Source organism: Dendronephthya gigantea, unplaced genomic scaffold (assembly GCF_004324835.1).
Source record: "Dendronephthya gigantea isolate DGI-Jeju-01 unplaced genomic scaffold, DenGig_1.0 000049F, whole genome shotgun sequence".
NCBI classification, from domain to species: Eukaryota; Metazoa; Cnidaria; class Anthozoa; order Malacalcyonacea; family Nephtheidae; genus Dendronephthya; species Dendronephthya gigantea.
The window spans coordinates 885,590-957,678 of record NW_021163059.1 but is presented as its reverse complement, the minus strand read 5'-3'; the positions used below and the strand labels follow the sequence as shown (position 1 = coordinate 957,678).

At 37.3% G+C, this 72,089-nt stretch overlaps 1 protein-coding gene, 3 non-coding genes and 1 pseudogene across 4 annotated transcripts; 2 read left to right on the top strand and 3 right to left on the bottom strand.

The window, feature by feature from the left end:
* Positions 1–46,387: 46,387 nt before the first annotated feature.
* Positions 46,388–48,560, bottom strand: LOC114528334 (annotated as a pseudogene).
* Positions 48,561–53,442: 4,882 nt separating this feature from the next.
* Positions 53,443–53,526, top strand: Trnal-uag. The gene has a single exon. It is a non-coding gene; the product is annotated as a tRNA-Leu (tRNA).
* Positions 53,527–53,637: 111 nt separating this feature from the next.
* Trnal-uaa lies at positions 53,638–53,721 on the top strand. Its single transcript has one exon. It is a non-coding gene; the product is annotated as a tRNA-Leu (tRNA).
* Positions 53,722–62,326: 8,605 nt separating this feature from the next.
* On the bottom strand, positions 62,327–62,833 carry LOC114528333 (uncharacterized protein F54H12.2-like). Its single transcript, XM_028549960.1, has one exon. It carries the CDS (start codon positions 62,831–62,833, stop codon positions 62,327–62,329), a length of 507 nt encoding a protein of 168 aa, XP_028405761.1.
* A 5,008-nt stretch (positions 62,834–67,841) lies between these two features.
* Trnal-caa lies at positions 67,842–67,925 on the bottom strand. The gene has a single exon. It is a non-coding gene; the product is annotated as a tRNA-Leu (tRNA).
* Positions 67,926–72,089: the final 4,164 nt, after the last annotated feature.

Genomic DNA, 72,089 nt, shown 5'->3' with positions numbered 1-72,089 from the left:
TGGTAACAGCCACATTAAGCAATGGAACAAAATCAATTGTGTAGAATAGGGTTGATCCCTGTGTTTCGAAAGAAAAATTTGATGTCAAATTTTACATGAATTACTGAAATGAAAAAATGGCAAATGCCTTGCACAAAAATTGAAATGATTGCACGTAGAAACAAAACTGTTTTATTAATTATATTAATATTAACATTAAAACAATTAAGCCTATTGGCACTTTACTCTATGCAGATAAATTATAGAGGTTTAAAGGGTCTTAATTTCGAGTGGAATTATACACAAATTCAAGCCACGAACAGTTGATGGAAAAATGAGTCAACCATAGGTCCTCCGGCAGGAATTGAACCTATGCTTTTGCGATGTGTGTTAGTGGCAAGAGCATCGCACCGGCATCGCAAAAGCATAGGTTCGATTCCTGCCGAAGGACCTATAGTTGACTCATTTTTCCATCAACTGTTCCCGGCTTGGATTTGAAGTGTGTATAATTCCACTCGAAATTAAGACCCTTTAAAACCTCTAGACTATATACATACTGAGTAATATGTGTCCATAGTCAAATACATGCATGCAAAATAGTTATTTCCAACTGTACTATTGTCACTGAACTTAAAAAATCTATTTTAAACCCAACTGAAAAGGAACATATATGAACGAGGAAGAATGATATATATAACTACTAAATACATGCACGTTCAATCAATCATTCATAAATCAATTAATTCATCAAGAATACTGGTCGGCCGAACGTCTCCAGAATTTTCGTGCATATTTACTAGTATAGCTGCAGCATCATTCTCGGCAATGATTTCATTGCTATCCTCAGTGTTTTTTTCGACGTCTTCGTTGCGTTGTAATGGCGTTGGTGGTAATGCTGTATTTATAGGAAACTGATGTAAATTGAATGCTGGTGTTTCAACGCGATGTCGATGAAAATATGGTTGCATGTATGGCGGCAGGTTCGGATACATGTTCATGGACATAGCTAATGCAGGCGACTGGTAATTTTGGAGTACAGCCGTCGCTGTCTGATGACCAAAAGGGAACACATTTTGTGCCAAATTTTGTGAGGAACTCATTTGGGGTGTGCTTCGTAAACTTCCCCTCATACCCATCGCAAGTTGCTTGTGTTCTTGAGACTCTGTTTCTGGCACGGTTGCCATAATAGACAAGGTTGTACTTTCTTCCCATGGGTTGTCTGTTGAATCACTTTTGTCTGGAAATCGAATGCCATATTTTCCAAGGTGAAGCTTGAAGGGATTTTCATGCTTTCGCTTACCACTTGGACTTTGTTTTGCTCTGTGATAGCCGAGTGAAGAGTTCATATTTTCAGAAAGAGCGCTTTCCAGTATTTCAGAAATATCCTGTTTTGCCGGTAAACGTCCACTGCATAGACATGCTTTCTTAATAGGCTCCAATTTTTTTGCCCATTGACTAAATAGTCTTCTTCGCCTGAAACAAAACGCATTCTAGTTTGTTGGAGAGTGTGTCTTTTGACTCCTCTATTGCAGATTTTTTATTGTCAAGTTCTACTTTAAGTTTGGTGAGTTCCATTTCATGTTTCTTTATTTGGCTTCGAATTTCTCTTGTATTTGTTTCCCCGCTGTGGAACTTTTCCTCGCCACATTTAAAAATGGACGAACATTTATCTAAGTCGCAAGAGCGAGCTGTATGGCTTGGGCGAAGGGGACAGTTTCTACAGATGTTTCCATCCATCTGGTTTGATTTCACCCGATTAATTCTTCTAGAAATGTCATTCTCCTTTTCTCGTAGTTTTGTAATTAACACCTTCTTTTCTTGTCTTTTTTCTCCGTATTTAACACATATCTTTGAAGCGGTGTTTTCCCTTCAAACAAATCGTCATCGCTGTCAGTGTCATCATCAGAATCATTTGATAATTTGCCATGAAATTGTTCATCAAACGTATCAACAGCATTACTCTTGCCTGTTGATAGTTTAGGCTTAGAACTTTGCACTTTGCTGTATTCGAGTGATACTCTCGTATGACTTTGCCCAATCTTACTCTTACAAGGGGCAAAGCCACTTTCGTTGGCAGTTTTCTTTGTTTCAGTTTTGTCAATACTTGGAGATGAGCCCTAGAATACCCTTAGTTTCAAACGACGTATTTCTGTCCCTGGGATATTTTTTGCCGATGTTATTGCAACACGCAAACATAAAGCATCGCGGCTGTTCAAAACAACATATTCACCCTCGTCATTTTCATATTGAAGGCTAAAATCCATGAACTTTGTTTTCGGTATTTCTCGCTTAATAGCATTAGCCAGTTGTAAGTAATTGCTAGGCTGCTGTATGAAAAATACTCTTCGAGTTTCGCCAATTTGCATTTGCACTTGAAGATCTAGTTCCGTATTGTGACTATTGTCCATCTTAAAAAATGTGAGAATGTGGAAAACCTGCTAAACGAAGCTACCAAATGTGCCGAAATGTGGCCAAAACATTTTCTTTGACGTCATATTTGTTTACAGTTCATGCTTCAAACTTGTTAATTTCATTGGACAAAGCGTCAGAATTAATTATAGAACGTCACATTTCAAACACGCGTGAAATAGTTCATGCATCATGCTCGAACGTAAATGGCAGTAGATACACCTAAGTGTTGTCTGACAAGATCACGCACTGAAAATATTTGTAATAACTTTTTAAAATCTGCAAAATCTGATGTTTTTGCATGGGCAAAAACAAACTACCACAATAACTGCAATGATAAAACTGGCATACTTTTGGTACTAATAACAAATATTCAGGCAATATCCTACAAAATACTTACTTGGTTGTTGATGCATTTTCGTTTTTCGTATTGTAACTATAAGCAGAAACATTATAGAGCATTAATTAAATACTTTGATTTAAAGATATATATATATAATATTATATATATATATAATCCTCTTCGTGTTGTTAATAGACACATAAGGCCTCTACCAGAGTTCGCCAGTGATGTCTGTCGGGTGCTTGCCGTTCCAGGTGTCCCCAAGTCCAATTGTTGTCACTCAATTCCTTTTCTACTGTTCTCCTCCAAGTTTCTTTGGGTCTTCCTCTCTTCCTTCGTCCAGTCATTGATGGTGACGGGGATGATGCTGACCAGGTGACTGGACAGATGACGGATGTCAACCAAACCCTGCAGGGAGTTGGCACCCCGAGAGTGGATTCCTTGAAACCGAAAGAGAAGACAAGAATAGCCTGTTGGAATGTAAGAACCTTGATTTAAAGAAGGTAAAAGAAATTACTTTTGATATGAAGTTATGCCTGGTCAAGTTCATTGCATGTTGCCTGTGCTAGGTTATGTAGCCTTTCTTCCTCATCTAGCTGCTACAGTACTGCTCAGAAGTAACTTAACACTGCGTTCGCGTTTCGAACGCGTGCCAAAATGCGTCCCATTGCGTTCCGAACGCGTTCCATAAAATATTTGGAACGCGTTCCTCGGTTAATTTAAAACTGCGTTCCTACTTCGGAAATTTCCGGTTGTTCCCGATGACCCAATTGGAAATTCGGGAATACACTAATACACTATACTCTATAGCGATCACAGACACAGTTTTGGGATAAATCGGCAAAATACAAAAATTATTTGAAATACACAAAGAATTGCAAATGTGACAAAACTAATGATCTAAAAACTTTTGGCTTTAAAATCGAATACCAGAATTTCGAATATTTGTTTCCACGACAATATTAAACGGCAATGTTGCTAGAACTGACTTTGTTGACACAAATGAAATAAAAAGCTTTCTCCTTTCAGAGCCCAAGGGCACTGCCGCTAAACCTATATTTCACACAATTATATGCTTCCTACTTGTCAAAAGCAATGAGCGTCTTTGAGCGCTCTCAGTGGAACATGTTGTTACATAAACAAAACTGTCAAAACATGTTGATCAAAAACAGACAATAGAGCGATTAAACGGGGTCATAAAAAATCCGTTTAAAAATACAAGAAAAATTGCGAATCGAATGTTACAAAACTGATCATCACAAACCTTTCGCTTTCAATTTTTTTATAGTAAATCAGAATTTTGATGATATTTATGATAATTGCCTTTATGATTTGTAAAAATTGATATTGTTGGTGACTTTTACTAAACTCACTACCGTCTTCCTATTGCGTATTCATCACACTATCGCACTTGATCATAGCATACCGCTTGATCATTAGCAACCATTAGAGGGTCTGAGGTAATTAAAATATGAGATGTGGAGGTTATTTTTATTTGTGACTCACACAAGTTGAAACAATAATAAAACCGTAGTTCCATGCCAAACACTTTATTCTGCATCTACACCCTGTACGATCTTCACTCTCTGACACCTTGGCGAAACTTTTGTGGTTGGTTTTTGGCTTAATTTTGAGATGGCTTCTTTGCGAAAACTCATTCGTGAGTCAGCAAAACGTATGCTGATATTCTGTGTTTCTACGTTTCTGTGTTTCTACCTTTCCATGTTTCTATGTTTCTGTGTTTCTATGTTTCTGTGTTTCTATGTTTCTGTTTTTCTGTGTTTCTATGTTTCTGTTTTTCTGTGTTTCTATGTTTCTGTGTTTCTACCTTTCTGTTTCTATGTTTCTACGTTTCTATGTTTCTGTGTTTCCATGTTTCTGTGTTTCTATGTTTCAACGTTTCTGTATTTCTGTGTTTCTGTGTTTCTGTGTTTCTATGTTTCTGTGTTTCTACTTTTCTGTGTTTCTACCTTTCTGTGTTTCTATGTTTCTACGTTTCTGTGTTTCCACGTTTCTGTGTTTCTATGTTTCTACGTCTCTGTGTTTCTGTGTTTCTGTGTTTCTACATTTCTGTGTTTCCACGTTTCTGTGTTTCTACGTTTCTGTGTTTCTATGTTTCTGTGTTTCTATGTTTCTGTGTTTCTGTTTCTGTACTCCAATGTGTCGTAATCTTCTTTCTCAGATCTTTCCGAGTAGTCATGTTCGGCCACAATCCATTTACATTTGATATTCCTTTGCAAAATGGAAATGCCATCCAAAATTTCTTCTACTTCCTTATGCGAATAATTTTCAAGTCCCTTAACCTTGCTTGTTATCAGAATGTGTTCATTCTTTTGAGTTCTTGTCTACTTTTCTGTGTTTCTATGTTTCTACGTTTCTATGTTTCTGTAGTTTCTGTGTTTCAAAAAAGCATTTTATGAACGAGCGCAATGTTATTACCGTGATCATAACATTGCTATAAACATTGGCCTAACAAAAGAAGTAAGTCAAAATTTCCCAACGTTCAAACAAATGGACCTACATGCGTAGGACATATATAGGCTAGTTGAGGGTGCAATAATTTCCAGTTTTAAGTCAGAAGAAGTATTTTATCAGCATTTTTTTTTCAATAATTCCTGCAAGATGGATTAGTTGCGATCACACATTTAAAGCAACTTCGAATATCGGATATTTACGCAAAAGTGATAATAAGTGGGTAAAATTCAGTATTTCAAAGCCTATTTTGCGTATTAAATGAAAAAGGTACAGTTATCCAGTGGAAATTCACTAAAACGGAAGGAACAGCTGAGCTTGAAAATTTGAGCTGAGCTGAGCTCGAAAAGATTTTTGACACAAAATAACATTTTAGAAAGAATATTCCTGGATAAGTGTTGCAAATGGACATCATTTTTAAGCAAGCATTTTCCTGGTGTACCCATTAAGCTAGAAATTTCTTTGCAGTGCAAAGATTAGTGCGTAATATACTAAAGTGTTCGAAATACTCGTCTGGCATGGCTAAAGAATATGGCTTAGTTTTCCGTCAACCAGGAGACATCGGAAAAAAAAGGTCTAGGCCTTCGCCTGACGTTATTTCGAAAAATTTAGCAATAAATGGGAATCTGTAAAAAATGCAGCTGGATTGAGTGTTCTTACTAATGAAATGTTGAAGGAAATAAAAAACATTCAGGTTCACATAAATAAGGGTTGTTTGTCGGACATACCTGTTGTGGAAAAAAGAAAAATGAAAGGCTTCACAGGGATTTAAAGAAAATTGTTGCAGCCAACCGCATAGAGCTTCCATTGTTATATATGAAAATGCTTAGAATGTTGTACAGGTTAGCCCAAGAAAACGAGAAACAAATGTCATCTATCCAAGTGACAAAAACTCTAAAGAATAAACACATTCTGATAACAGAATATGGGCAAAAATTAGAATATTTTGGAGTCAGAAAGGTGTCTGGAAGAGATAGAGAGATCCGAAAACAATCAACAACCAGCACGCAAGGTTAAGGGACTTGAAAATTATTCGCGTAAGGAAGAAAAATTTTGGATGGCATTTCCATTTTGCAAAGGAATATCAAATGTAAATGGATTGTCGTCGAACATGACTACTCGGAAAGATCTGAGAAGGAAGAGTACGACACATTGGAGTACAGAAACAGAAACACAGAAACACAGAAACACAGAAACACAGAAACACAGAAACATAGAAACACAGAAACATAGAAACATAGAAACACAGAAACACAGAAACGTGGAAACACAGAAACACAGAAACACAGAAACATAGAAACATAGAAACATAGAAACATAGAAACATAGAAACACAGAAACACAGAAACACAGAAACACAGAAACACAGAAACTTAGAAACATAGAAACGTAGAAACACAGAAACACAGAAACACAGAAACACAGAAACATAGAAACGTAGAAACGTAGAAACATAGAAACATAGAAACACAGAAACATAGAAACATTGAAACACAGAAACAGAGAAACACAGAAACTTAGAAACATAGAAACATACAAACGTAGAAACACAGAAACATAGAAACACAGAAACACAGAAACGTAGAAACATAAAGACACAGAAACATAGAAACACAGAAACGTAGAAACATAGAAACACAGAAACACAGAAACACAGAAACGTAGAAACGTAGAAACATAGAAACATAGAAACACAGAAACGTAGAAACACAGAAACGTAGAAACGCAGAAACATAGAAACGTAGAAACGCAGAAACATAGAAACGTAGAAACACAAAAACACAGGAACGTAGAAACATAGAAACACAGAAACGTAGAAACACAGAAATGTAGAAACACAGAAATATAGAAACATAGAAACGTAGAAACATAGAAACACAGAAATGTAGAACACAGAAACGTAGAACACAGAAACGTAGAAACATAGAAACATAGAAACACAGAAAGGTAGAAACACAGAAAGGTAGAAACATAGAAACATAGAAACACAGAAACACAGAAACACAGAAACACAGAAACATAGAAACACAGAAAAATAGAAACACAGAAACGTAGAAACACAGAAACGTAGAAACACAGAAACATAGAAACGTGGAAACACAGAAACACAGAAACGTGGAAACACAGAAACATAGAAACACATCAACAGAAACTATCAACCATTGGCATTGATGCCAATAATCTTAAATTGGTTTACAACAGTTCAACAAGTATTCACAACCACTTTATTCTTGTTGTATTTAGTTAATCAACTTAGAAGCAGAGTCACTGCCTGATGAGGCATATGGTAATGCTGATGGGGAAAAACCTTGTGGAACAAAAGAACCACTGTCATTTATGCATCCCATGGAACAAGAAAAGGTGAGAAGATTGGTGGCTGAATACCAAAAACTTGATGAGAAAGAAGTTGAAATGAGGTTGGTATACAAATAAATTCTAAAGAAGATCAGCCAAAGATGATGAACCAGTTTCCTGTCATGATGTCTTGCTGGAAATGGTTTGGTAACCAATGCTTTCCATGCATCCGCTGAAGATACACACTTGGGTTGCCCCTCTCCAAGAAATTTCAGCCCAAACATGTACCTAATCGAATCATTAAATATAATTATGCATGTATTCATTATTTTCATATTTGTTTCTGACATGTATAAATAGGTATATTCCATATAATGACAACTCTGATGACATATTCATTAGATTTAACTGTTTTTGAAGTTTGCATAGAATTTAGGTATAAACACATTGCAATAAAAACCTGTCAAATTTATGAAGCACTGCTTATTAGAATAGCCTACATATCAAATATATATTTTTTATACTTTATAATAGTGTATAAATACAACATTTTTGTAAATTATTTGGATTTTTATGCCATGTGGTGACAGTGGTGTGTCATACATACCTTCAACGGATGCTTAGGACGGCCTTTTTGTTCCCTCTTTGTGAAAACACACTCTAGCATATTGCTCCATTTGAACTGATGTTTCGTCCGTGAAGATGACATTTTTAAATTTGTCCTTTTCTGTATATGCTTTAAGACAGAACGCCAGCCTTATTATTTTGTTTGGCTCGCGCACGAGTTGGCAATATCGCGCATTTTCCACTTTCCAACTGAGGTTGCGTCTGATCCTTCGAATTGTGGCTTCGGAAATTTGGAGGTCTAAGGGACCGGTCATTAAATACAGAGAGGGGGGGGATGGAGGAGAAAGTGGGGGGGTCCCGAATTTTTTTTTAATGAAATGGGGGGTCTTGGAATTTATATATTGTTTAAGGGGGGGGGTCTTCAGTTTTTTACTAGCAGAAGGGCGATGCACGTAGATTGCATCATTCTTCATCGCACATTTTAGTTGACTTTCATAGTAAAAAGTATACTCGGTATTAACATAACACAATATAAAATATTATTATAAAACAATCTTTAGTTTTACAATTAATCACTGTCACTTTCAATGCTGGAAAGGCTGACACTTTCATCAGAATGTTCAACACAACTGCTGTCAATTTGACTACTCATGCTGGAAGTGTTGGTACTATCATCAGATTGTAGGAAATAACTGCTTATTGGCCTAGTTGGAGCTGATAAGCAATCAATCCCCTTCAACCCAGTTTGTTTCTAAACAGCAGTAGCTTCCATATCAGAAGTACATTTGTTCACATGTTCAAGTACATCTTCTCCAATGTAATTATTTTTCACTAAATGCTTCAAACCATTTAAATGGAATCTTCTCTTGAGACCTTTTAGTGCCTCCATGTTTATGTTTGCTGCTGTTATTAATGGAACTTGGGCCAACTGTGTGATATTATGAGTAGGTAAGCTGGCTTGGTCAACAACTAATTCTTTCAACACGTTTTCGGCCTGTTTTTGAAGCAAGTTTTCCTTTTTCTGTCTGTTTTTTCTTCTTTGTTCTTTCTCCCATCTAGAGCGTTTTGATTTCTTTTCACATTGACCTCTTTTACCACTTAAGCCAACATATTCATTAATAACTTTGTACACCTCATATACATCACTGAGGGCCTTTTTGACAACTGCAACAACACCAGAAAGCTTTTCCATACTGCTTGAAGGCTTGCTTCAAAAGTTCCATAAATCTACTAGCGAAACCGCAAAAGAAGCAGTTCCAGGATCAGCTTACATTAAAAAAATTAAAACATTTTGTGAAGAGCATTATAACCGTGGTGAGCTTTTCATGGAATTTATTAGAGACGGTTGTTTCGATTCAACCGGCAAACTCTGCGAGTATTGTCAAGTAAATAGATGGGTAGGAGACAAGATGACCCGTATTTCACAGCCACTACCGGATCCACAAAGACCAAACCATTACCTTTCAGTATTCGAGACATCCGAGTTAAATGAACATGGACTACGTAGAGACCCTGATGACTGGCAACCGAGAGCACAAATCAAAAAACATTTTCAAAAAGGTGAAATATGCGCTGCCAATGAAGAGAGCATAAATGAATTTGCTCAAAAGTTTTGTGTGGGAGAGATTTTAATGAAGAAATACTTAGAACACTTGCAAGAACTTCAGACCATGGAAGAAATAAGGTTATGTTCAAGGAAAGAGGAACAACAGAAAAGAAAAGAGAAAAAATATGATGAATATGACTGGTTAAAACTCGCTATGGATGGAGATTTAAAAAGCCTGAAAGTCACAGAACTTAACAAATACTTGGAATCAAACGGATTGACAAAAAACGGGAAAAAGGAGGACAAAATCAAAGCGATAACTTGTCACGTCATTCATGCTAATAATAGAAACCGTACCACTGGACAAGAAAAAATTGAGAAATACCTGGGAGTGATTGCTCATGAAAGCAATTCAGATATGTGTACGTCTCAATCAGATAGTTCCGATGACGATGAAGTGATTGCAATGCTACCAGAAGATTCCACTGAAGAGCTCCAGGAGTTTGACAATCCTACATCTGATGATTTCCAAACATATACAATGACCAGAAGTGGTAGAGTTGCTGGCTCTTGGAAAAATGCAGAGATGTATTGATGAAATCAGTTGTAGACAAAAACTGAATGAAACAAAAACCTCTATTTACACAAGAAGCTATAAAGCATAGTGGCTTTTGGGGCAGTGTTAATATAAAGCGTGGTTTTCATTTCATTCGAAATATTGTGAAAACCTGGTTAATACCAAGGTTATTTTCTGTAAACGTTAATAATTCCTTCACTTCGTTGACACCAGCCGTACTGTAATAGGTTTAATATTTACGATCGATTGACTCGTCCGGTCGTCCCAAAACTATATTTTACAATCGAACCAAGACAGGGGGGACGTCCTTAAAAAATATAAGATGCGTAAGGGAGGTCTCATAAAAATTTTATAAGAATAGAGGGGGGCCTGGAAAATTTTGTTAAAAATTTTAGTTTCTGCTCCATCCCCCCCCCCCTCTCTGTATTTAATGACCGGTCCCTAGATCATTTTTCATCTTTTCTTTTAATTCTCGAGACGTAAGTTCATCGTTTTCTCCCATCTTCTCGTCAATATATGCCATAGCTTCCGGTGACAATTTTGTATTTCGACCACATGAGGCATCGGCAATGTTGCCTGTCTTCGAATAACGCGAAAGGAAACGACATACAGAAGTTCTTGAGGTTTTTATGCCCTCTTCTTCAAGCAATTCTTTTATTTTGGTTTGGTTAACACCGTTTGACTGCAAAGAAATTATTCTTTTTCTCGCATACTCGGAAAGCTTCCCCATGTTCACAGACAGTATAATCACAAATCAAATGAATCATTTATCGACCGTCTACGCTAATTAATTCTTACGATAACTCCCGCCGATTTCCGACTGATTCAGTAAGAACGCGTCTGGAACGCTAAAAGCCAAACGCAAATTGAACGCGTTTTGGAACGAAATGGAACGCAGTTGGAACGCGTTCCGGACGCGTTCCAAACGCGTTTTCTGTTAACTTACTTCTGAGCAGTACTGTACTTCAAGTTTGTTGATGACTTCATGGTTGTCAACCTTTCAAATGTCATTGGTTCAATAACAGAGGATGTCAATGTTTTTACTCTGCTAATAGCAACATAAGAGATACCAGCAGTTTTTTCTGATTTCCCAATATCTATCCAGGCTTTAGGAAGTGTAAGCCCCTGACTTTTGTGTATTGTAAGGGCATATGCTAGCCTGAGAGGCAATTGTTGCCTCTCATGGACACCTTCAGAGAGCTGGGCAGAGACAGTTATAGGACATATTGGAACACATGAATGTAATGTATCACTAATGGATGGACCATTGTATTCATGAAATTAAACAATTACAGCTATAGGCAAGTGGGGTGGTCTCTGGTCAACTTGATATATAAAATCAATTACTGTTCCAGTAGCACCATTGCAGAGTCCAACAGATGGCCAAAGATTCATTGTAAGCATTACTTTTGCACCTTTGCTAGAAATACTACTGGCTCTAGACCTGACATGTCTGCAGGAGAATTTTTTTTCCTGTTATTGAAGAATGGTACGCATTAATAACAGCAATAGGTTGTTGCAGTTTTATAAGTTGATCATGATTATATGATGCAACTTGGTCATTACTATAAAACAATCTAGTAGCATCATCAAATAGAGTTAGATCACTTATATTTACTGGTTGCCTTGTCAGAAGCATTTTCCAATCAGTGGATGAGGAATCACCAACACGTAATCTCATAAGCAAGTCTCTGAATTGTTGCTGCTCTATACTGGCACCTTGTACTCTTTGATTAACAGTAAGCTTAACTACTTTTTCAAACATTCTATATGTTTGGTACCTCTGATCTGCAATAGCAGTTGATGGTTTGGATGATAAAGCGGTTTATCTGCCACAGGGGGTAACTGGCCTGGGTCACCAGTCAAAATGAAAGATTTCCCTCCAAGAACATGACCATGGTGACCAGTTGCTTGTTTGCAATGTTTGTCAATCCAACCAAATGTATTTTGCCCGAGCATAGAATATTCATCTACTATAATATAATCAATACCATTAAGGCTTTCTTGTAATCTACAAAGAGATTGTCCTGTGACATCTTTGTTACCTCTTGCTCCTATTGGTAGTTTCAGTAAGGAATGAATTGTAACACCTTTAATATTAAAAGATGCTTTTCCAGTTGTAGCAGTTATTGCACATTTACTTTGCAAAAGATTACGAATGGCATTAATAAGATAGCTTTTACCAGTGCCGGCTTCACCTATTATGATAAGAAACAAGGGTTCTTTTAATGGTGATTGATCTTGAAAATGTACTTTTATAATATTATATGCAAGTTCTTGCATTCTACTGAAACTATTTATGTCTACAACATCATAGGTTGTTGTATTGTAGTACTTAATTGTTCTTTCATGGTAGGAATCCAATTAGGCATTTTACCAATTTGTTGATCAGTGTAGTTAGATCAGTGTAATATTGAACAAACAGAATCAACTGACTACTGCCACCAAGACAGAGGTCTTGGTGGCAGTAGTCAGTTGATTCTGTTTGTTCAATATTTTCAAATGGAGTATGGAGATCAGACAGCCTCGTACCCAGGCGCTTTATTGGAAAACATAAAGGTTGCATTTAGCGTAATATAGAGATCTGTGGCTGAGATGTGCGAGCGCGCAGGGGTGCTTGGGGAGGACGCGACAAATGAAGCGCCTGGCAGAATATGCAACAAATATGGCGCCGGCGGACGATTTATTCATATATTTCATAGATGCAAATGAGCAAATTGCCGTACACCCTATCACCGGGCGGTACATTTGGGAAAGATTTTGTGCAAAAATTATCACTGCGTTGTATTATTCATCATTTTCGAATATTAGGGCGCAAACAGTTATTTACGAGCGCTGAAAGAAGAGTATCTACTCGAATATGCAATGATTTACATCAGATTTAGGTTGCACATTTCTTCCATCTGTTTGACTTCTTTATTAATTTGGTTTTCTTGGGAATCTGTTATTTTAACACCTCCAGAAACACTAAGAATTTTGACTTTGACCTGGTACGTTTTTTTATCAATGCTGAGTTTAATTTGAATCTATGTTTGTTAAGCTCATTAGCCAGTTCAATGTTTCCATCATCTAATGCAGTAATAGCAGCAGTTGATTCTGTTCATCTAAGCCATTTTCCATTACATTAAGTTCATTCTGCATTACAGAAATATTATCATTCTGCATTACAGAAATATTATGGTTTACTACCATGTGGTTTCATTAACAAATTAGTGTAAATAACTGTATTAAATGTTAAGAAAAATTAACTATTGAAACCTATGTAGAGAGTAATTCATTAATATTCCTTTATAACACCAACACTCTTTGGTATACTGTACTGTACATGAAATTCAACTGGTGTACCACAAAGCAAACAATAGACTTAATTCATCCCTACAATATCACACAATGTAGATGAAGGTTGTGTACAGTATTCCAAGAAATTACTATGATACATGTATAAATTATATTGTTCCATAGTCCTATTTACTACATTATACTCTCAAAAGAAGATACATATTTTCACATCCAACAACTATTTTCTTTTTTGTAGAATGTGGGAAAATTTCTTTAATTCCCCGAGTCAAAGTATTCTTTTTATTATCAGAATGCCATGTAAACTCATTAATAATGTCTGTTTTTCATGGACATTGGAGTCTTCACAATAGTCCAACAACCTTTCTAATTCAGAGCATAAATTTGGTGATTTATATCTTCCACTACCTATGAAAAGCACAAATATGTATAATTTATGAATAACAGCCCCAATCTCTGACAATTGAGTCTTGATATATAATATGTACTTATGTTTATTCTTAAATTCACACAAACTCCAAGCATTGGGGTTAAAGCATGTTTCCCTGCTGAAATGATTCTTTTCCTCCCTCTTTCTGTGGGGTGCTGGTAACAATCTGACCTGGAGTTTGTTATTGTATATTACTAGTAACACGCATATAAATTGCAACTTGATAGCATATTTGATATAGAATGAAAATAAAATGTATTATTGTTTAATTAATATCAATAGAGGAAATATTTAAATCCCAAGGCAACTAATTAAGGCTAAGCAGTAAGCACTCACCTCTAACACTCAATTCTTCGATACCAAACGTATACCTTTCCTCCTCTAAGCTTGATGATACTTTTGTAAGGAAATTAAGATGAATTTAAATAGTGTTAAATACTGCGCGACTGCATAGTAACACAGAGGAGTTAGGAGTATACCCATACACTGTTTACGAAACGAGATTTGTCAAAATAGTCGTATTAAAATAAAAAAATTCAGTATAAAGCTACCTTCAAATGATAGTTCTTGAAACGATCGTTCCAAATCATCCATAATTTTGATCGCAGGTTCAATTCTTCTTCAAAATATATCTACATATTGTAGATTTCACGCATTTCTCACTTTTTGCAAAAATGGGAGCCGGAAATCTGCATATTCTGCCAGGCGCTTCGTTCTCCCGTCGCGTCCTCCCCAAGCACCCCTGCGCGCTTGCACATCTCAGCCACAGATCTCTATATTACGCTGAATGCAACCTTTATGTTTTCCAATAAAGCGCCTGGGTACGAGGCTGGAGATCAGATATGACCATCCACTCTTCATGATCTAAACTGTCTTGTTCCTGAGGGAAATTCTCAGTTTCTCCTTGACTTAAGATAACAGTTTCAAGTTTATCAAACCACCCTGGGACATCAGCTTGAGCATAGGGTGTTTGCAAAAATTGCTGCCATTGAGAAATAAATACTTCATCACATGATTCTTGGTTACCCCATGCATCATTTTGGGTATGTTCCCAAGGTTTGTATCTTAACAGCTGATACTTGCAATAATTAGGAAAATTTGGCCCTTTTGGATTGGACATAAGTTGGGAAAACGCGCGGAATGACATTATCCGGCAATTTTATGAGGCTCCCACTATCAACTTTGTATTTAGTCATAAACTGCACAAAGTTTAGGTTCATTGTCTCTGGTGAGCTATCATAATGTTGACGATTAGCATAAACATCCAGAGGTGAATTGTTTGTACAGCTTGTATTATCGTTATCAACTGCATGGTTTGAATGTGCCCTACGTGAGCCATTCGGACTCACAGGAACAACATTGAATGAGGAGCTGTGCAATTTCAATGATAATAGATGATGCATTGTTTCTTGAGCAGAATAATCTCGCTCGCCAAGAGCCTTCATTAAAACTTTTTTAATAGCTTTGTGTGGATCACTTTTGACATCAACATTTTGGACAATAGAATTAAATGCATGTTTAAGTAATGGGGACCTTGGCTCACCCTTAGCAGTATACTTTGTAAGGTATTCAACACAAGCATAATTATGAATCACAACTTGAATGTCACAGTTGCCCTCCAGGCTTGTAGCTGTTGGTGATTGTTTAGTCTAGGATCATTTCTTTTAGTGACAATTTTTGCTCTGTAATGTGGCTCAGCACTCTTAGTATGAACTTGTTCAAATTCTAACTTTGTCTGTGAACAGTGTTCAAATGGGAAGTTAAATCTATATTTTAAATCAGAATCATTGTGCTTTTTTTTTAGACAATAGTAAGTACTACAATGGGTATGCCTTTGAACTGTATTCAACAGATCAATGTAATCAGAATCTAGTTCTTCTTTAGGAATATCTTTGTATGACCTCTGGCATGGATGTACCTGTGGCCTGATCCGCATATTGTTTTCTGGTGAGTTAGGATTAACTGTTGATAACAACCAATGAACATACTGACATGCAATGCCAGCTGCTTCTTTACCAGCTTCAATATCCTGGTTTGTTCTGCAGTATCTATGTCATGCTCATCTTTGCATTTTTGAGCTGAGAAACCTTTTAAGGCAATCTCAGTGAGTTCACATAATCCCGGATCATTCTTTAGTTTAGCAGTGCCATGGCAGTGTATGCTGATGAGATGAGATGAGATGAGATGTTTTATTAAAAACTACCTTGCAGCTAGAGCTGAATTGCGTAGATGTTTACATAATATATACAAGGATGGTGTAGGTTATATAAATATTTACAAATGGTGACAAGATACAAGGTACAATAGACATTATTCAATATTTAACATATGTGGTATAAAAGTGTTCATGAAACGCTTAGTACGTGCTAAAAAAGAATTAAAGGAACGTTTGTGTCTCAAATTATATGTCTGCTTTGTCTTTGGGGGCAAAAGTTTATAAAGTTTGTGATCTGGATCCGATGTTATTGAATCAAACAGCTTCAAACATAACTTTTGCCTTCGATTGACTAAAGTCTCTAACCCGGAATACTCTAAGCATTTATTATACTTATCACATTTAAATATAATTCCCAATGATCTTTGCTGGACACGTTCTAAATCATCTGCCAGATACTGTGGTAAAGAGTGATGGAAGACTGGCGCTGCATATTCCAATACGGGCCTAATACAAGTACAGTAAAATTGTACAATTTCTTTTTCTGGGACTTTTGCTCGTTTCAGTTGTACCAAGCAAAACAAACGTTTGTTGGCTTTCTTTATGGTATCCTCGATGTGCATGTTCCATTTCAAACAATTGGAAATAGTAAGACCCAGTAGTTTAGCATGAGTGACCACTTCAACCGGTTGATCGTTTACCATAACTGGAATAAATTGTTGCTTTTGCCGTTTGAAGTCAATTCTTAATTCTTTACACTTGCTTGAATTTAATTGGAATCTATTTCGGAAGGACCACTCCTGGAGTTCAGAGGAACTAAGTTGGATATTACTATCCATGCCTTTTTGAATAATCTCTGATGTAGAGGTGTCGTCGACGTATTTCCACGTGTCTATGCCATCTAATCGGAGGTCATTTATCATTAATAAAAATAACCAAGGGCCTAATTTTGTGCCTTGAGGCACACCAGATGGTACTCTTTCCCAGTCAGAGTAAACATTGGACAATTTGACCCTTTGGAATCTATTCATTAGGAAGTCTACGACCCAGCAAGCAACTTTACGAGGGATTGGTAGATCATTAATTTTCTTGATTAGAATGTTATGATCGATAAGATCAAAAGCCTTTCTATAGTCATATAATATGACTCTTACTGCAGCGCCTGAACTGTCTGTAGCTTTGGACCATCGATGAATCATTGAGATTAAGGCTTGGGTGGTTGATGATTTTGGAATAGCTCCGTATTGGTTGGGATCAATGACTTTCAGGATTGCAGGTGCTATGTAGTTGGATACGACAAATTCTTCACCGACTTTGGAAATGCAAGATGTTAACGAGATTGGTCGCAAGTGTTTGTTTAAATCAGTAATTGGCTTTTGTTTCGGAAGTGGAGTGACATCTGCATATTTCCACAATGATGGTAACCTCTGCTCATTATATGAGCTACTTAAAACAGAGCAAACAGGTTTTGCGAGGATTTCAGCATAATCTTTTAGGATCCAGTTGGAAATTCCGTCGGGGCCACTAGCTCTCCGAGCAATGAGTTTCTTGAGGATGTTATATGTTGAGAGTTCTGTAATATTAGTGAATTCATAATCAGGGCCAATTACTGTGTCGGTAAATGGGTTGTCTTGGAGAGGTTGATATTCTTGCATAGGTTCTACAAACGCTGAATTGATTCTGTTCGCAATATCCGATAAATTCTCTTTGTCGATGTTGTCAATATGTAATTGTGAGATCAGATTCTCTGATTGTGTAGGGGTTTGCATACCAGACAGTTTTTTCAATTCATTCCACCAGGCAGATGGCTTTGCTTTCTTAAGATTCTCAACTTTACTGGAAAAATAGTTGCTCCGTAATTTTTTCCTTTCTTGGTTTACGAGATTGCGATAATGTCGGAAAGAGGCATTGTCTTGGTCTCTAAAAGCCTTTTGTCGACATTTGATTAAGTGAACAAAATCTGGTGTGACCCAGGGGGCATTCTTGGGGTGGAACTTCACTTTTTCAATTGGCATGATAAAATCCAATCCGATTTTGATGATGTCCTCCAGAAAAGAGAGTTTATCTTCACAGGTTTTGCCTGAATCAATTATATCCCAGTTTATTGAGCTCAAATATCGACCAAGTTCATTTTTCCGAGCTACACTTAATTTCTTTTTAAAATCGTTTTTCTACGATTAGCAGAAATAGGTCTGTCCTTTGGGGTTAACAACAAGACGTTGTGATCGGACAATCCGAAAGGGGGAAAAGATTGTAGGTTGTCCTTTTGATAATATTGGGGAATGTTAGTTACGATTAGGTCTAGTATGTTATTGCCTCTGGTATTGGTCTTGACAAGCTGCTTCATTTTAAACTGATATAAAATACGGTTAATATTTAGGTGATTGAAATCACCTCCAAGAATAATGCCACAACCAGGATGTTGGCTCTCCAATTTTGCTAGCGAGACAGTCAAGTAATCTAGGAGTAATTTGTCGTTGGAAGTTGGGGGATGATAAATAGTAGCAGTAATTATGCATGGTATGCCACGTGGAAGTCTATTTGGTCTTATTTTCACCCAAAGAACTTCAAATTCGGGCGATTGAACCTCTGCCAGGACATTGAACTGAATGGAGTTTTTAAGATATAGACAAACACCGCCATGGCTACTTGTATCCCGATTCTTGTAAACCATATTATATTCAGGAATGACCACTTGGTTACTGTCAATTTGATCTTTCAGCCATGTTTCTGTTATAAATACCAGATCAGGATCTTTATCGAGCACGAAATGCCTGACTTCATCTATTTTAGGAACCAGGACATAATATTAGTAAGGACTAGTGAGGGGACAAATTCTTTAGTGGTTTGAATGTGATGATTCGTCGACGAGGTTGTTGACGTTGAATGATTATTTACGTATTCATTCAAATATTCACGAAAACGAAGGCTCTTTCCACCACGACGACCACGGAATGGCTTTAGTATACCAATACGACGAATCATAACGTAGACACGGTTATTAATGTACTTTGTTTGAGACAAACACCGAAGACTCTTTAGAAAGCATTGGCTGTATTTCGTCCTGCTTGGCGCGACAACGCTTGATGATGATGGCGTGTGTAAACAATGGTGAGATAATTCAATTACGGAAGAATTTAGGCTGGCCGGTCCAGGGTTGGGAGAAATGTCCATACATACAGTTAGGTCGACTGTAAAGGGTTTAGACGATAATGCCAGGCTGATTGATCCATGTTTAACGGATTTAGTAATCGCAAAAGAGATTTTACCTTTCGATGAGTATTTCGTTCGGCGAATATCAACAAAGCACCGAACACTAACACGGTCCCAAAATCTTGAAAATAAACCATCCGTTTTCAATCCTTCAGGATCTAGGATAACTGATGTCTTACAAACCATCTTAGACGTTTCAATCATTGAAAAACACAACAACAAGGATAAAAATATCGAATTTACTATCAAGCGATTATTTACATGTGCAGCCATATTGGCGCACAGTCATTCGGTATTCTACCTTGGTATTCATACTCTACCTTGGTATTCATACTGGAACCAGTGCCATTTTGCATCAAGAGTATTATACAACCAGTGCTTAATAAAGCTCTCTAATCTTTGAGTAAAGAACCAGTCAACAAGATGTGGATTATTAATGACATTTTGACGTTTTGCCTCACTGCTGTTGTCATTGTTCCCCTCAAACAATGAGTGAAGTTCAGGCCAATGCATATCAGCTGATGAAAAAGTTAAGAACAGTGTAGGTGTTCCAACATTTGTTATTATTGCTTTAAGGTCTTCTTTTATCTTATGCCAATATGCATTTGAACTGGAAATGTTAGCAACATACCTAGAGACCTTAGAAATGAAGGCAGCAGAATTGTTACTAGCTGCCATTTCTTGCAACTCATCAATAGTAAGATGTGCTTCACCTGGGTTCTATTTCAGAAATATGCCAGTTTGTTGCAAAGTTCTCATTTTCTGAATCATATTAAATGCCCAGTAACAAAATCTTGGATGACTAGAAAATCTGTATACCCCACTTACCATCAAATTTTTCTGCAAATTTTATAAGATGCTTAATTCGTTCTGAAAGAGGAACATTTCTTTGGAGTGCTTGATTTGTTGGGTCTCCCTTTCCATCAGGGAATAGTGTAGAAAATGCCATGGTTGCAAGATATTGGGTTTGGTATTCATTTATTGGCTGATCATCAACTGTGGGCCATGACATTGGTTCCTTAGCAGAGAGTTGATTTCTTATGGTATCTAGTTCTTGTTGGTGTTCTTCACCAACAGGTAAGAAACTACTCACATCAGTAGAATTATCAGATTCACTGTCTTCAGATGAGTTATTAGTTGGTGGACCTACATCATTTCCAACAGTTTCAAGAATGACATTATCATCATCATTTGTCTCCACAGTCAAAAGATTTGATGGAATCCCATCAACAGGCAATTCATATAGTGCCTGAGTACTAATTTCTACATTTTTATAACATGGATTGTGTTGTTTAAGCCACAACAAGGTATCAAGAATTTTTTGCCTTCTAACATTGATATCTTTGAAAGTATTTTCTTTAGCCTTAACCTTCACAATAATGATCACAGATAGGTCCTTTGGATACTGTGGCAAGGAAGATACAAGTTCATTCACATTTTGGGGAAGGTTTACACAATGCCCAGAATAACCTCGTTGGCCACCAGGTTTAATATAAACTCTCATGATAGGTAATGCACGAGAAACTAACATCTCTTCTACCTGAGTCAAACCTTGCAAGTTGCAACTCAGGAGGAATTGGGGAAGGAATCATAGAATTCTCTTTTGAAAACTTTTTTGGACTCTTTTTGTCCCTACTACACCGTGAGCATATGTAAGTGTCTGGTGACCTAAGTTTTGATTTTAATGGCCATGCCTCATGACAAACAGTACACTGAAAAATGGAAAATTTAACTGAAATATGGAAGTTTGACAGAAATGATTTAGCCCAACTTTGTTAATGTAGTTTACCATGTTTGGCAGAATCAAATTCTTTTAAATAATCTTCCTGAGAAAGTACAGGTACTTGCTGACTTCCTTTACGCTTTGTTTTCATACCTTCCCTGATTTTATCAAGCCTTTTTTCCCTCTCAAATGGAGATTGTTCTGACCTTTTTCTTTTCTGAAGTGCATTATTTTTGTGCAACCTGATTTCTTTGTCAGTTTTGCTTTCATTTGAAATCATTCTTTTCTTATATTCTCTAGCTTTTTGAAACCTATTTTGTCTCTGACTTTCAGTTTCATTTTGGACCTTGTTACATTAGGTGCATCAGTTGCATGAGGCTTTACGTGAAACTCAACTGGTACAACCTCAAAAAATTTACTATTTAACTCATATGAGAGCGTATACAAATGCTGTTCTAGCATAAAAATATTGGTGAATTTCAATACAACAGCAGTACCATTTGAATCAGGCATACCACAAACACTTCGTGAATGAGAATCAAACAAATAAATACCATCTGTACGGGTATCTTTTAATAAAGCCATAATATAGCCTTCTAATCATTGCTTGCAAAAGCATTCATCAAAGCTGAACGTAATGTATAACACAAGCTGTGATTTTCATCCTCGTCAAACGCATTAATAGTTCTCCCTTGATAAAATTCTTTGTAATCTACTAACCATAAAGATGTATTGTTTCGCGAGTTTTGATCTATCACCAGTAGATCAGAATTAGTCACCCTGAGAAGCGACTCAACATCTGAATCCGCCCAGAGAGGCAAGTCATTTGTTTTCGATTCAGCCCAAATAAGCGAATCGTTTGTTTGGCTAGTGGTTGTATAAATTTGCATAGAATTTGCGTCTAGGCGCCATTGAATCTCGCGGGGCAGGTAGTTCAAGGACAACGTCTCCGTGTCTGGGATGGACCTACTTGCAAAAGCATCCAGATAAAGCCGATCTCCTTCAGCAACAATTTGATCTACGATGGGTGGGATCCACTGTTCGATTGTCAAAGAGTGAGCAAATAATAACGGTGAAAAACTCATAAAAGAACATTGTCTTCCGCGTGAAATGTCACTAAACCGTTGGCTACCTTGATGAATGCTTCCAGCAACGAATAAGTGCAAATTTGACATGATTTGTAATAAAAAAAACTTACCTATGTACGCTCCGCTCTGTTTCCATATCGACTTTTGAAATTCGATTATTCGAATACACTTGAACATGCTTTTAGCTGACGCGAGGAACGTGCGCAGAAGTGTGAATATAAAGTATTACGCATTCGCCTAGGATGAAACCGCAGTACCATGGTACGTGTGCTCAAAATCATCCTGACAAACAAAAATCGCTGAAATCGAGATGCCAGTCAAGAATATAGGGCTGCTCGCTTCGCTCGCGGCAAAAATAAGTAGGACACGGGCCCAACACACCAGTCTGGCACAAGGGCTATCTGATATGCTATGTCATATTCTCTCTATTTATTTTTTAAACATTATTGTCAGCATCATGCTAATTTGTTTACACTCAGTCTGCTTTGCAGACATTTTACAGGCTGCCTTGTTGAGGTTTCTTCTTTCCAAATGAGTATCAGCCAATCCATTAGAAATGACAAATCATTAAAAAAATCAAATTGGCATTGTAAACATCTGTTTACAAATACTACTTTAGGATTTGCAATGTCTGGGCTATTACATGTAGGAATGATAAAACAGAATAACCATCATTGACTACCACCATTTGCAGGAATGGAATAAATACCAAAGATATTACTTAAGCTTATCCATGGTATTTAATTATGAGTTTATTCACTTTTATATATTAGACAACTTTGTGCCTAATAAGTCAATGCAAAAGATATGTACACTAAAAACAGTGACTGAATTTTGGGTTAATACACAGAAGGTCCACCATCACTTGCAATGATAGCAGGGATTTCTTTTTGAACATGTCCAATATATCGTTGGCATGTTTCTTTTGTTAGCCCTCTCCAGTATTCTTGAATCCCATTTATTAGCTCATCTTTGTTGGTTGGTTTCACATACGTTCACAAGTGATGTTTACGTTCAGCCCAGATATTTTCAAGGGGATTCAAATCCTAAACAGCAACAGTCAAAATAACTTTGAGCATCACAGTGCTTTAAGCTGGTCTTACTAGTTTTATGGACCAGATTTAGAATTTTGATATTCATGATTTTCAGTTAAGATATTACAGGAAATGGATCAAATGTGTAAAAAATGTTCAATGCATGTGATCATAATTGGTACTATCGAAATGTTTTACACAATTTAATTTATTTTCTTGGTAGAAATTATATGCAACAAAAACATCATTATTCACAACCTATTCCCAACTAATTCCCACACTTTTGGAATATTGGAATATTTACTGTATAAGCTTTGTAAAGTTGAATACTAACTGGTGATTCAGGTGGTGTTAACAACCCAGTGATCAATCCCATTGTCAATCATCCATTTCTTTGTGGACTTGCTGGTGTGCTTTGGGTTGTTATCTTGCCACATTTGGTGACCATCTGGATAAACCTTTCTTATGAATGGCAGTAAATTTCTTTCCAGTATTGTTTGGTAGCCAATGCTTTCCATGCATCCACTGAAAATACATACTTGGATTGCTCCTCTCCATGAACTTCCAGCCCAAACATGAACCTAAAACAAAGCGATCACATATGTACATGCTAGCACTATATGTATTCACTAGTAATGTTCTAATAATTGGATGCATGATTTTGCAAAATCCTATCAAGATTTATGTATTCTTGGGTTTCATGTGACATAAATTTGACTGGGGGGCAACCCTAAATCCAGGACACAGTCATTGGAGTAAATTCAGTAGTAACTGTATGTGTTGGCATTGCATCTAGTTGCAAATACATGTGAATTCGTATCATTTGCTTACTCTAATACAGCATAATTTAGGCTGAGCCTCAGCCAGATTCATTGCAAAATCATGTAGTAAGTCCCAAGAGTAGGCTTATTACAGACACAATTAGAGCAAGGTACTGGCCTTGCCTGACAATAAAATTAAGCCTTGGGACGATTTAGAATAATTATGATGTGTTTATATTTTATTTCCTAAAATGACCATGGAGAGTTATACAGGTACACTATATACAGTTTATACAGGTTACGTACCAAAAAGGGATTAAAAATAAAAAAAATTATATTATATAGTGTATACCAGGTATTCATATTTATATATACCTTCAATGGATGCTTCCTTCCTCATCAAGTGATTCTTTTATTTTTTCCTGCATTGCTCCGTTTGATCGTAGAGAAATTATATATTTTCTGGCATACTCTGAAAGCTTCCCCATACTATTGCAGTGTAAACAAAAAAGGCATGTCACACCTGTGAAAGATTGACAATAATTAACTCTTGGAAAACACAATAATTTTTTATGATTGCCAATTTTATAACAAGTGAGACTGAAACGCATTCCGCAGTGGTTTTGGAACACGTTCCGATAAAAATGGAACGTATATTGGAGCGCATTTAGGTACACGTTCCTGTTATGTTTTTTCTGAGAAGTACTGTATGTATTTGTGTATGTATACCTGTATATGTAATGTATATGTATGTGCATGTGTATGTGTGTGTATGTATGTATATATACAGGGTGTATCAAAAAAATGGTAACACAAATGTGACGCGCTATATCTCAACAAATCGTTGATAGATTTCATCGAGTTTTACATCATTGGAAAGCTTAGTTATTTAGCTTTTAAATGCTATGTTTTATGTGGCATTTCGACAAGAAACCAGTGAGCAGTGCTTCGGCAAAAGTTTTAAGTGAAAATTGCATATTTCCACTGATGGGAATTGCACACGTTTCTTTTGAAATTTAGTCCCAAGAGGTTTAAAACCCTATCATCGCCGATTATTATTAGAATTTGATTTACGTAGTGCGAGTATGCATGACTTAGCATGCGACAAAATAAAAGAAGATGGGTCAATTGACAATTGAACAACGTACATTTATTGTGAGAACCTTTTATCACCTTGGCAGCTTAGCAAGAACACGAGATGCGTTTAGAGAGAGATTTCCTGAATATTTCCTGAAGAGAGAGATTGACCGAACAATGCGAGAGAAACGAAAATTTCATGCGAGATTTTGTCATTGGTGATGAAGCTACATTCTGTATGAATGGTGATGTCAATACTCAGAATGTCCGGGAATATGCTCCAGTAGGTCAACCGCCAGAATTCAACTACGATGTGAATTGCAGCCGTCAGAAGGTGACAGTTTGGATAGGTTTGTGTGGAAGTGGTGAGATTATTGGTCCGATTTTCTTCGAAAGGAACGTCACCGGCCTCAATTATTTGCAAATGCTTAACAATGATGTTGTTCCGCAGCTTTTGGAGCATTTTGAAATGCAAGTGGGAGGCGTATTCAGGCATCTTTGGTGGGTGCAAGATGGTGCTCCTGCACATCGTCTCCGTGCTGTTACGCAACGCCTAAGAGAATTGTTCGGCAATCGAATTGTTGCGTTACATCATGCAGTGGAATGGCCACCTCGTTCTCCCGACCTCACGCCGTGTGACTTCTTCTTGTGGGGCTATTTGAAAGGCAAAGTTTTTACCAACCCTCCCAAGGATATTGATGACCTGTGAGCTCGCATTCATCGGGAAGTCGCTGTGTTGGTCAACGATCAGGCACTCGTCAGAAGGACGGTGCAGAGCATGCGACGGCGTTGTGAACTGTGCATTGAAAGAAACGGAGGACACGTGGAAGGTGTCGGAGCATAAACACTGCATGACCGTAATTATGTAAAACAATCGTGCGTTTTTAACATTGTAAATTGTTGTTATTATTGATTAAAAATGCATATCAATTGTCTCATTAATTCCCATCGGTGGAAATATGCAATTTTCACTTAAAACTTTTGCCCAAGCACTGCTCACTGGTTTCTTGTCGAAATGCCACATAAAACATAGCATTTAAAAGCTAAATAACTAAGCTTTCCAATGATGTAAAACTCGATGAAATCTATCAACGATTTGTTGAGATATAGCGCGTCACATTTGTGTTACCATTTTTTCGATACACCCTGTATATGTGTGTGTATGTATGTATATATATATAAGATATAAGATGATACCTGTCTTTCTTGTGGGACAATCTGTAATCTTCTCTTCCATTAGTTTCAGCATGCCTGCAATTCCTGGAAATGCCTTTGCCTTCTTTTGAGCATGACTAAGGATCTTTGGTTGTATATTGTTCTTCAAAATGTCGCTCATCTTTCAACGTTTTCCCATGGAGCCTGTAGCCCTCTCAAATTCTGCCTTTAGCTAAAAATGTAGATATAGAATAATATCGGTGAATTACTGTTAACATTAGGAAAACGTTTTTTGTACAGGCTTTGGATCCTGCAATGGCCTAAATAAAAGTTGGATATTTGGAGATAACAGGAAGCACTGTATACCTCGGAAACCAGTCTCAATGCTGGATACTCAGCCAGAAGAATGTTTAATGTCGTTGGAATTGACACAAGTTTGTTCCACTGGTATGGAAAACTAAACTCCATTAATTCCTTTATTATTTGGATACTGTTGTAACTACTACATGCATAAACAGTATAGACATAAGGAATAATACATACCTTTGTAGGCAACTGATATGATGAAATCCATCTATTGTTTCTTTTTGAGACATCTTCAGCCTTCTGGAAAGCTGCCAGCGGAATGACGTCATCTGTTGCCGTTTTGATTTCTTCCAAATCATCAGGCACCAAGCTCGCAACATCCACTGATATATATACATACCCTGCCATACTGTCAACTCCCATTGTATCTCTGTCATCAATGATGTCCAAAAACTCGTCATCATGGTGAGGACTGGGAGTCATTGGCGATTCGCTTATGGCTCTTCTAATTTTGACTACTTGTCTTGTTTTTGGACCGCAACCTTTGAGCAACTCGTCACTCGACTCACGAAGACATTCAAACGTATCCAACTATATCAATACGATTAATTGATAATGGGTTTGGTATACATGAGAATTTTTAGATCGGCTTACATTAGCCAAAGTTAGGTGAGCTAATATTGGAATATTTCGGGAGTTTACCATTGATTTTTACAGAATTACAGTTGGCAACACTGCTAGACTCCCTCCAATCTACACAAAGTTTTAGGCTTCAATCTCAATGTCATACTACAGAGCGTTGCCTTTTACCCAGGGGCGTCTGTTGGATCACTCAGCGGGTTTGTGTTCCCCCCGAGGGTGAGCACAGAGAAGACTCTGGGTACAAGGTTGATATAACCACGTGTCACTATAGCATATGCGTTGATCTAGCCTTACTTATTACTGGATATCATAATTACTGGAAATGATTAATCTGGTCAGACTGCCAAATACTCATATTCGATAGCATGCAGCGATACTAGTGAGCGTGGTATCGGTATCGATTACTGACCTGGTATAGCTTAATACTTGCATGCCTTTTTCTAGGGAAACATTGATTGAAATCAAATTCGAGAAATTGTGAGCCAAGGAAAAAAGAACTATATAGACTTTTCGTTAAATTTTACATTTTATCGGTGTTTTACTTTTTGCAGCTTGAGTTTCAAAATGTAAACTTCTTTAGGTAATAATCTTGGTATCAAAATTGATATAAGATCTCGCAAATCTTGGTATCGAAATTGGTAGTAGTTGGTATCGGTATCGAAAAGTGCTTGGTTAGTACTCAGGTATATATAGCACTACAATGTATTTGTTGGATTGTTCGGTTCAATTGCCCTACAGACAAGTAGACAAATTAACGCCGAAAATAGAATAGACTTGAAGACAGACTATAAAAACGCCATACTGTCTGAGGAAGGAACGAGGAAAATGTCATTACCTATATTAATCGCCTTTCTGTTAAGTAAAAATGTTCGTCTTTCGTCCAAAAACAAGTTTTTATATACTTTAGAGGGAGGGAAAGTCAATGGAAAAATCTCTAAAATATTGCATATACCACAAAGACTTACCTCTTCAACGCATAGAATTTCGATGGTTTCTTCTTTGACACCATTTGCCACGAGAGCACGAACCAAATTTTGTTCCATTTTAACACAAAAGTATAACTTTTTGAAAGTTTTAAAAACGTTTTTTTAAAGTCAGAAATGCCAAAAATGATCAGAGCAAAAATGATGCACAAAAAACTTCAAAAAACCTGTTAAACCACTTGTGACCTTTCTACTCATTAGCCCCCCCCTAAGGAAGGTAATCTTCTCTTGATTTATAAATGACATTGCCCAAAATGATCATTTTGAAATTATATTGTGTTTAGACCAAAACGTAGAAATTTTAGTACAAACAGAACTTGTAATTCAGCACGTCTATTTCAAATTACATGAGAGAAAGCGTCGCAACATAATTACCTCACCCACCCACAGGTTCATCGATCAATGTCAAGTTCACAATAAATATGGAAGTTCAAGTTCATGCGCAGTTTTAGCCTATACATACATACGCAGATCTACGCAGATCCAAGTCATCCACTCAACTTAGTGGAGAAACGCACAACATGTATTGAGTATCTTCAAATTTTATTTGAGGATTTAAAAGCAGAGGTAAATGGGAGAAGAAGGCCGTCAGTGGAAGAGCTGTTGAGCAGGCTAAACAACACCAGCATGGCTCTCAGTCGAAACTTCTGTGCCGAATCCTTCATCCCCAAGTCTGCTCGGGAAAGAAAAGACAACGTCTGTACAGCATATAGGTAAGTGTTTATTGTGTTGTTCCCTATGAAATGCGTTTTAACGCTTTGCGAAGTGCGGCTTAGTGCGACCTCACTCACCTCAGTAGTCAGCACAGCGTTGAACATTCATGAAATTTACATAATTTCGCGTCTTTATTAATATTTATAGTTTGTCTCAGAACTATGTTTTTAAGTAATATGGAGTTATATGTAGCGATTTAGAATATTTTACATGTGAATAAATGCGATTATAAAGTAAAGTTATTGTGGACCTTGTGTGGTAATTTGGTATCTTATATAATGTACTTCAACTTGTTTTATACTGTGTGCCAAATGCCAATAGCAAAGCATAGTTGCCTATAGCCAAATGCCTATAGCCAATAGCATAGTTAAATTTAGAAACTCCATTGATTTTTTTCATAACATGTGGTATGAAAGTGCTTTATCTCTGGCAGAGAAAGTTGGTTTAGAGGAGAGCAAACCAAGAACAGTGGGAAAGCAGACAACCAGGGCCAATCCTCCGTATCAATCGATATCTGAATATTATAAACGTACTGTTACTATTCCTCTTGTTGACCATATCCATTCTGCTTTACAGGCGAGATTTGATCTTGATAGCATTAATGTGTACAAATTTTTAAGTATAGTGCCAATGAAGATGATTTCTCTTAAAACCAATGGCATTGATTGGAAACAAGAGTTCAAGACTGCTTCTTCTTTTTATGCTGACAATTTACCAGTTCCCTTGGCGTTAGATGCAGAGTTACGATTGTGGGAGACATACTGGGAAACCTATACTGGTCTACTACCAAACAATATTTCTAGCACTTTAAAATCTGTTTGTTTTGATGGTTTTGAGAACATAAAAATCATTTTACGTATTTTAGGCACACTGCCAATTATATCATGTGAATGCGAGCATAGTATTTCTGCACTCAGGATCTTGAAAGATTACAAACGTTCAACGATGGTAGAAGACCGCTTGAATGGTTTGGCTTTGATGAAGATTCATCAAGAAATTATTCCCGATATTGATGCAGTGATTGATAAATTTGCGATTGGAAATATTATTCGATTAAGGTTTGCTTAGCATGAAATGTCCCTATGGGCCAAATCATTATCAACCTTCTCTTGCCACCTTTCGTTCCGATTTTTCCTTTTGTTCGTTTATTTGATGAATTTAACTAGTAAACTTTATATGCATGAAGATAATATAGCATAGCATGAAGATAATATTGAAGATAATATTGCTTAGCATGAAATGTCCCTATGGACCAAATCATTATCGACCTTCTCTTGCCACCTTTCGCCACCTTTATTTCCGATTTTTCCTTTTGTTCATTTATTTAATGAATTTGACAAGTAAACTTTGTATGCATGACGATAATGTATAAAAACTAAGACAAACATAATCTAATCTATATACAAAAATTAATTACGTATTAGTATAATCCATTTCTTAATATACAATATAGACTATATAGTATGCCGATTGCCAAATTACTTAAAAATATACCTAAAAGATATACGTAATTTTCGAAAAGCCCTGCCTGCTTGTTTCATTTCGAAATTTGTTTGAGTTTTTCTAACTGAGTTTTCGAGGTAGCTGATATTGATTTATTGACATATTTTACTTTTGTACAGTTGAAAGTTAGTTTTGTACACTTTTTTTGTAGAGTTGAAACTGAGTAAACTTGACAAGTATGTAAACTTCGTCTGCAATAATTTAGAATAATTGAAATATTAATTACGAACTTTGAACAATGATGAAACATACATGAAATTAGTAGTTTAATATAATTAATAATAGTTGGGGGGTTAAAGGGCTGGAACCGACTGGGGCGGTGTGAAAAATTAAGCAGTTTCACATCCAAGAAATGTCCCAAATAGTCACCCATTTCCAACCAAGCTCCTTTTGCTCCAGAGCAAAGGTGTGAAGGCGAGTGTCTGGCGCCTTAAAACCAGACCGCTAGGCCTCAACCAAAAAAGAGGCTTTTCATGTCTGGAAAGGTGCTGCTATGCAGTTTTCTTTCCTAGGCATGCTGATGAGCCCTGATATTGGGCGAAACAGTCATCTTTTGTATATGAATTCGATTTTAGAATATAAGTATATTAAAAAAAACTTGAACCACAATCCCCCCCCCGAGATGCAAATTTGTCAATTTATGACTAACGTAAAAAAAATCCTAGATCTGCCCCTGGAACAGTGAGAGTGCTTCTGAAATAAAAAAGAATAGAAGACCAAATTATTGAAAAAACCTTTGTTAATATCCACATCACAGCCAGTAAACATGAATTACAGTTAATATTAAACATTATAAATATGGGATAGGCTGAATTTAAAGATTTGTAGGACACGGCCCCACACACTTCTATTATTAGGGACCTTAAGCATGTAGGGCGGAAACACAATGACGAGAGCTATCAATACAATGCTTCATTGAAAAGAAATTGATTATTAAATACCTATGGGAGTTTACAATTTTAAAACGTCATTTATCACGTCCTATGTAGAACGTCTGCATTTCAGGACCCATGCAGTGAGCGCTACCCTGAAATACGCTTTATAGAATTGTAAAAACAGTGTTTTCAACATCTTATATCCCATTAAATTTCTACAGTTGATAATTATAGAACAACACTTTATCATAACATGAATTTAAAAGAGTATTCCAACCACGTCATTGTAGTGAGAAAATTTACAGTCTCAACCTGTATCTTGCTTGATTCATATTGACTCTCAAAATGCCCTGTTTATTCGGAGTTGTACTTTACTGGAGTTGTACAATTTTGTACAACCCAAGAACACAATATATCCATCTCTGGAATTTGTTTTTTTTGTATTTCTAGCTCAAGTTGTCTGCTTGCCATGGTTATAGTACAGAGAATGAACTGGGAATGGAATTTGAAAAAGTTATAAAAATGTCAAAATAACATTGAAATGTTACAAAGTTCAATAATGACTCCTAATGTACATGCCAAAATGGCATTTCCCTTTATCCAAGAAATTATTTTACAAAAAAAAATACCATTTTTGTATCAGATGATCTCTGGCCTAGTGGAAAATTAGGTTTCTAAAATCGGATCAACACCTGTGCATGGGCTATAGTTTACAAATTAATTTCAGTTTATGGTTTACATGGTCGAAATAACCTAAAATAAAAAAAAAATTACCTGGTCAATTACTATTGCATAAATAAAGTCTTACTCAACTAGGGCACATCCAGGTTACACTGACCCACACACTAAGTTACACTGGGGCACCAATAAGTAAAGTTACAGAAATTCCCAAACCATTTTTGGCCCTAATAACTAGGCTGACCATTGGTAAGGAAGGTCATATGTGCCTTACCTAATCAAATATATATGCACAACCCAGTTATTCGGCTCGGTTACGTTTGGATACAATATCTGGCAGTTGGGTCACATAAGATTATATTTCATCCTTGAAAGGATATGCTTGTGCTATATTCAGCTTGTGTGATGGTATGCCTTCAGCAAATAATATTTGTACTAATTACTGGGATTTGTTGTGAATCAACAAAAAAAAAGTTGGCTCTACTGGGTAGAGTGCCCCATGATTCTAGAGGTCTACTTGGTGATTGTTTTCTTGCATCTATGGGTCGTGCTCTGTATAAAGACACAGACTGTCATTTTCAAATTCGTACTGCTGGAATAAATCATTTGATTAACAATTCAAGCCTTTATATTAAAAATATTGTGCACGTGTCATAGGATAGATATATCCAAGAAATGCCCAAAGCTGAGACATGGTGTGATAACATAATCATACAAGCAGTGGCAAATGCACTCTGCTCAACTATAAATATTACTGATCCAAATGCAACCATTATAACACCTGTTAAATTTCCTTAGAGGAAAAACATTTTTTTCTGGGTTATCTCAGTAATAAACATTATATTTCTACCTTACCAAGTACAGACAAGGAAATGCTTACAAAAAAGAGAGTAATTGCTAGGCAACAGTGAGCCAATGAGACCACATTCAATAAATCGTGCAGAGCAAATGAAAGCAAAGATGTAGTGAACCCTGAGTGTGTGAAAACGAAAATGGCATCCAGTGCCTATGATTATCTTGGTAACTCAGTTAAAACTAAATATTTGAATGAGTTTGATAGCATAAAAAATGGTCTATTACATGATCAAATTTGGGCAAAATTCAACATGATTCAATTTCACAAATCTATGCAATATTCAATTTACCAATGCACAGTCTGCTGTGAGGCACGGTCAATCACACCAAACCAAAATCTGATACATATATTTGCTCATGGTGCTCTAGAAATAAAAACATTCCGAAAAGATTTTCAGAAAGCAATGCCATGATACTAGGATCAGTACCTGTTGAGTTATAAGGTTTAACTCAAACAGAAGAAATGCTTATTGCTCAAGCACTTCCAATAATGAGGGTTTATGTTAAACCTGGTGGGCAGAGAGCTTACTATGGACATTGCATTAATCTGCCTCAGCAGATTCTCATCACTGTTACTACCAAGTCATTAGATGGATTCCATGAAAGGCAGCAACTCCTTTTACAATTAGCTTGGGCCATCACAATACATAAAAGTCAACGTCTTACTTTTTCAAAAGCTTGGGTTAATATTGGAAAATAGTAAATAGTCCCAGGATGAGGTATGTGGCTTTAAGTAGTGTGAGAGCACTCTCATTGTGTGTCACTGAGCCTATGACTTATAGGCGTTTATCAAAACTTAATTAATTGAATACATTCCAGTACAGATGAAAAGAGGAGGATAGATTACATGAAATGGCCAAAAACATTTGAACACCTTACAGGGCAAAATCATTACTTTTATCTTTTTTGAAATTTTACTGTTTCCTTGGGGAATTATTTTAAAAGTTAATCCTAGAATAGTAATTGTATTTATTGTTATTTGGTCATAAATTCAAAGTTTTATGCTACTATACAGTTAATTACCATCAGCCTTCTTGCTTTTCATAAGACAGTGAAGTATTGAATTGAATTGAATTGAAAACTTTATTTCAAGAGGGTAACAGATAACAGTTAGTAAAAACTGATGAACCACTGGCCCTCAAATTACAAACATTAAAATAATAAGAATTCACTTTAATAAAATGAGTAAGCTTTTATATTAGAAGTGATCAACACTCCTATATTTATCTAAGAATATTTTCTTAAGAGATTTCTTAAAAGAGAGAAGAGAAGGCTTTTTGTGTATTTCAGCTGATAAACTGTTCTAGATTTTAGCACTTGAGACCGTAAAGGATCTTCCTCCTTCATTCTCACGTTTATAGCGAGGGCAGACAATATTAATATGCCCGTGCCTAGTTACTCTTGAATGAATATCAATATTACGGGAAAACATGTCACTAATATAATCGGTAGCATTCCCGTTTATTCTATTATAAATTATTGAACATTTCATGATTTCAACTTCAATTTACATTGTCTGCATAAATATCAACAAGAGAATGTTGAATTTGGGAAGGCAGGTAATTTATAAAAATTAAAAATAATAGTGGACCCAATACGGATCCTTGTGGTACGCCGTGTGTGGTTAGTAAAACAGATGACTTACAACAACAAACTGCGAGCGGTTAGTTAGATAAGACCGCATTAGGTTAATGTCCCTGGTTTTAATTCCGTATGCATCCAACTTGGCAAGGAGGATTTCATGATCAACGAGTTCGAAAGCCTTCTTGTAATCAACAAAGATAAGTCCGCTGATACGATTTCGATCGAGGTCTAACAACAATTGATCTATTATACGGATTAGAGCCGTTTTGGTTGAATGGGCTTTGCGGAAACCAGACTGTAGTTTGTAAAGTAAACAGTTTTCTTTCAGGTGATTGTATACGGCATCATAGATATGTTTCTCAAAAATCTTAGACAGAATAGGAAGCACCGATATCGGGCGATAGCTTTCAACATTATCTTTATCGGCTTGACCTTTATAAATAGGCTTCACTCTAGCTTTTTTCCAGACAGTAGGGATGGTAGAATGATCAATGCAATGGTTAATAAGTCGACTGATAGATTCCGACACAACTGGTGCAGCAATCTTTAATATTGCGATACTTATTCCATCCGCTCCTGTTGCTTTGTCGGAAGGCATAGACTTTATTACGTTGCCAACTTTATCAGGAGTGATATATGGTATAGAAAGGATAGGTATTTCACTCCGCGACAAAAAGGTACATAACTGCGATGAGAAGGAGTTCAAGCTAGGAATCATAGATCCAACTGAACGAATTAGCTCAGAGGGCCGTTTCACGAAATGAGAATTAAATAGTTCAGCAATCTGGACCTTATCTGTAACTGTTTCTGTTCCCACTTTCATTTGGCTAGGTGACTCAATATAACTCTCTTTATCAGCCCTTGTTAAATTCTTTATACTTTGCCACAGCTTGCTAGGATTTGATTTATTTTCACTGATCACTGATTTAAAGTAGCATTTTTTGGTCTGTCTTATTAGTTTCGTAACCTTGTTTTTGACCTTCTTAAACAACGACCAATCTTCAGGAAGTTGTGACCTGACTGCTACCTTCAATAAATAATCCCTGTTCTTAATCTCTTCATTTAAATCTCCCAAGAACCATTTTGGTTGAAATTTTCTCTTAATTCGTTTTTCTTTCAACGGCGCATGAGTTTTTAAGACATTGTTAAATATTTCATACCAAGTTCCGACTATATCATCCGTATCTTCGAACACAAAGGCTGTATCCCAAGGGGCTTCATTTAATGCTTGAGTGAAGCGATTACAATCAAGCTTTTTAATGTCTCTATAAACAAATGCATCATGTGTTCCTCTAGTTTCTGGCCTTTGTTTGTTATTTTCGTAAAATTACCGTTGGTAAATGGTCAGACAGACCAATTTCCTTGATTATAACTTGATTATATCTGTCAGGGTGACTCAACCAAATGTGGTCTAAACAAGTTCCTGAAGATGGTCTAGTTACTTGATACACCACTTGTTTCAAATGCATATTAGTAAGGGATTTCACAAACCTGTTCTTTTCAAACAAACTTGTATTCATAGCATCAACATTAAAATCACCCAACAGAACCAACTCCTTGTTGACAAGATAACCATTTTCAATGTTTTTTATAAGTTTCCCATTAATTGCTACCGTTGTTGAGGGTGGTCTATAAATCCCGGCCAAAAGTAGGGAACGATTAGACTTATGGGGTATACTTCAGTCCAAAGCACTTCAACTTCGGAACTTTCCAGGTCACTTCGACGTTTGTACGAAAGTTTCGAATTCACATAAACCATAATACCTCCCCCAGATTTCCCTTTCCTATCCAATCGCTCTAAGTCATATCCAGGTATTTGATAGAAAGAGTCGGGAACTTTATCAGTACCAAAAGTCTCTGTTAGAATAAGAATATCAAGCTTGTTGGAGGCATTGTTGTTGTTCATTAGAGAATAAGAAATCTGTTCGAATTTAATATCTGTAAGACGTTGGATATTCCACTGGCAGATCGTGATTCCCTTATTGCCGTTCGGGTGTCTAAGATCAAATGGGCCAGGATTTGTCGCAATATCTCCAGCCGATAGTATTAAGATTCCTGCCACGAGACCGATATTTGTCATTTTTATCGCTCGTGTTAGCTTGGTAGCGTTATCCAAAATATTCTTGTACGTGACCTTGAACAGAGACTTGCGAAGACAAGGAAATCCAGAAATATTCATTCTAGTCGTCAGTTGACTAGAGTAAAAGCACCCCACTGATGTTGGATGTGCATTAGACAATCTTTGTAGTCGAAATTCAGCAAATATGAGCAGAAATACTGCACAAAGCACGGCCGACCGCGAGAGCGATGATACCGCAGCCATTGTTAGCTTTAGATCCCATAATTTTTTATTTTTATTTTTTCACAGTTTTGCTGAGGTCACATCAAAATTAAGTTCTATTTTTATGAATTATTGTTAAAATAATAAAGTTATCAATAACAACAATTTTTTTTTCAGACGGCTGATGATCCAAACGCTAACACACCACCAGGTAAGCCTTGTTTATACATTTTTTGAATATATGTTTAATCTTATAATCAGCAAAGGCCCAAGTACTCCCTTTCAATAATTACGTCATGAATGGGCAACTTGCGCTAGTAGATTTTTCAAAATGGCGATCGTTGTTGTGTTAACCGTGAATAACTCAACCATCCATGAGTAATTTTTTTATCTAGTCTAAGTAAAAAACTTTTATAAATTCCTTAAGGCTTTTTCAGGCCTTTACTGTCTCATGGAATTTTTACAAGCTTTATATTTTGTAATATTCAACAAAGTTGACAAGCGTGCAAAGTGAAACATGGCTTCGATTGAACATGGAGGAGCAGACATTTGCCTTTTCATCACACTTAGGAGGTAGGTAAATGGATAAAAATCGTTTTAAATGAAAGGCTCACTCTTGTTCGTTACTTGCAAGAAGTATCTTGGCGATCACACTGTTTTCAACAACTTGAGGGGCTAAAATGTTCATACAACTAGCCAGCTAAAACAACACATGCTTTGATCAAGGGTTCCATTTTCAAACGAAAACATTGAGTTTGTTTGGTGGGAAAAATATCCGTTGAAATTGTTTGACATTTCATTTTTAAACATTCACATTGTTAATATTGTTAAAAAGTACTTTAAACACCATTGGTTGCTCCTTTACAATTCTGGAGAATTATAAAAAAAATATTTTACATATACTTGAAATAGTCAAGCGTTGCTGCCGTCTATTTTAATGAATGTTGGATGTGTCTTGTTGCTTTCTTTTCACGAAAATATTATGAAGGAAACGGATAGTAAATCTCCTGGTACAAGTATACAGTGGACAAAAAACTTATTGGCATGCCTCCGTTCACACATGAACTGGTTAAACAACACTTAATTACTGACACCTCAGCTAAACATGGAAAACCACCAAATGCTATCAAACATAAAAAGTATGGCTATCAACGTTTCAAAGAAAAAATGGTCACGAAAGTACAAGTTAAGGCTAATGTAATGAAAGGCACTGAGCATTTCTTCCTTGTGAAAAGCGAGGTTCATGCATCAATGAAGAAGGCACCATATAATGTGTATGTTCATTTACACCAGGACACTGGTAAAGTTTTGCACGCAAGTTGTTCTTGTATTGCTGGAAAGGGTGGTTGCTGCAAGCATGTAGCTGCCTTATTACTTCAAATTCTTGACTTCATTCAACTTGAATTGATTGAAGTTCCAGATGACCTATCTTGTACACAACTGCTACAACAGTGGCATGTACCAGCAAGTGAATACACAAAATCTGCTGTACTTTTTGATCATGTCAAATTTACCAAGGCCACTTCAAAAAACCTTACACAACTACCTTGTTAACTGCCAATAACCCAGCACCTGCTTTTGCTATAAAACTAAAGAATGGGCTAAAATGTGAAGGACCCTAAACCTATGTTGAAAAGAAGTCATGCATATTATTTTCAGGTGCAGGGCATCAAGCTTCATGCAACGTAGAATGGACTGACTTTGTGATATATACTACAAAGGAAGTCCATTGTGAACGGATATACTTTGATCATGAATTGTGGAGCAAAACTATGCTTCCAAAACTTACTTCTTTTTACTTTAGTTACATTTACACTGAACTTAAAGATTAATTAAATTATCAAATAACAGAATATTATGTGCTCTCAGTAATTGCTTCCTCGGATAATAATAATAATAATAATACACAGAATTTCTATTGCACTAAATCTACAATACTCTAAAGCGCTTTACATTTCATAAAACCTATGACCTAAATTACTTATAAGACAGTTTGAAAAAATGCGTTTTCAAGTGTCTTTTAAAAATGCTAAAATTTGCTTCAAGTCTCAAACTGTCAGGTAAATTGTTCCATAATATTGGGGCGGATCTTCTAAAATTACGTTCACCTTGAGTAACCTTCTTAACCCTTGGAATAACCAAAAGGTTTTTATCATCTGATCTTGTGCCTTTATTTTCATGTCTGCAGCAATTCGGTTAAGTATTCAGGTGCAGTTCCTTGGATACATTTAAACACCAGTAAGAGAATTTTATATTCTATTCTCTTTTTCACTGGTAACCAGTGGAGTCTTTCCGATACCAGTGTAATATAGTCGTACTTTTCCGTTCCTGTAATTAATCTTGCAGCCAACTTCTGGACAGTGTATAACTTGTCCAAGTCACAATTTGGTAATCCATATAAAATGGCGTTACAATAGTCCAGTCTTGATGTAATCATACTGTTTACCATTATCTTTGTCGCATCTTCAGTAATACATTGTCTGATCTTATACATATTCCGGAGCTTGAAAAAACAACTTTTCGCTATATTACGAACATGACTCTTTAAAGTAAATTTGTCATCTAAGTCTACTCCTAAAAGAGTTATTGATTCTGATTTAACAATATTTCATTTCCAGTCGACAGGGAAGGAAAATCAGAACTCTCTTGGCGTGGACCCGTCAAAACCAAAAACTTTGTTTTATCATCATTAAAATTTACCATGCTCTTTGTCATCCAAGCTTTTATGTCACGCATCAGAGACTCCTGTCAACGGTTTCCAACTTGTTTTCATACTTAAAAGATAAGTATAATTGGCAATCATCAGCGTATAAATGAAACTGTATATTGTATTTCCGTGCTATAGTTCCTAGTGGCAGTATGTACAGTGTAAAAAGTTTACCTCGATCAATGGTCTTTAAGATTGTCTGCATCAAAATACAGAAAAATTTATAAGAAGTCTTATCAACAAACTGGGTTCGATGAAGTGTGAGTATTAAATAGAGTATTAGTCTATTAGACATTTTGCTTTTTGGTGAACTAAAGTGAACATGTTTCAACTTTACCGCAATGTGTAGTTTTTAACATTACTTTAATCTGTAATGCTGTACACCAGATACTTATTCAAATTTTTATAATCCTAGATTTATTAGAAGTGTGGTCACCATATAGAGAGTTGTACACCTTGTGTATGACCATGTTGGAAGGATGAGAATCCCATAGCCTTCTTGTGCATATCATGCAATAAGGAGTAAATATCCAGCAAAAGAAAAAAATGAAAGTTTTGTTGGGTTTCAGGATGATGAATTGGATGACTGATTGTCAGTGTTGTACCCAGTCTTACGGTTTTGCACAGCTATGTAAATTTCGAGGTATTATAACTATTCATTTTTTAAGAAATATATTGTTTTTACAGTCAATGAGCCCCAGAATATTAGTATAGTGGGACAAATCGTCAGGCTGGCTATGCTACTGCTGATTGCCAACTGTAAGAAATATGTATTTTCACCCTTGTGCTTGAACATGTTAAATCTTGAATATGCTGCTATTTCGCCGAGGTATCTGTTCCTTGTCAGGTCTTAAAGTGTACATAATTCACTCAATAATTCCAACATGAATTAACATTTGCCTAATATTGTGGTGAACAATTGAGTAACATGCAATGAATTATGCAAATGTTTATGGCTTACGGTAGTTACTAAAACGAGGAATCACCTGGAATGACCTGGAATGACCAGGAATGACCCAGAACCAGCCGGAAACATCTGGAATGACCCAGAATGAGTCGGAAACATCTGGAATGACCCAGAAACGACCCAGAATAATAACTTTTTCGACTTGATTAACTTGCTAAAAACTGTGATAACGTGCTTTGTAATTGTATGTATGGACCGCCATTTTCTAGGTTGAAAAGCTTTATTTGGTAATACAGATAATCATTATTTATACAGACGTGAGTGTTTTACTCATAAACTTTTTAGATCTAAAATTTTTAGATTTAGAATGGAGGAATCAGTTAAAAAACAACTACCTGCTGCATGCAGCAAATGCTTGATAGGTCTTTTGAAATAAAGCATTCTAGGAACTGAGTGGTGTATTTGCATATCCTCACTAGTGAACGAGCTCTTCTTCAAGCCAACTTCAAATTTTCTTTCAATTCTAGACACTAACAAAAATGCAATAAACTGATTAACTGATGTTCAAGTGACTTTGTTTTGACTTCCTTGAAAATTTTTTTTGTATTCTTTCCAGTTTGTCTATAAAATAAAAAGTAATTTACAGGGCAGCTGGAATGGAAGAGCTCGTTGTATAATATTGATTATATTGTTCTTGTCACTCAAAAATTAACCTCATATACTCTATACAGGTATATAAATCTGTAAAAATAGGCAGATTGAAAAAATTTTTTTCTATAAAACTGAATAAACTATTGGTACGAAATTTCTTATGACTTCTCTGGAAAAACTACAACTCAACATTGAATAAATTATATTCACCTATTATATATATATATATATATATATTTATTTATATTATATTATAATATAAATAAATAACAAAAATGCAATTTTGTTGTTAATATGAAGAGTGCTCGATGTAAGAAGTAACAGAGCAGAAATATTTATTTATTGCTTAATAATATTTACAAATCGCTACTCAGAGTTTCACGCTAATGCGATTTTCAAGCGATTGAGATACTACTCTCTAAGCTCTAACGGGTTTGTTTGGTTCGCGTTCTGGTTGCTGACGCGGTCTTCTTGCGTTTAAAATTCCACGCGCTGAATTTGTTTCTGTGACAGCATTTCGAGAAAAGCTCATTTCGTTTGTTCAGGAGATTTTCCGACTTTGACTTTATAATTTGAAGCTTTTCCTCTGTGCAGAGCTTGCAACGCTTTCCGCCCGGAGTATAGGCTTGTGCACGCTTAATTATTGACCATTTTATAGCAAATTCTTTGCAGGCATTCTTTAGTTTCCACACATATTTTGATAGTTCAGTTTCCGATGAATATTGGAGGTGCCTAAATGATTTAATGTGGTTTCCATATCTCTCTTTAAAGGTGTTTGATGTCATTCCTATGTATGTTTTTACTGTATTGCTATTCTGCGATGTTATTTCAGCTTTGTACACAATGCTTTTGACCAAACATTTTCCTTCGAGTGGGCATTCTTTTACACTTTTACAGTTGCATTGATCTAAAGCTTGCGGAGCGTTTGACAACAGTTTGTGGTTGTGGTTAGAGATGGTGGATTTGATGTTTTCCATACACGAATAACTGACCTTTACGTTGTTTCTATTGAATATCTTATGAAGAGGGTGTGGAGAGGGGAAGTGTTTATCAATAAGATTTAGGAAGATTCTGCTGACATTAGTTTTCACGGACTTGCTAAAAGGTGGATTGAACCAAATGATGTTTCGTCGCCTGGTGGTATTGGCTTGAGATGAGGTACCGGTTTTATTAGGATTGGTTGTAGGTTGGTATGTAAATGGTTCCTTGTAATTACTGCGGTTTAATGCTTCTCTATAAACGGAGCGGTTGATTCAAACGCGGAATGGTTGACAGAAAGCGATGATATACGTTTATTGATGGATCTAGGCACTTGCTTGATGACTGCGGGCGGGTGGTTTGAATTTCGGTTGATGTACAAAGGCACATTGTTAGGTTTCGTATAAGGTGCATATGTACTATCTGACAAGTTCATGGTAATATCTAGAAAGTTTACTGTTTGATGGTTGATTTCTGCTGTTATCCTTAGACCATGATCTTTGAAAATTTCATGCATTTCTTTTCTCACCTTATCCGCTATTCTTGCACTTTTACTTCGTATGATTGCTAAACCATCATCACGATAAAACCAACGAACTTGTTACCGAATTTTTTGGCGAGGTCGTAGAGCAAATAAAGACCAACAAGGTCACAGATCTCTGCACCATCAAAACTACCCATGGTGACATCAAACATGGAATCATTGTTCTTTTTTACCCATGGAGTGCTTCCGTGGAAGAGAAGGGATTTGCGGGCGTGGTTATGATGGATTCTTGTTCTTCCGTTATGGTTGTAATTGTCCTAGCCATCGTATTACTTTTTCGAGAAGTTGTTGGCTTATAGAAGGATAAAACTCGACGATGTCAAATGTGAGGAATATACAATTTGATTTTTCTCGATTGAGTTATACCATTCAATCACGGAGTATGAATTCTTCCATTGGTTTACCTTGATGCTATTGCGGATATTGTTATTGATCTTGTCTAAAACTACTTTGCTTACTTTGCGAGTTCCGTTTTTGTAGGGTTGATTAGCCGGAATTTTGGATTTGTTTCGAAGTTTTCCTTGTGGTCTTTTAGAGTTATGTACGAATTTCTTTGTGCCATTATATCTATTCTGTTGCTAATACCAAGTTTATTTGATATAGATTGTAGTTCTTCGTTAATATTATCTGTTACGTTCTCGTCAGCGATTTTATAAGTTTTAGTAACATTGTCTTGAAGTAATTTGTTGTAATTATCGATGGAGGTCGTGTAAACATTGGTTGATTTATCCGCAAAAACATGAACGTTGTTCGATGTCCGAATGTTTTTCATATCTTCGTTGATCTGATTTAAAAATGGGTCGTTAACATTTCTAAAAGAAATGTTTGATGTGAGCTTTAATAAATCTTCCTCAAATGCTTTCATTTGTGGTACTGGTGGAGCAAACGCCTTAGATGGTAAGCCAAATTTGTCATTTGATGTTGATTCTGGTTGTTTTTTCAGGAAAAAAGTTGCTTTCCAACGCATTCTTTGTGTCACACTTTCAACTTTTATTTAATTTACGCACCTGGTTTCCAGTCGTGCACTCTTCGTTGTGAATATTAAAAACTTAATAAACATGCAAAGAATTCCTATCAACTACTCACTCAAGAACATTGGCATTGAAAGTGTGACACAAAGAATGCGTTGGAAAGCAACTTTTTTCCTGAAAAAACAACCAGAATCAACATCAAATGACAAATTTGGCTTACCATCTAAGGCGTTTGCTCCACCAGTACCACAAATGAAAGCATTTGAGGAAGATTTATTAAAGCTCACATCAAACATTTCTTTTAGAAATGTTAACGACCCATTTTTAAATCAGATCAACGAAGATATGAAAAACATTCGGACATCGAACAACGTTCATGTTTTTGCGGATAAATCAACCAATGTTTACACGACCTCCATCGATAATTACAACAAATTACTTCAAGACAATGTTACTAAAACTTATAAAATCGCTGACGAGAACGTAACAGATAATATTAACGAAGAACTACAATCTATATCAAATAAACTTGGTATTAGCAACAGAATAGATATAATGGCACAAAGAAATTCGTACATAACTCTAAAAGACCACAAGGAAAACTTCGAAACAAATCCAAAATTCCGGCTAATCAACCCTACAAAACGGAACTCGGCAAAGTAAGCAAAGTAGTTTTAGACAAGATCAATAACAATATCCGCAATAGCATCAAGGTAAACCAATGGAAGAATTCATACTCCGTGATTGAATGGTATAACTCAATCGAGAATAAATCAAATTGTATATTCCTCACATTTGACATCGTCGAGTTTTATCCTTCTATAAGCCAACAACTTCTCGAAAAAGTAATACGATGGGCTAGGACAATTACAACCATAACGGAAGAACAAGAATCCATCATATACCACGCCCGCAAATCCCTTCTCTTCCACGGAAGCACTCCATGGGTAAAAAAGAACAATGATTCCATGTTTGATGTCACCATGGGTAGTTTTGATGGTGCAGAGATCTGTGACCTTGTTGGTCTTTATTTGCTCTACGACCTCGCCAAAAATTCGGTAACAGGTTCGTTGGTTTATATCGTGATGATGGTTTAGCAATCATACGAAGTAAAAGTGCAAGAATAGCGGAAGGTGAGAAAAGAAATGCATGAAATTTTCAAGATCATGGTCTAAGGATAACAGCAGAAATCAACCATCAAACAGTAAACTTTCTAGATATTACCATGAACTTGTCAGATAGTACATATGCACCTTATACGAAACCTACAATGTGCCTTTGTACATCAACCGAAATTCAAACCACCCGCCCGCAGTCATCAAGCAAGTGCCTAGATCCATCAATAAACGTATATCATCGCTTTCTGTCAACCATTCCGCGTTTGAATCAACCGCTCCCGTTTATAGAGAAGCATTAAACCGCAGTAATTACAAGGAACCATTTACATACCAACCTACAACCAATCCTAATAAACCGGTACCTCATCTCAAGCCAATACCACCCAGGCGACGAAACATCATTTGGTTCAATCCACCTTTTAGCAAGTCCGTGAAAACTAATGTCAGCAGAATCTTCCTAAATCTTATTGATAAACACTTCCCCTCTCCACACCCTCTTCATAAGATATTCAATAGAAACAACGTAAAGGTCAGTTATTGCGTGTATGGAAAACATCAAATCCACCATCTCTAACCACAACCACAAACTGTTGTCAAACGCTCCGCAAGCTTTAGATCAATGCAACTGTAAAAGTGTAAAAGAATGCCCACTCGAAGGAAAATGTTTGGTCAAAGCATTGTGTACAAAGCTGAAATAACATCGCAGAATAGCATACAGTAAAAACATACATAGGAAGACATCAAACACCTTTAAAGAGAGATATGGAACCACATTAAATCATTTAGGCACCTCCAATATTCATCGGAAACTGAACTATCAAAATATGTGTGGAAACTAAAGAATGCCTGCAAAGAATTTGCTATAAAATGGTCAATAATTAAGCGTGCACAAGCCTATACTCCGGGCGGAAAGCGTTGCAAGCTCTGCACAGAGGAAAAGCTTCAAATTATAAAGTCAAAGTCGGAAAATCTCCTGAACAAACGAAATGAGCTTTTCTCGAAATGCTGTCACAGAAACAAATTCAGCGCGTGGAATTTTAAACGCAAGAAGACCGCGTCAGCAACCAGAACGCGAACCAAACAAACCCGTTAGAGCTTAGAGAGTAGTATCTCAATCGCTTGAAAATCGCATTAGCGTGAAACTCTGAGTAGCGATTTGTAAATATTATTAAGCAATAAATAAATATATATATATATATATATATATATATATATATATATATATTATGACTTCTCTGGAAAAACTACAACTCAACATTGAATAAATTATATTCACCTATAATATATTTATATATATATTATATATATTAAATATATATATATATAATTATCAGGCTAATGACAGGTCTAGTTGCTATTATCTATATATACATCTTGATATAAGGTTTCAGGTTACGTGTCTACATAGAGCGTTTGTTCAGCAGTGATTTAGTTTTGCGTTTCATTATGTATAGCTTCTCTTCAAGGCAGAGGTTGCATCTTCTGTTCTGTGAACTCTTCGTTACAGTTAATTCTTTGTATATATATATATATATATATATATATATATATATATAAAATAAACAATTTCGATTTACAAGGAAAATTGATAGGAAATCAAACATAAAAAACATTGTTATATACCACAGGTTAAAGTCGAGTATTTTGCCGTCTGATTGGATGAAACAGTGGCACGAACACTTGTGAATGTTAGTGTGTTAAAGTTGCTACTGGTAACAGGAAATATTAACGTTCTTGAGTGTGGACCTAGATCTTGTATACAGACATTTGTAATTTGAAAAAAAAAACTACTTTTGCTAAACTAATTTGTCCTTTGACATATGGTATATAACAAAACACTACTTATTGACTGCTTCCTTCCTAAAAGTGTGATCTCTCGAATTGGTAGTCTCAGGATCGCAAAACACACCCTCTGGCCCAGTAAAATATGTGTAAATTGTACAACTTATATAATCAGTTTTTACAATACTCATGTAGAAACTTTGAGTCCCTTGTCCAAGAGTACTTGTTTACTACTTTGAGGAAGGTGGGATAGTGTCCTTGCGGACACTTCAATGTTTTGAAAACTAAAATTTTGATTATATATACTCTTTCAAACAAGAGGTTAAATAGTGGAGGTAGACATTCCCTTGATATTTGATTACTCTGCCATTCTTGTCTGTTCTCTCACGGCTACCAACTGTCTTGACTAAGACAACATCATTTCTTCCAAAAGCCCTTCTACACTGTTCGCACCTTTGTACACTTTTGGGACACATCTTGTTATAATCTCGGTGAACTAGATCATAATTGTTAAGAGGCGCTCTGTCTGGGTCAAGCATGTTGATTTGCTCTCTTGTACTCTCACAGTTAGAATCAGCATTCTTTGGCCCAACCTAGTCAGAAAAACTGATATCATCAAATATGTAGTACTGGTAATCCTCCCTGTGAGGAATACCACTGGGAGGAGAGAACTATAAGTTATTTGCAGGGTAAAAAGATGTTTGCTACCTAACAGTATGTAATTTGTATGTAGTATGTATAAAGTGATTTCCTACCTGCCGTGTTTGTCCTGATGGTTTTTGCAACCTCAATGGAGAGACCATCTTGGTAGGTGGTTCGGTATCGTCAGCTAATGACTGTGTTACTGTATGTATTTCTGCTCGTGTTATGAAGAGCTGTGGTTCTGGGAGCTCTGTCCTTTGTCTCTTGTTGGTAGGGGTACATTTCAGGCCAGCTGAGGTTGGCTTTTTGTAGGTGTCAGAGGACAGTGGTGTAAACGCTCGAAATGCTTTCACGTGTTGCCTCTGGTGCTCAGGGCCCCACCTATTCAATCTGAGAGGATCCACACGAAATCTTTCATACCCCAGAGCAAGGCGGAACTTTCCAAGACCTCTTAATGCTCTCTCTTCTTCTATGTAGTACTCATTAACCCATGTATGTAGGACCTTGGCAACCGCATTTAGCTCTTTGGGGATATCTTCTTCTTTTAACTTCTTTTTATGGAGTTTGTGCTTGAGTTCAAGGCCATTTGTAGTAAATCGACCTTATATACCAAGACTATGTCTAGATGACATCACCAAGTACTCTATGAACAGCATGTTTGAAGCTTGCTAGTTTTGCATCAAAATCATCCTTGTCTTCTGCATCAGCCATCCATCTTGCAAAAAAACTTCATCCTGGCATCCATAAATATCAGCTAGGATCTTTGATTGGGTATTCTGATTGCAGCCAAGTGTTTTTAACTTGTGAAGATCCCTTTCCTGCATGTGATGGGTGCACCAAAGCTTATCAGCATCTTTAAATATGTCAGTCTTTCCATTGGATAGAGCCTTATCAAGATTGGTGCCAATTTTCTTTATGCTAGAAAGTTCTGGCTTTTGTATGACAAGCTCGCCAGCAAACCTTCTATAACATTCTTGCGTTTTGTGAAAGTGGAAAAAATTTGGACCTGGGAATTGTGGATGTTTGCCTTTTGCATTTAGCAAAGCTTCATTGGTAAATGATGTATCTGTTAGCCACAAATTATCAACCAATTCGAAGGTTGTATCAACTTGCAATACAGAGTTTCTAATCACACAGAAACGATGTAAATCTTCAAGCATGTAAGGGGCTGAGTTGACTGAACATATTCTTCTTTTGTGAAGACAACAGGAGTTGACCAGAGGATTTGCTTTTTAGTGATGCTATAAGCTGTTGTGTCTCACTTTCTCTCCACTACATCAATCTGCCCTGGTTGTCATCAGGATTTGCAATTCTCAACGAATTTTGGGCCAGATATGGTCTCGCTTACAGTTATTCTTTCTACTTTTGATAAGTTATTACACTTGATCTGCTGCAAACCAGATGCAGCTGTTTGTCACTCGAGAAGAGAGAAGGATCTTTGCGATAGTATTCGCTGGATTCGTGTGAATGTTGGGTTGTGTTTACTCTGATGGTATTGTCTTGACAGCTCATACACCTCGATCTCTGGGACATTCTTGCGTTTGTAGCTGCTACCACAGTGTTCGATCATTCATACCACCATTTTCATTCTTATGAGCCGTGCGTGCTCCATCTTCCCCATACCAATAGGTTTGCTTCGGTTTTCCTTTTGATATATAAGAACCATTATCATCTGCTTTGGCTGACTCAATGCTGACACTTCTTGTATCTATGTACATTTTGTTTTCTCTATCCCTTGGCTTGTGTTTTAGGTCTAGCTCCTCTGGGTTTTGTACAGATGTTTAATATTGTCAGGTGGTTGTCTGAATTGATGTTCTTGGAGTCTTCACTAATGTTCTCAGTGTTAAAACTGGTGCCCTCTGACTCTTGTTTACTGCAAAACAGACATTTTCATCACCATTATTGTATATTACTGCAATATAGCTGGTCATCTTGTGTGCTCTTACTAAATAGGTAGCTTTTCCTTTTTCTTTCAGCAGGATAAATTGAATAGTTCTTAACTATACAGTAGATGGCAGTGTTTATGATAATAACTATAATATTGTTAAAATCTTAAAACTGATTACTAACCATGAGGTGTGAGTGTCTGTATCTGTTATATCAACTACTATCTCTGGCTTTTTATCCTAGAAAGAAAAATGGATGTTATGGATGTTAATGGATGATAAACAAGATTGAATAAAAACATTTTTATTTTATATACATAAAATTGTGAAAAATTTTCTAGGAAACGGGTGATGGTGTGGTGGTTCTTCACTGTCTTTTCAGGCTGCTCAAGCTAAGGACTGGACCATTAGAGGGGGTGGAAATATTTTTAGATATATATATTTTCATGGCTCTGCCTGTGCATGACTTATTTTGTGGGAGTGATAGGGTTATGCACTATATATAAAGTTGGTACAGAGAAATCCTGAAAGAAATTGGAGGTAAACTTTCCATTTGAGTAACATGCAGGAGAGAGAAAACCAGAACATTTTTAACTGCACAAGTAAAATGTATTTGAACAACAACAATGCATTTTTAATTTTACAACATGTCAAGCTGGTTAAGATGCAGTTACTCTGGCACAACAAAAACATGTCTCACCACTTCTCCCTGAATTTTTTTCATAAACATCAGCTGAAGCTAAACTGCTCCAGCTGATGTACTGTACTTGCTGAACTAATCGCATTACATGAGTACATATAAACCAAAAGTTGTAGCATCATGGAAAAAAAAGCAGTACAAAAAGATAAGAGCTCGTGGATAGGTCTGTTATTGATGGTTCAGGTGTGAAAAATATGGAAGTTAAAAAGAAAAAACAGATAATAACCCATTATTCCTTGGCACATAATTAGTCATTACCACTCAAAGCACATAAAAAATATTTGTTATTATATTGCATCTATACCCAGACTGACTTCATTCACATGAAACTCTAATAGAGATTGCCATTCCTTTGTAGGAGGCTGGGTTTTACATTTTTTTTAATGGTAAATCCCTAAAGGCAGCCCTGCATAGTGCATGTTTTTGTCTTTACTACACAAAGTAAACAAATAAAAACAAAAACAAATACCTCATGGGAATAGGCCATTCCATTTTTATCCCAGGACTCCCTATGGAGAACTTTGGTTCAGCTCCCCATCCTACCTATTGGAAATGTATTTGAGACCCCAATGTTCCAACAGGTAACTGTAATAGAGGCCCTGTGTCTCATTGGATTTGATGCTTCCCTCCTTGCCACCCTTAGGAAATTAGGCTTATATCCCATTGGATTTAAAACTTAAACCCAATCAGCCCCCATTGGAATTTGCAATAATGGCCTGTGTGGCCTATAAGATTTATGATGCCCAAAGCCCCTGTATCTCATAGGTTTGTTTAGTATTAATACATGTTATCCCCTCCCCCCATTGGAAATATTATATGTTAACCTTCCCCCCTCATTGGAAGTAATTATAGTCAGCCACCTCCCCTGTTAAAAATAACACACCTCATTGGAAATGAGCATGGCAATCCCTACCTCCCACTGGAATTTTCAAACTTAAATGGAATTTCAATAGACCATACCCATTATGACGTTTCATGCCGTAATTTAACTTCTAAGAGGAGGATGCTTTTCAAGCTTTTTCTGGCCTTTTAACAGGGAAGCTAGCAAAGCATTCTGGTCTTAGTAATTAAATTATGCCATGAAACGTTATAATGGGTATCATCTATTGGAATTCCTAATTGGATCCTATTGGTAATTGGCCTATGACCCTATTGGATCCAATAGGAATTCCCATAGGAATTGGATTGTGAATCAATGATTGTAAAAGTCCTATAGGGATTCCTAAATGAAAGTCAAATTGCTATAGAAATTCTTATAGAATCCTATTGGGAATTTTTTAAGGGGGCTTCCATGGGAAGTCCCAGAATAAAAAATGAATGCAAGAAAAGATAAGATAAGATAAGGAATGAAAACCCTCAAGACAACTGGTTTGGGCAATAGGGGATGCTTTCTTGATTCCCTTTACCAGCAATTTGCTAGTTAAGGCTTTACATACCTTTTCGCATGCTGCCGTATCTGCAAAATGCATATATATATATATATATAATTATATATATATATATATTAGATATATATAGATATATAGATATATAGATATATAGATATATAGATATATAGATATATAGATATATAGATGTATAGATGTATAGATGTATAGATGTATAGATATATAGATATATATATATATATATATATATATATAATATATATATAAATATATATATATATATATATATATATATATAGATATATATATATATATATATATATATAGATATAGATATACAGGGTGTATCAAAAAAAATGTCCCAAATGTAAAATTTCCGTTTTTCAGGATATTTTGCAGAATTTGGCAATTTTTTGTGTTCCTAGAGATAGTTAAGACTTATCTGGTATACCTAGGCCAAGTTTGGTTTTTCATTAACAAAATTATGTTACCGGGGGGTGGTTCCTTTCCACTGATATTGAGAGGGCTTGCGCGCAAAATGTGAAGCTGAAATTGAGATATTATTTAGCTGTCTAAAAGTAGGAAAGCTTTTAATAAACTGTCAAAGTTTCAGGAAAAATAATGCAAACTGGGAGCAACGCGCGACCCCTAAAAGTGACAAATATTTCATTGCGCGCAGTGGATTTAATGCATGGTTGATTTTAGCGTGACCGATCTCATGCAAGGCTGTGCAAATGAATAAATTAAAGCGAGAAACTGAACAAGAAGACGAAGCGATTTAATAACAAGATTTTTATTCTTGATGTTAATCCTCAACATTTCTACCATTTCTTTCTAAGCAAACTGCGGCTCGTCTGAGCATGGTAAACACTGAACGGCGAACCACATTTGTCTGTCCTGCCTCAAATTATCCATTTCGTTTGAAATTCTTTTTTGCAAATCGCCTACGCTACCACCGGCAAATCTAGGCGAATGGACAGACAAATGGTTCGCTGTTCAGTGTTTAGTATGCTCAGACAAGCCGCAGTTTCCTTAGAATGAAATGGTGGACATGCTGAGGATTAACATCACAAATAAATCGCTTTGTTTTTGTGTTCAGTTTCTCGCTTTAATTTATTCATTTGCCCACATTGTATGAGATCGGTCACGCTAAAATCAACGATGCATTTAATCCACTGCGCGCAATGAAATATTTGTCATCTTTAGGGGTCGCGCGTTGCTCCCAGTATGCATTATTTTTCCTAAAACTTTGACAGTTTATTAAAAAGCTTTCCTACTTTTAGACAGCTAAATAATATCTCAATTTCAGCTTCACATTTTCGCGCGCAAGCCCTCTCAATATCAGTGGAAAGGAACCACCCCCCCGGTAACATAATTTTGTTACTGAAAAACCAAACTTGGCCTAGGTATACCAGATAAGTCTTAACTATCTCTAGGAACACAAAAATTTGCCAAATTCTGCAAAACGGAATTTTTACATTTGGGACATTTTTTTTGATACACCCTGTATAGATATATATAGATATAGATATATAGATATAGATATATATATATATATATATATATATATATATATATATATATAGATATATATATATATATATATATAGATATATATATAGATAGATATATAGATAGATATATAGATAGATATATAGATAGATATAGATATATAGATAGATATAGATATAGATATAGATATAGCTATAGATATAGATATAGATATAGATATAGATATAGATATAGATATAGATATAGATATAGATATAGATATAGATATAGATAATATATATTATATATATATATATAATATATATATATATATATATATATATATAGATATATATATATAGATATAGATATATATAATATATAAATATATATAATATATAATATATATATATATATAATATTATACATTATTGCACACACTTCAAGGGTATCAACGTGTGATGTTGCTAGAGACTGCCATCCTTGTAATTGTACCTTCATCTAGCCAACATCTATCTGATATAACATCTGCATGAGCACATTTATTGAATATACCATTTGGAAGATTTGAGTGCTTGTTCACTATACGTGATAAGAACAATTCGAACTTAGCCCAAATCAATTCTACATCGCCAGATGGGGTGGATGTTGCACTCCACATCATATGGTTTTCACATGGCCTTATCGAGTCAGTGATATGCTCACACTCTTTTTCCTTGCCAATCTTTGTTAAAACTTTGTGTGTTTCTAAAAAAAAGGTGGATTTTGCTTACGGGACAACTTATAAGGAACGAGATGCGTGTTCTGGCATTAACTCAGGCGCACGTGCCAGTAGTGATACCCCCCACTTCAGGGACGGAAGTAATTAGTATGCAAAGGCATGTTGAAAGTAATTAGTATGCAAAGGCATGTTGAAAGTAATTAGTATGCAAAGGCCTGGTGCATCATTATGTATTCATGACTTGCCTTGCTCCTTTAAGACCTTAACGCTAATTAATTATTCAACCCGATTCGCATCCGACAATCACCCGAAGATTATGTCACTGATTAAGTATTCATAACAACTTGGAGTTAATTTATTCCAGTCGCAAACAACTAGAGTTTTTTAGATATTTATCACTTTCAAATACAAAATGCTAGGATGGCCGAGTTGGTAAAGGCGTTAGACTTAGGATCTAATGTGCGTTGCACTTCGTGGGTTCGATTCCTACTCCTAGCACCATACTTTTTGTATGTTTACCCCCAAGTTGATTGCCAGTCGCAATCGCAAACATTCCAGTCGCAAACAACTAGAGTTTTTTTAGATATTTATCACTTTCAAATACAAAATGCTAGGATGGCCGAGTTGGTAAAGGCGTTAGACTTAAGATCTAATGTGCGTTGCACTTCGTGGGTTCGATTCCTACTCCTAGCACTATGCTTTTTTGATGTTTGCAATCATTAAATTTTGATAGAATTGCAGTTTACTTGTGATCCTTGAATTCTATGTGCAATACTTTCCTTTTGTATGCATTCTGATTCATGTTGAAAAATATCAATTCGTTTATTTCTTTTGTAAATTTGGTGGTTCTTAAAAGAACCGTTTTGAGTTTTATTCTTTAAATCTGCTTCTCCAGCCAGACCGAGAATGCCTCTACTTCAACTTTGGCGCAGTGATGATACGCGTCGGGCACAAGGTGATTACCGCATGTCTCTAACCACCCCAGATCATCGAACAGCTTTTCAGCTTTAGGGCAGCCAAAGCATTCCAAATTTACGGCTGGGATACCTAAACTCGACAGCAAGTCTTTCTCGTAATGCCCACCCTTGTAAGCAATTGTAGAGGATGAATCCACGCGTACTTTACGGTAGAAATCCTCTACAATTACCTCCAAGTTCGATATTTGAAATGCTCTGGTGCCCCGCGGCACTCCAAACGGTAGCTTGTGTATGTTCTTTTGAACATAACTGCATGTTCTTCTTTCTTTTTCACTGAGCGAACCCCATCGTGCACCAATGTCAAAGAAGAACGACTTTGCTTCGGCTTTTCCCACTTCAATAATTCCCAGCTCTTTACACAAAAAACGCCTCTGTGACTCCAAGTAAAAGCCATCCATATCCATGACCGCAACGATGTTTCTTGCCTGCATCCTGACTGACTAGCTGTTTGAAGCGTATTGCAATTCACCCAGCTTTATATCGAGACACAATGCTAACATTACTACGATTTTCTCAAAGCGAGTGGGTGCTATAGGCGGGAATTAGTAATTGCACGCGGTAGGACAATGACAAGAGTCTATTAAAGGTAAATTAATTCCAGCGGCATTTGGCGGGACAGCTAAATGAGTAGGTGTTAGGCTGCAGGACAGTCGAACAAAGGGTCATTAAAGCGGGTAAGTTCAGGCGGTACATTTTAGCGGTAAAGTTCAGACAGCCGATCGCATTGAATAGAAAGTTTAGCGTGGTGTCTCGTTATTCCTTAACTGTTTTCAGTGTGTGTAACACAATTTTCCTCCTGTTAGCAAATATTGCAGTCGTTGTGCGATTTTCTTTGACGAATTTAGTGAAACATTTGAAAGATGCCTCAATCTGTAAGTAAAAATGTTTTCTTAGTCTTTTAGTTGTTGTTGTCTTTTCTTTTAAGTTTTTTTTTTTTTCCTGAAAAATTTTACTCAATTTTTATGTGCTTTTTTACTCATGTTCTTCGTTCATATTTAATGATCCTTGAAATGATTCGTGAGTGCGAAACCGAAGCTGCTCTCGATATATTTCAAGAAGCGTTCGATCTCACTGACGAGGAAAAAGAAGCCGTTTTGCAACAGCGTATATCTATTTGGACACATAATGGGGCTATTGAATTTAGTCTGATCGACAACTGGTCCGATTCTCAGCGACTACGTTTTGCAAGCGATTGGGTCTACGATATTCAACAAAGAATAGTTTCTTGGAGGAACGCCATGGCCGAAGATACTCACCGCGAGATGACCGAGGCGCCAGATGGAGTTGACCCCGATATGTTGGTAAACTGGACTGACGAACAACGTCGTCTGTTTAACGAAGACTGGGTCAATGACGAGGGACTGTACGAGGAACTCGAACGAGTCAATATTTCTGACCATGAAGTAGGCGAAGAAGCCAATAACCAAGTGGGTGAAGGCAGCAAACGAAAGCAAGTCAGCGATGAAGTACCCTCGAAACGGCAAAGATCAGAGGAGTATTTCACTATCAAATCAGTGAAACAAGTCAACGTGCGCAAGTTCAATACGAGAGGTACTGACTAAATTCTTTAAAGAGTATCTATTTTGAAGTCATTCGTTCAATTTAATTAATGCATTGCATGAAGTGTATTTAATTATTTTTAAACAGTGCTTTTAGGTACTTATTTCTTTGTAGTATGTATGACATGTATCACGCTTTTAGGTATGGACTATACCGTAAAATTTAATCCCTTGAACGTTCACGGGATATCAAATGTCATGTCGACGTTGAACCGTGCATTTCGACAGTTATTTGATCGACTCACGACTGATATGGCACCCCACGACCAGGTTCGCTTGATTCTAAATTCGCACCAGCTGGATCGACCCATTTCCTTACCATTTATACAACAGGATCGTCTGACCCCAGAACGTTTCCTAGCTGCAGTCGAACGCGTCGTGCAATCCAATGACCAATTTACCTTGGATGACTCTGTCAACGTTAACTTGGTCCATGTGGAAATGCCCAACGGTGGAGGTAGAAAACGACGTGATGTTGTTAACCTTGAAAGTTTCCTAAGAAAAAAGGAATGCATCATTCAAATTAGGAACAAAGATGAACTCTGTTGTGCGCGCGCGATTGTGGTAGCCAAGGCAAAACTCGACAAAGACCCGCATTATGAGGCTATCCGAAAACCAAACCGACCGATGCAATCCCGCATTGCCCGCGAACTTCACGAGTCTGCTGGTGTTCCTCTGGGATCCTGTGGTATCGCGGAAATCAAGAAGTTCCAAGCCGCTCTCACTGGTTATCAAATCAACGTGATATCCAAGGAACATTTAAATGCCCTCGTCTACTCTGGCCCTGAAGCTGAAAAGCACCTATACTTGTACCATCATGACGACCATTACGACGTGATCACCAGTATGCCTGCCTTCCTCGCTCGTAAAAAGTATTGCCATAAATGCAAGAAAGGCTACGATAAAGTCACAGAACATCCGTGTGGCAATCTGTGCAAATTGTGTCACACGCAGAATTGTTTCGTCGTCGAGTGGAAATTTTGCAAAGACTGCAACAGGTTCTTTAAGAGCGAAGCGTGCTTCAACCGCCATAAAGATGACACAGGCCCTGCCAAATCCCTGTGCCATGCTTTGATTAAATGCAAAGAATGTCAACGCGTGGTTACTCGTGCCAGTCTTCGTGATCATCATTGTGGTTTAGTTCGATGCTCCACTTGTATGAAGTACGTCAAACCAGAGAACCACAAATGTTATCTTCAACCTGTGCAGGAGAAGAAGAAAAAACGAACAGCCGAGGAAAATCAACGGAATGAGCTGTTGGACAATGACGTAGCTGTAGAAAACGACGTTGAAGGGACCCAAACCTTGATGTTCTTCGACTTTGAATGTACTCAGGATGACGGCGAACACATCCCAAATCTTTGCGTGGTCCAGAACGAAAGCGGTGACGAAGTCGTGTTTTCTGGTCCTGATACGAAGAAAGAGTTCTGCGAGTGGATTTTTCAACACCAAAATACTAACACTACGTTTATCGCACATAATTTCCAGGCTTATGACGGATATTTCATTCTCCAACACCTCTACACGAATGCCATCACCCCGGAGAATATTACACGTGGCGCAAAAATCCTTTCGTTGCTTGTTCCTGAAATGAACATAAAGTTTATAGACTCTCTGTGCTTCATTCCTATGAGACTCGCGGATTTTCCGAAAACGTTTGGATTGACAGAGCTGCAGAAAGGATACTTCCCTCATTTGTTTAACCGTGCTGAAAACCAGGACTATGTTGGACCGTTACCAGACGCAAAGTTCTATGATCCTGATGGCATGTCATCTAATGATCGCGAGAAGTTCTTTACTTGGTACAACGATCAAGTTGAGCGTCAATACGAGTTTGACTTTCAAGCCGAAATCCTTCGCTACTGTCGGTCGGATGTGGACATCTTACGTCGTTGTTGTCTTGAGTTTCGCGATCTTTTCCGCCAAGTCACAGACGTTGATCCCTTCGCCTCCTGTCTGACGATCGCTTCAGCCTGTAACCTGGTTTTCCGGAAGATGTTCTTGCAAGAGAACACTATCGCCATCATTCCGCCTTGTGGGTACAAGCCCGAGCAGAAGCAATCAGTAATCGCCTTAAAGATGCTGGCCTGGATTGCTGAACGCGATAACGTCTTAATTCGCCACGCCCGAAACAATGGAGAACAGCGGATTGGTAAGTACCTCGTCGATGGATTCAACGTTGAGACGAACACTGTTTGGGAGATCCAAGGATGTCTGTGGCATGGATGCGAAAGGTGTTATACCAGAGACACATTGAATCCCGTGACCCATATGACAATGCAAGATCTTAGGCAGCGAACCTTGGAGAAAATACAGTTCCTAAAGGAAAACGGATACAACGTCGTAGAGATTTGGACCTGTGACATTGAGCGCCAGCTAGCCACCGAAGCCGAGATGAGGGATTTCTTCGGAAAATTGGAAGTATCTGAGCCTTTGGAACCACGACAAGCTTTCTTTGGTGGTCGCACAAATGCCACACGTCTTTACTTTGACGTCAAACCAGAAGAGAAGATCCATTACGTTGATTTTTGCAGTCTCTACCCCTGGTATGTGTCTTGTTAAAAAACTTTATTTAAACTCAAGGGTGCTTATCCCTAACCTTGTTAAGCAATTTTCTTTTTTAGGTGCAACAAGTACGGAGAATATCCACTTGGCCATCCTCATATCATCACCGAGAACTTTGCACCAATCAACCAGTACTTTGGTTTGGTGAAATGTTCCGTTCTCCCTCCTCGTGCCCTATATCATCCCGTGCTGCCTTACCGCACTCAAGGTAAGCTCATGTTCCCACTGTGTCGTACCTGTGCCGACACCCTGCAACAGGAACCTTGCCACCACAACGACGCTGAGCGCACACTTCACGGAACATGGGTGACACTTGAGCTCGGGAAAGCACTGGAAAAAGGCTATAGATTGGTAAAAATCAACGAAGTGTGGCATTTCCAAGAGCACACCGATGGGCTCTTTAAAGATTACATTGACACATTTCTTAAAATTAAGCAAGAGGTAAGACTTAACTGATGTTTACCGTTTTGAAGTTCCAATGCCTTATTATTCTTTTCTCTTTTCCAGGCGAGTGGATTTCCAGCAGACTGCAATACAGAGGAAAGGAAAGCTCAGTATATTGCCGACTACGCAGAAAAGGAAGGCATTCAGCTGGATTCAAGAAAAATTGTGAAGAATCCCGGTCTGAGGGCGTTAGCAAAGCTCATGTTGAACTCTTTTTGGGGTAGGCGTATTCACACACAAGTCAAGTAATAGTATGTGTTTCTTCTAGGGAAATGTAGTAAATGTTTGTATGTTGAAAACGTATCGTCTCTTGTTATAGGAAAATTTGCGCAACGACCCAACATGACCAAGGTCAAAATCATTTCTGATCCCGCCGAATACTTTGACCTCCTCTCCAGCGACAAAATTAACGTCACGGATGCAAACTTCATCAATAATGACCTCATCGAAGTCCATTTTGAGAACGTAGAGGAATTCGTAGAGGCCGACGGAAAGACAAATGTAGTCATTGCTGCCTTCACCACAGCCCACGCCCGCCTGAAGCTTTATGGTGTCCTGGAGCAGTTAGATCGGCGTGTCTTGTATTTCGACACAGACTCGGTGATCTACGTGTCCAAAGACGGCGAGTGGGAACCACCCACAGGATCTTACCTTGGCGAGCTTACTGATGAGCTGGATGGATCTCACATTACCACCTTTGTGTCAGGAGGTCCTAAGAACTACGCCTATCAAACAAACACGGGTGTGACCGTATGCAAGGTTCGAGGAATCACCCTGAACTACAGGACCCAACAACGCGTCAATTTTGATGTTATTTCCGAGATGGTGAGAGGCGTTGGACCTCATAATATAACCGTCGACATCCCATACAAAATTGTAAGAAATAAGACGGGGAAAGAAATAATCACCGGGAGCGAGAAAAAGGACTACAGGATTGTATATAACAAACGTGTTATTGTAAATAATTTTGATACTTTGCCTTATGGTTTTTAACTTTGCGTATTTTTAATTTTGTATGTAAATAGGAGAATTGGAATTATATCGATCTTAACATCACTTGAGATAATTTGTGATTCTGGGGTGAGAGCCACTGATGGGTAATGTCACAGTTTCGGGCCAGGAGGCCACAAAAAAGGCCCGCTAAGGCCCTGCGGGCCATATTCGCACAATAACAGATATGAAACAAGGCCACAAGGCCGTATGAAAGGCCCTACGGGCCATTTTATTAAAAGGTAGAAGTTTTTCGATTTGTGAGTCATTTCCAGCATGCCTCGAAAGCGTAAGGACTGTCCGATTTGTGGTAGACAAGCTATAAAAAGATTAGCTAATCATTTATGTGATGTTCATGAACTTTCCGTTGAACAAAGGCACCCATACCTCATTCGTGCTAAAGCTACACCACTGGATTTAGAAACAGTTCTGAATGATTTTTATAAACTGATTAGTAGCACTAAAAAGCGGTCAAAATAGTTTAAATAGTTTGGGAAAGTATTTCAGACCTCATTTTCAACATGTATTCTATACAGTTAACACATCCATTCGGTCTCTTGGTCTCTGGTAGTACAAAGTCGGGCAAAACTACGTTTGTGAAAAAACTTTTGAGTTATGCTGATGTCATGATAGACAAACCTCCAGAAAACATTGTGTATTTTTATTCTGAATATCAGGAAACATTTGGAGAAATTCACAATATAGTGCCTAGAATAAAATTTATACAAGGCATACCTGACGATATACTAGATAGTATTAATCAGGAAACACGCAATTTATATGTCATTGACGATATGATGGGCGAAAAAGACGGAGTGATTTCAAAATTATTTACGAAAAAATCACACCACGGTAATCTGAGTGTAATTTATATCGTGCAAAATTTGTTTCAACATGGAAAAGAACACCGAACCATTTCATTGAATGCCAGTTATTTGTGTCTTACCAAAAACGTCCGCGATGCCAGTCAAATTATACATTTAGCCAAGCAGATATATCCCAGTCAAACGAAATTCTTTCAACAAGCTTTTCAATTAGCGACGAAAGAAGCCTATTCATATTTATTTGTCGATTTGACACCGACTTGTCCTGATGAAATTCGATTACGATCCGGTATCTTTCCACCAGACACTCATTATGTCTATCAACCAAGAGTATAAACGTAGGATGTGCTTGTGGATCTGGCTCATTTGACCATGTCTGCTTGCATGAAAAGGAACTCCGAACTTCTGAAAGTATTAGCCAAGTGTAAACCCAAACTGAGAAAAGCTATTTTAAAAGCAACCGAAGACGATCTACTGGAAGCTATAAGACAGTGTCTTTTGAACGTGTGGTTTGATACAATTAAACTGAAACCAAAAACAGCGAAAAAAATTGCACCGCACTCCAAACATATAAAGTTTGCGGCTGACAAACGAAATCCTATTGCAAAAAGAAGAGCACGTCTTGTCCAGAAAGGGGAGGGCTTCCTACCATTTCTACTCACTTCTGTTTTGGGACAGTTGGCTAACTTTCTATAAATGGAACACGTCAAAAGATTGGTCCTTGTACCCGAACATATGGCTGAACAACGAAAGAAACCTTTCGTACCACCTTTGACTGCACAAGTAGGTGAAATTGACTCCAAGATGCAAGAGCTACTTCAACGCCAAGACATGCCCGTTGATGAGAGAGCGAAATTGTACGATCAGTCCCTACAACGTTACTTAAATTTTTACGACAAACGTATGAGTAAACCTATTAGAGTGACTAACGTCGAACCTTCAGTGACTGAAGATAAAGAAGAAAAAATGCCAGAGATAAAGGATGATGACGAGATTGAATCAGACATACTGGATAGTGTTCCAGCTACAATGAAATCTAGAGCACGTCAGTTGGTGAAGAAACTTAAAGCAAACAAAGATGTCGTTGGATGGAATGAACAAGGTCAAATGATGTTCAAAGGAAGATCAGTACCCGGAACAAATATCGTCGATTTGGTCAACGATTCATTGCGTCAGAGGAAAAACTTTAATCCACAAGGTTGGGAGTTATTTTCGAAGGCGTTGGGACATTTAAACGTACCCGAAGGCGTTATCAGAAACGAAAATCGCTTAGGACTTGTTCGCGAATATAAAACTAAAGGACTTTCTGATCATGTCCCCCAGCCCTCACCCGAACCACATCTTACCCCGATGCAGCAAAAACGAAAAAAACAGCGTAAAGTCATAAACAGTAGTCCATATAAATGGTTAAAATAATTTATTTCTTTGTAAATATATATGTTTTTTACAATAAATGTATTTTTAAACTAACATTATTTGTATTTATTCACACCACTTTTGTATAAAGTCACGTACAAGCATGTCGTTCCATTCTTTGTTCTCCGTAAACATGTTTGCAATGGTTGACATTGGAACATGCCTACAGCGATGCAAAGCAAAGAATAACGTATACTGCCACACACGCCGAGTTGGGTGCTTGCAAAACCCTCGTGTTCCAACTAAATGTACTGCAATGTTTCTCCAAAAACCGTGTAAAGTGTTGACTGTAGAATCCTGGCGCTTTCGCGTACGAGTCCCAAAACTCTCCTCTCCCATCTTCTGAGACAAACAGGGCACACCAGTGACTTCCGGGTTTGTTACTCGGATCAGTGTTGACTACAAAACCTTTTGGTCTTTTTCTTACTAGCCCAGGTAAACGATCTGATGGTAAAACGTCTGTAAATACAGTCTTTGTAAACGAGTCACTTTTTAATATTCAAAATCTGCAGCGTATTCATGTTCAGTTAGTGAAGTCACACAGTACGTTCCTGTTCGCGTCAATTTCGATAAGACTTTGAAATTCACCAAGCACCACAATATTTATAGCCGCCTCCAAGGCCGTTCCAAACTGACATTCGATCGAGACATTTCCGTTTCTAATTGGTTGTGCATGATCACCAAGGCACAGGTCTGGAGTGAGATCGAACACAAATAGTGTAAAACCGTCTGCATATTCTTCACGAGTTATACCATTGCCCTGATTTTCAAACATTTTATGTGTCCCAGCGTACAGTGTTTGGAACGCTGAAATGTAGTTACTTCCTCTTGCACTCGCAAATTTTAGTTGAAATGATTTTCCAGGTAGGTTTTCACCGTTTACATTCAGCCCAAAATTTGTGATGTCGTAGTTCTTGAAGTTGAACGGATTCTTTGCATAACTACCATTGAACGCATCTGCATCGACCATACCAATAACGACACGGCTTGGTAGAATACCTTGAAATATATTGGGTTGATTTCCCAACATGTTTCCTCGGGGGGCAGTGACAACTTTACATTCGACGCGATTGATCGGATATTTGGCCGTCGTATGCTGTAGGGCTTGGGAATGGTTTATTATTACACTTGGCGATACGTTGACGCGTCGCACGCGAAATACACATTCTTCAATAACTACTTTGAAACCTGGGTCCTCAGCAGATGAGACTAGACAAAATGGGTTTCGTGATCTAACCAGTTTAATCTTTATTGGAACAGCTCCGAGAATATAGCGCTCTTGTGCGAATAGATCCGAATGTAGTCTCCCTTCCACAGCAACAGATCTACTCCCACGAGTATGTGTATGACGTTCTTTTAGACCTGTATTCACATCTGCTTGCGCAAGCGGGTTAACATTGTCCATTTTTCCCGAACTATCTTTGTAAAATAAAGCAGATGTGAGATGAGAATCCTTGGCATCCTTGCTAAAGTTCAGGATAGTTTCCATATAAGCTCGGTAAGGATAGGCCGTACTGGACGGGGTTACCAATTTGTTTAGGAACACTTCTACTTGTGAGAACAGTGCATGCATCCATAGGTTCACAGGACCGACCTGGACATCTTGAGCAACGTTTGCACCGTCTGGCATAGTAATCTTTGCTTTAACGTGTAGGTAACTGTTTGCTAAATCGATATAAACTCCGGAGTTTGCTGCGCAAAGGAATTCAATTGTGTCAGAGGCTGTTATGCTTGTGACAGGATCAATATCCTCCCAAAATCCCTTTTCCATTTCTACTTGCGTCGGTGGTACAGAAAATAATTCAAGTTCAGATTTGGAGCACATACAAGAGTCTTTATGAATTGTTTCAACGACTTGAGCCATGCCACTTTGGTTTATAGTTATCAAGAGATGTTTTCTGCTTCTTGGCTCGAGAAGAAATGATAGGTTTAGCTTGTGCTGATCTTTTTAAACCTTTTTTCTGTCCACTACCAGTCATCAATTTCTTGACAGCTTTATCGGCGACATCAGTGACAGCTTGTTTCCCACGGGCTTTTATTGACTTCGAAATATTCTTTCCTTGAAGTACATCCTGACCTACTTCTGTCGCTGCTTGTAGTGCCCTTTTACCCGCCGCTTTTGCCCCTTGCTTGAAAAGCGGAATAGCAAACCTCGCAATGCTCTTGAAAATTCCACCAATACCATAACCCCTTTGCATACGTGCACCACGAAATCCCGCAATATTACCACCTCGTTGATTATTTAAATAATGTTCTTTTAGTAGTTTTTGATCAACAACTAGTCTTCCCCGCATCTTCAAATAAAGTACTGTGATCGCTTTTGTCTAAAGTGAAGTGTCACGATCGACTTTCCAAACTCAAATGAGACATTTTCGTTGCGGTCGTTCTTTATATTGACTTCAACCGTTTCAAAAGAGTTCACTTTCACAGGAACGTATTGTAAATTCCGAAAACTGGCGTGAACGGTCTTTCCATAGTCGCCTTCGATATTAACAATTCTTAAAAGTGGAACTTTAACATCGCCTACAAACTGCGCATCTACAATGTCCGTATAGATATACATTGAAGAAAATCCGGCATTTATATCCGCTACAAAAGGGCTTGTTGTTTTCTTTTTGATCACGATGTCTTCGCCAAACCCCAGCGTCGCAGCTATGTCACCAGTCATCCACACCCAAGTGCCGTGTTTAACATCAACGCTTACTTTGCGAGTGTTACGATTATAAGCGAATTTTATTTTTGTTTGACCTTCCTTATTCAGGGCTGCATTCATCGCTTTAACAAGGTCTGCGACGGTTGCAAAATGTGTGTCCTTTAACACCCCAGTTTCATGCTTGTCCACATGATAAATAAATGACTGTTGCACTCCCTGTCTTAGTGTACTCCATGTGTGTGGGTAATGAAGTCCGGCCAGCGCGACCTCCCACTGCCCGGGTAGAACGATCATTTCAGCTAATTTTACGCGAAAATTTGCAATGGTATTATTTGGAAAATACCTCATAGAACTATTACTCGGCAGGGTGAGATAAAACTGTGTTGTCATGATGAATACTTGGACACAAATGATTTTGGGTTCAATGATATTTTATTTATATATCTTTTACACTTTCTGCTGGCACCCATGAATTAAACTTCTCCGGGTACCCTTGCCATTTTACATAATATTCCTTACGTTTATTACGTATACGTGATCTAAGTATTTGTTCCACTCTATAAAAATCATTGTCTGTCTTATTGACTTTCTGCAATTCTTGTTCGTAGAATGTCCCGTCTAACTCATCGTTATCGTAGTCAGCAATTCTGTAGACTGGTGGTCGTCGAGGTATGCGTTTCGTTACAGTAAATACTTCCTCGGTCCAATTTGGTAGATAACCTTTCTTGAATGTTCTTCTTGCCTTGCTGATCCGAACCTGATCGCCAACATCAAACTTAAATCGAATGGGTTTTTCGGGCGCTTCGCCGTAAAGTTTTTGCCATACAGCGCTTTCGTTACTTTCGTTCACGTCCACTGGTCTCATGCCAATACTGCGATGCCTCGAGTGATTATAGGACTTAACCAATTTCTGGAGAACGTCCACGTACTTTAATGTGTTATTTGCTGTAAAGTATTTCCACATTTTTCCCTTAAGTGTACGATTGAATCTCTCTACGATTGATGCTTTCGTCTCATTTTGCGTTGTGAAGAACCGAATACCTTGTTTTTTTAAAAATGTTTGAAATTTTCGGTTGGTAAACTCCGTTCCTTTATCTGAGTGAAACGTTTCGGGTTTGCAATGCTTCTTAAGAACTTTCGCAAACGCACTGACCAAATTTTCACCCGTCTTTGTTTTTATCGGTTCAACCCACGCATACTTGCTAAGTACATCTATCACGGTTAAAATGTACTTGTAGTTATTATTGTACTTTGCTAAGGAGTCCATAATAACTAAATCTGCCTCCCACTCTTCGTCCATGGCTGCTACTATAACACGATTGCGCTTGAAACGAAATCGAACTGCTTGTGAAGAGTGTACGTATCTTGAGTTCTCAACCATGCTCGTATTTTATTCCGTGATATTTGATAATTGCCATCGTTTCTAACAGCACGATAAAGGGCGTCTACGCCGCCAAAACTTGCTGGACTTTCTGGGCTGTAATATAGGTTGCTCAGATACTTTTCGGCCATCAACGTCAGAAGCCTGAATTACAATACTGCCCCCGCAACAGGCGGAAATGCAACGTATTTTGCGAAAGAAATTTCTGATTGAGATTTCAGGGAGCGCTTTACCACAGCAAGTCATCCTCTCGCCACAAAGGTTTCAGCGAAGTGAATGTCCTGAGGTTTACAAACTGATATATAAAGCTAATAACGTACATGAAAATGTTAAAACAATCGCCCATTTTTTGCTTGGTTGTGCTTTTGGAACGCTTATATTCCCGAAAGACAAAATACAATACCTAACATTGCGCCGTATACATTTCTCGCTTTTGCAGTTTAAGTATACGCAAGCTAAATAGGCACAAAGTCGACCAAAGTTTGAAACATTTATTTCTTTGTACAGCTGTTCGTAATCACGACAATGACCTCGCAACATATCCCCATGGTTTAAAAGCATAGTGTCTACATGAAACTTTAAAGTTTCTTTATCGATTTGAACATGATTTTGCTGCAGCTCGTCAACAATCACGTCGAAACCATTCACTGTACACGACCAAGATCCAAATGAACACAGACAAGCAAGCAGCGTGATATTTATGCAATACATTTATTGAACTTTAAATTTGTACAGACGGCTGCGAAATTAAGGAAAAACGTTTATCTATATACACACATAGTTTCACTCTACACTATGCATTATGTTATGCAGTCTATTAAATGTTATGTTGAGGATTACTTAATAACAGTCTGTTTGTGCCTTCGTTGTCATCGGCAATTCTCCCATGTATTCAGCGTATGCATCGTGAGGATTTTCCCGTGCGCTGGAAAAGGTAAGGCCTGTTTCGGATACCATATACGTGTACAGGGCTGGATTACTCTGCAATAGGCCAACTCTCTGAATGTGAGGAAAGTGATCTTGGTTAAAAGGATTCTCTGGTACGATTTTCCATTCGAAGAAGCCACAAGATTTTTCGCTGTCGTTTGGGCAGCAGAAGAACAGACGGCCTTGATTTTCTCCCTCCTTTTTAACTTTCCGCACGCAACAGTTTAACCCGTGCTGGCACTTCGGTTTTGGGAGCTCTAATCTGTCACCCCATTGCCAAAAGTTACACGGATTTTTACGATCGCAGCAAACAAAGAACGGTCTCCCGAAGTTACGTTTACTTAGATCCTTCACAACTTTCATCTTGGTCGGTCTTTGGTGAGTATCACACAGCGGATGAATCGCGCCATTCGCCCTCCACATCATCATAGCCGTATCAAAGAGCGAACGATCTTGTTCAGGGCAAAAGAATTCACAACATTTAGGGTTGTTCTTGTTACAAACCCAAAACTTTCCTTTCTTGGTAGAGATTGCGGTCGCAGGCACTCCATGTAAGCACTCCATTGCAATGAATGTGTTTTCTCGGGCAAATTCTGTTCGATGTGCGATATTTATGTGCAAGCTACCCTTTGTTTAGAAGCGAACATGTTCAGGTTCGTCCAGTCATTAAAACCTATTACCAGTAATGTATGCATAAACGCGTTTGGACAAGGTCATTAACTGACAAAGGGTTCAGTCATTTAGTTAATTAATGCTCAATTAAAGACGTGCCGCTTGAACTTGCCCGCTTAATGGCTCCTTTTATTGTCCTACCGCGTGCAATTTTTAATTCCGCCTAACACCTACTCGTTTGAGAAAATCGGCTGAAGGAAATATTCAAGTTGTACGAATTAATGTTGGCAATTTGGTTGACAACCACGACAGCATGGCTTCAGATCAAGAGAGGTTTATATCATAGCTGCCCAGGTCAATTCGTCTTAAACAAGGTACAGTTATTCTAACGATATCGCTTGCTTAAAACTAATATCAATTAAACTACAATTCTACCAAATGACCGCAAACATACAAAAAGCATAGTGCTAGGAGTAGGATTCGAACCCACGAAGTGCAACGCACATTAGATCTTGAGTCTAACGCCTTTACCAACTCGGCCATCCTAGCATTTTGTATTTGAAAGTGATAAATATCTAAAAAACTCTAGTTGTTTGCGACTGGAATAAATTAACTCCAAGTTGTTATGAATACTTAATCAGTGACATAATCTTCGGGTGATTGTCGGATGCGAATCGGGTTGAATAATTAATTAGAGTTAAGGTCTTAAAGGAGCAAGGCAAGTCATGAATACATAATGATGCACCAGGCCTTTGCATACTAATTACTTTCAACATGCCTTTGCATATTAATTACTTCTGTCCCTGAAGTGGGGGGTATCACTACTCGTGCCAGTCTTCAATATAGAGCTTCTGAACATAAACAATACAGTTCATATTTGCATTTAGATGCCTTGCGAACCTAAATGTTTGATCGCAAAATTCAGAAGCACATCGTACTTTAAAAAGTATAGAAGTTCAATTGTTCAAAAATGTAAATAAACTGCATGATATATTTGCTTTGTCTTACACTTTGCCTTTGGAGTTCGCGCTTATATAGTTATATTAAATATGCAATCCTGTGCAAACTACGACGTGTCAACGCGCCCATACGACCACATCATCTTGTTAAACGGCGAAATAGCAGCAATATTATTAAAATAGGACCAGAATCTACATGTATTAAATATATTCTTATCCCAATTCAATCTAAACTTAATCAAACAGCATGAAAAGAGCGGTTTATTTGTTTCTCTTGGAGGAATTGCCGTATCATGCGGCGACAATATGGCGACCCAAAATCGCTATTTTCTATGCAATTTTGGCTTCCAAAATCTATCAAAAACGATGCATATTAAACTTGTTCATACAAATTAGGTATATTGGCCACCTATACTTCCAATTTATGAAATAAAAAAAATTGGTTGATATGCACTTTAAATATTAAGAATAAAGGTAGATCATTCATAAAGGAGTGGTACTCTAAAAAGGATTGGCTTTGTGGCAGCTCTGTTTTAGCAAAATTGTTCTGTTGGCCATGTCTTTTGTTCTGTCCGGGAACGTCACCCACATGGACGAAGACTGGCTATACCAACATGAGAAGCTTGATGTCAGATGGCAAAAAGCATGAGAAGTCCAAGTCAAACTTGGCTGCTTACAAGATGTGGAAAATGTTTGGGGTGAATGTGGGAGTGGATTCTCTTCTTTCGCAAGCAAGAAGGGAAGAAATTCAAAGGCACAATGAAAAGGTAAGACTGTTACCGAAGCAGTACTATATTTATCGAAACAGGAGTTCGCATTCAGAGTTCATGATGAGAAAGAAGATCGTTTGAATAAAAGTAATTATAGAGAGTTGCTTGAGTCCTTTGCCAAGTTTGATTCTGTATTTGAACAAAGACTGCATGGTAGGTTGGCTGAATCTGGAAGGGGTGGGCGTTTTACTGGGGTGTCTCCTGAAATTCAAAATGATTTAATTAATTGTATTGATTCCGTTATTGATGATGTAATTATGAAGGAGATAGATGATTGTACTTTTATCAGTGTGCAGGTTGATGAGACCTCTGATGTTTCTTCTACTAAAGTGAAATTGTAGTGAAATTGTTGAAAGACAATCAGGATTTGCGGATGTGAGTATGAACAGGACTGCTCATGCAATATCTGAAGTTGTGAAAGATAAACTTGGTCAGTTCTCTACTATATATATAATGCAAACTTATGATGGTGCTTCTTTCATGTCTGGCCACATTAATGGTGTTCAAACTTTGGTTCGTCATGTTTATTTTATATTTTGACATAGGTAATTGGAACCATATTGTAGTTCTTATATAGTTGTAGGTTAATTTGTAACAAGTGTCTGAATTAAACCAACTAGAGAAAAGGGTTAGGAATTTTGTGTATATGTGGGCAAAAGGGGAACATAATAAGTAATTTGTTGAATAATTAATAACGGATAAAGGGGTGTAGAAATAGAAATAAAGATAACCAGATAGGGTAGTTGGGAATTTGTTGGACAACTGCCAACCATGTGGTGTGTTTGAAATTAAATTTTTTGTAAAAAGGGTTTTGTTTGTGTATGATGGAGTTCTTCAAGAAACTATGTAGTTACGTGTGTAGTAATAGTTTGTGTAGTGTTGTTGGTAGTGTTTAAATCAAAGAATTGTGAGGAGGTAGGTAAGAGAGTAAAACAGAAGGCAAGATAGGCAATCGCGCGAATCAGTATCCCTGTACGCGGCATTTTATCCTTTTGCGGACTCGTCAGCGGGGAGCAGGGTTAGCTTTGTGTAAAAGAACCATGAAGATAAGAAGTGAGTAAAAGTGGTGATCATAAAGAATCAAACCTGCGTGAAAGTGTATTCGTAAAAGGTAAAATAGAAAAATTAAACTGTGTGTCTTACCAAAGTTGTTGTTGTACTTGGATAAACCAACGTGATGAGCCAACTTAATAATTAAAGTTGTTGTGAAACTGTGTGGAATTTTATCAGAAATTGTGTAAAAAATTGCTTAACAGCATAGCTTGTATCCGTTCAAGAAGCTTGATCGAAAAGGGGTCAGGGATTACATGCGTGTGCATTAAATGCGTTAGTATGTTATATCACTGGGGTCAGTTGTCCAAGTCTGTGTGGGGGATAGTGGGGGTTTACGTGTCAATTATGGTTGTGTGTGGACATCGAGGTTTAATTGTGTTTTGTTCGTACATTGTACTTCATGTAGTATGGTTGATCACCGTAGTTATGAGTTAATACAAGTATGGTCGAGTTGTTTTGGACTTTGGTGAGGAATTACAATGCAATATTGTCATCTGTGGGTAGTAAAATATATAATCCGTGCATGTAATTGTGAGTGTAAGGTTGTAGGTGTATAGATATCATTAGTTACTGTATATATACAACATATGGACTGTACATTATATCACATAAGGATTGTTGGACGTGACCATGTTTCCCGTGACCATGTTCATGTGGTTTGATTTGAAGTGTATTTAATCCGCGTGGTTGAACATTTAGGTTTTGTTTGGGCATCTGGTCACATTTATGGCTTAATTCTGCTAGGGACAAGTATTTTTTTAAAAAATTATTGTATACTTATGTCAGCAGGATGCCAGATTTGAGGTGGCTGGTTAAGGTCATGTAGTTTTGTTGTTTTCACAGGAGAGTGCCACAGGGTTTGCTTGTCATGTGTTGGTTCTTGCATGTTCTCACTTGTAATAAAACAAACAAACCAAACCAAATAATCAAACCAATAATTAATAATAAATAATAAATAATAATGATGATGATGATCATGATGATGATGACAATGGCAATGTAGTGGACCAACAGTCAAGCTTTCTCAATATGCTGACCATCTACTCAAACCACTCCTACAACACATACCATCATATGTCCAGACACTACAGACTTTCTATGCCGGATATTTGCTCAGAATAACACACTACCAGACAAGTTCATACTTATTACTATTGACGTAAGAAGTTTCTATACCAACATACCTAATGATCAAGGCATCCAAGCCTGTATAGACATGTTGAAAGAAATCAACACAATTACCCCTGAAATGGAGAAACTAGTTCATCACATCCTATCCCTTGTACTTAAGAAGAACGCCTTTGCTTTTAACAACAAACACTTCCTACAAATTCACGGCCCTGCTATGGGATCACCAATGGCACCTACCTATGCAAACATATTCATGGCAGCACTTGAACAGGAGCTCCCCCAAAAGCTCCTGAAAATCTTATACCTGTTGAATGGATAAGATTTATACATGACATATTTGCAATCTGGACACATAGCACTGACAAACTGGAAAAATTCCTTAAATACATCAACAATTTTCATCCTACCATCAAATTTGACTTCTCCTTCTCTGAGGAATGTGTCAACTTCCTTGACACAACTATCTACAAAAACAAAAACAACAAACTGGAATGAGACCTGTACATTAAACCAACTGACAAAACCCTTCTACTACACAAAAGCTTATTTCACCCCACCACATGCAAGAATGCAGTCATCTACAGTCAGGCACTACAATACAGACGCATTATTACAGACAACAACAAATTACAACAACAACTAAACCACCTCCTTATTGCACTGATCCATCGCGGATATGACCATGACACCATCACCACTAACTTCAACAAAGCTCTACAATACACTCAAACAGACCTACTCAATAGGAAACAAAACCAAAAAAACACAAGCCGCCCAATTTTCTCCATTCCATACAACAC

Excerpts from the sequence above, each read along its gene's own strand:
- LOC114528333 (XM_028549960.1), bottom strand. The coding sequence starts at position 62,833 with ATGTTGGGAAATCAACCCAATATATTTCAAGGTATTCTACCAAGCCGT.